General features: G+C 41.5%; 2 protein-coding genes across 2 annotated transcripts; one reads left to right on the forward strand and one right to left on the reverse strand.

The window, feature by feature from the left end:
• Nucleotides 1-35,345: 35,345 nt before the first annotated feature.
• On the forward strand, nucleotides 35,346-53,616 carry LOC115152472 (zinc finger protein 2 homolog; the record flags this gene model as incomplete). The annotated part of the gene is made up of 2 exons (XM_029697350.1): nucleotides 35,346-35,658; nucleotides 52,937-53,616. Coding segments are annotated over 2 exons (993 nt in total), but the record flags the coding sequence as incomplete, so codon positions are not given.
• A 12,457-nt stretch (nucleotides 53,617-66,073) lies between these two features.
• On the reverse strand, nucleotides 66,074-67,309 carry LOC115152470 (zinc finger protein 135-like; the record flags this gene model as incomplete). Its single annotated transcript, XM_029697348.1, has 1 exon — nucleotides 66,074-67,309. A coding segment is annotated over one exon (1,236 nt), but the record flags the coding sequence as incomplete, so codon positions are not given.
• Between the last annotated feature and the right edge of the window lie 4,780 nt (nucleotides 67,310-72,089).

The raw sequence follows: 72,089 nt of genomic DNA on the forward strand, positions 1-72,089 counted from the left end.
ACCGTCAAATCTTGGGTGAGAGCATCCTTCCCTCAGCCAGGGCATTGAAAATGGGTCGTGGATGGGTATTCCAGCATGACAATGACCCAAAACACACGGCCAAGGCAACAAAGGAGTGGCTCAAGAAGAAGCACATTAACCTGTTATGGCTAGGGGGCAGTATTTTCACGGCCGGATAAAAAAACGTACCCGATTTAATCTGATTATTACTCCTGCCCAGAAACTAGAATATGCATATAATTATTGGCTTTGAATAGAAAACACCCTAAAGTTTCTAAAACTGTTTGAATGGTGTCTGTGAGTATAACAGAACTTATATGGCAGGCAAAAACCTGAGAAGATTCCATACAGGAAGTGACCTGTCTGACAAGTTCTTGTTCATCTTGGCTCTTTTTATTGAAGACTGAGGATGTTTGCTTTAACGTGACACTTCCTACGGCTCCCATAGGCTCTCAGAACCCGGGAAAAAGCTGAATGATATCGAGGCAGCCTTTGGCTGAAACACATTATCGCCTTTGGTAAGTGGCCGATCAGAGGACAATGGGCTTAGGCGCGTGCACAAGTCGACCCCATGCTTTATTTTCTTTCGTCTTTTTACCTAAACGCAGATTCCCGGTCGGAATATTATCGCTTTTTACGAGAAAAATGGCATAAAAATGATTTTAAACAGCGGTTGATTTTTTTTGTCACAAAATTCATCGTGCTCGTGACCCTTCTTTACCATTCGGAGTGTCTTTGAATGCACAAACAAACGCCGCTATTTGGATATAACAATGGATTATTTGGGACCAAACCAACATTTGTTATTGAAGTAGAAGTCCTGGGAGTGCATTCTGACAAAGAACAGCAAAGGTAATAACATTTTTCTTATAGTAAACCTGACTTTGGTGAGTGCTAAACTTGCTGGGTGTCTAATTAGCTAGCCCTGTGATGCCGGGCTATCTACTTAGAATATTGCAAAATGTGCTTTCACCGAAAAGCTATTTTAAAATCGGACATAGCGAGTGCATAGAGAAGTTCTGTATCTATAAATCTTAAAATAATTGTTATGTTTTTTGTGAACTTTTATCGTGAGTAATTTAGTAAATTCCCCCGGAAGTTTGCGGGGGGTATGCTAGTTCTGAACGTCACATGCTAATGTAAAAAGCTGGTTTTTGATATAAATATGAACTTGATTGAACAAAACATGCATGTATTGTATAACATAATGTCCTAGGGGTGTCATCTGATGAAGATCATCAAAGGTTAGTGCTGCATTTAGCTGTGGTTTGGGTTTATGTGACATTATATGCTAGCTTGAAAAATGGGTGTCTGATTATTTCTGGCTGGGTACTCTGCTGACATAATCTAATGTTTTGCTTTCGTTGTAAAGCCTTTTGAAATCGGACAGTGTGGTTATATAAAGGAGAGTCTTGTCTTTAAAATGGTGTAAAATAGTCATATGTTTGAAAAATTGAAGTTTTTGTATTTTTGAGGAATTTGTAATTCACGCCACGCCCTATCATTGGCTATTGGAGCAGGTGTTCCGCTAGCGGAACGTCTAGATGTAAGATTATTAAGGTCCTGGAGTGGCCTAGCCAGTCTCCAGACCTTAATCCCATAGAAAATATGTGGAGGGAGCTGAAGTTTGAGTTGCCAAACGTCAGCCTCGAAACCTTAATGACTTGGAGAAGATCTGCAAAGAGGAGTGGGACAAAATCCTTCCTGAGATGTGTACAGACCTGGTGGCCAACTACAAGAAACGTCTGACCTCTGTGATTGCCAACAAGGGTTTTGCCACCAAGTACTAAGTCATGTTTTGCGGATGTGTCAAATACTTATTTCCCTCATTAAAATGCAAACCATTTTATAACATTTTTGACATGCGTTTTACTGGATTTTTTTGTTGTTTCTGGACTTTTTTGTTGTCTCTCACTGTTCAAATAAACCTACCATTAAAATTATAGACTGATAATTTCTTTGTAAGTGGGCAAACGTACAAAATCAGCAGGGGTCAAATACTTTTTTCCCCCACTGTATATATATATTACCTGCAGACTCCCAATCCAAAGGTTGTGTGTTCTATTCCTGCGCTAGAAAGGTTTATGTTGTATTTTTTAAAGCTTTTCCAAACCTTAACGCTAATCTTAACTATTCAGAATCAATGGCTAAATTTAAGTTTTAGTTTCACGTTTGCCGAGTTTGACTGACAGCTAAAATATGGCAACACGTTAAAACTTCAAGCCGTAATTCTGCTACTGCAGTTACACCACGGGTTTGTGTTTTATTTCAGGACTGGATTATTGTTATTGTTACAACTATTTATAAGGAAAACACAGACACATTTTATATGTGCAAATCATGTAGGAAAACAATGAAAGCATAATGTTTTGTTGTTGCCATATAAAACTCGGTAGAGTCCAAGGACAATTGTAGAGGGTCAAACCAAATGTGGTAAAGTGGAGGGGGATTTTTTAACAGGGTTTGATCTTCTGACACTGTTAAAACACTCCTCCACCACACGGGCCACAAGACCCCCCTTGGCCTCAATCTCTTAGCAAGCCGCCAGCCTACTAGATGGTAATAGTCACTCACGTTGCCCCTACTAGATGGTAATAGTCACTCACGTTGCCCCTACTAGATGGTAATAGTCACTCACGTTGCCCCTACTAGATGGTAATGGTCACTCACGTTGCCCCTACTAGATGGTAATAGCCACTCACGTTGCCCCTAGTGGACGGTGTAGCTTCCACATTTCACCAGGTCCATAACTAATCTGGTACCTGCTGAATATGCAACAATAAGACTTAACAGTGATATGCTCTAGGACGCTCTGACCAAATGAACACACGTCGGTAAGCCTTTCCCCACTGTAGACACGTTACAAAGGACCATGGAATAAAGGATGGAGTAAAGGACCATGGAATAAAGGATGGAGTAAAGGACCATGGAATAAAGGATGGATATGTGAACACATGGATTATGTAGAAGCACTGAACCTCACGGGTTAATATAATATCTGATGTTACTGAGATATATACTGCTCAAAAAAATAAAGGGAACACTTAAACAACACATACTAGATCTGAATGAAAGAAATAATCTTATTAAATAATTTTTTCTATACATAGTTGAATGTGCTGACAACAAAATCACACAAAAGTAATCAATGGAAATCCAATTTATCAACCCATGGAGGTCTGGATTTGGAGTCACACTCAAAATGAAAGTGGAAAACCACACTACAGGCTGATCCAACTTTGATGTAATGTCCTTAAAACAAGTCAAAATGAGGCTCAGTAGTGTGTGTGGCCTCCACGTGCCTGTATGACCTCCCTACAACGCCTGGGCATGCTCCTGATGAGGTGGCGGATGGTCTCCTGAGGGATCTCCTCCCAGACCTGGACTAAAGCATCCGCCAACTCCTGGACAGTCTGTGGTGCAATGTGGCGTTGGTGGATGGAGCGAGACATGATGTCCCAGATGTGCTCAATTGGATTCAGGTCTGGGGAACGGGCGGGCCAGTGCATAGCATCAATGCCTTCCTCTTGCAGGAACTGCTGACACACTCCAGCCGCATGAGGTCTAGCATTGTCTTGCATTAGGAGGAACCCAGGGCCAACCGCACTAGCATATGGTCTCACAAGGGGTCTGAGGATCTCATCTCGGTACCTAATGGCAGTCAGGCTACCTCTGGCGAGCACATGGAGTGCTGTGCGGCCCCCCAAAGAAATGCCACCCCACACCATGACTGACCCACCGCCAAACCGGTCATGCTGGAGGATGTTGCATGCAGCAGAACGTTCTCCACGGCGTCTCCAGACTCTGTCACGTCTGTCACGTGCTCAGTGTGAACCTGCTTTCATCTGTGAAGAGCACAGGGTGCCAGTGGCGAATTTGCCAATCTTGGTGTTCTCTGGCAAATGCCAAACGTCCTGCACGGTGTTGGGCTGTAAGCACAACCCCCACCTCATACCACCCTCATGGAGTCTGTTTCTGACCGTTTGAGCAGACACATGCACATGTGGCCTGCTGGAGGTCCTTTTGCAGGGCTCTGGCAGTGCTCCTCCTGCTCCTCCTTGCACAAAGGCGGAGGTAGTGGTCTTGCTGCTGGGTTGTTGCCCTCCTACGGCCTCCTCCACGTCTCCTGATGTACTGGCCTGTCTCCTGGTAGCGCCTCCATGCTCTGGACACTACGCTGACAGACACAGCAAACCTTCTTGCCACAGCTCGCATTGATGTGCCATCCTGGATGAGCTGCACTACCTGAGCCACTTGTGTGGGTTGTAGACTCCATCTCATGCTACCACTAGAGTGAAAGCACCGCCAGCATTCAAAAGTGACCAAAACATCAGCCAGGAAGCATAGGAACTGAGAAGTGGTCTGTGGTCCCCACCTGCAGAACCACTCCTTTATTGGGGGTGTCTTGCTAATTGCCTATAATTTCCACCTATTGTCTATTCCATTTGCACAACAGCATGTGAAATGTATTGTCAATCAGTGTTGCTTCCTAAGTGGACTGTTTGATTTCACAGAAGTGTGATTGACTTGGAGTTGCATTGTGTTGTTTAAGTGTTCCCTTTATTTATTTTGAGCAGTGTATTTTTACCTTGTCAGCTCTAACCACTAGGCTACCTGCCGCCCTCTTGCATAACCAATGAGCACATATCTTAGTATGAAAAACAGTATCAATTCAGTATATCTTCCACTATGTCAAAATAGTATGACTTTTCAACCAACCCAGTGCATTTGTTGAAACTGAAAAGTTTTGAAGTCAACAATACGTCAAAGGATTCAACTACTGGAAACTGAAACAAACAATTGGATCAAACAGATCAATCCCACTGGACATTAGGTTTCATTCAGACCCTGCAGGGTTTAGATTAAGCCAGAACTAGTTAAACTAGGACATTTAAGTAGCTTTCGTGATCGTGTCTTAAATTTGGCTTAGTTAGTCGGAGACTGGAGTCAGGTAAGTAAGCCTAAATGAGAACACCTGGGTTAAGCCTGATTAGGTTCAGTATGAACACCTGGGTTAATCCTGATTAGGTTCAGTATGAACACCTGGGTTAATCCTGATTAGGTCCAGTATGAACACCTGGGTTAATCCTGATAAGGTTCAGTATGACCACCTGGGTTAAGCCTGATTAGGTTCAGTATGAACACCTGGGTTAATCCTGATTAGGTTCAGTATGAACAACTGGGTTAATCCTGACTAGGTTCAGTATGAACACCTGGGTTAATCCTGATTAGGTTCAGTATGAACACCTGGGTTAATCCTGATTAGGTTCAGTATGAACACCTGGGTTAATCCTGATTAGGTTCAGTATGAACACATGCTGTTGGTCTAGTGGTGCTCATTAAAACCCGGAATAGAAAACACCAATACTGGTGTGAATCTGGAGACGAAACAATGGCAGAGGCAAAAATAATTTAGTGTGTATGAAAAAACGCTCCAAAACAAACGTTGTCAAACCATCCAGTTATTGAAGGTAAAAACCACACTGCTGCTACTGAGCAGTAGAACAAGCGGGTTGGGCTGCAATTTGCAGTGAATTCAATGGAAATGTAACCACAAGAAGAGTACAACAACTAGAGGTGAGATATCTGCATTATTATCAGGATTACAAGAAGAAACAACAACTAGAGGTGAGATATCTGCATTATTATCAGGATTACAAGAAGAAACAACAACTAGAGGTGAGATATCTGCATTATTATCAGGATTACAAGAAGAAACAACAACTAGAGGTGAGATATCTGCATTATTATCAGGATTACAAGAAGAAACAACAACTAGAGGTGAGATATCTGCATTATTATCAGGATTACAAGAAGAAACAACAACTAGAGGTGAGATATCTGCATTATTATCAGGATTACACATTTCTCATATTCATATTTTTGTGACATCACTTTTATTATTAAATTATATCTGCCTTTTATAGACTCTGTGGAAGAACCTTAAACTGGCTTTAAAAAGAGAGAAAGCAGAGATCAGAAGAGAGAGATTTACTACTGGTGGTGGACCACCAAAACAAGACAACACTGATGAATTGAGTGACTTCCTGTCAGGAATAATAGAGCAGCAGCAACCTCTGGATGGTATACCAGATGATGACCAACCTCTGGATGGTATACCAGATGATGACCAACCTCTGGATGGTATACCAGATGATGACCAACCTCTGGATGGTATACCAGACGATGACCAACCTCTGGATGGTATACCAGACGATGACCAACCTCTGGATGGTATACCAGACGATGACCAACCTCTGGATGGTATACCAGATGATGACAAACCTCCGGATGGTATACCAGACGATGACCAACCTCTGGATGGTATACCAGATGATGACCGACCTCTGGATGGTATACCAGACGATGACCGACCTCTGGATGGTATACCAGATGATGACCGACCTCTGGATGGTATACCAGATGATGACCGACCTCTGGATGGTATACCAGATGATGACCGACCTCTGGATGGTATACCAGATGATGACCGACCTCTGGATGGTATACCAGAAGATGACCATTTGGACAGTTCAGATGAAGAACTGAGCACTAATGGTACATAAACCAAAGACAGTAAATTGGTTACTTCCTTTGTTAAATATATTCCACTGTCTGAGTCAATCTTTATTCTTCTTCATTATAAGGACCACATGAGTTTATTTGTGCTTCTAACCATGTTCTTTTTCCAGAGGAAAGGAATGTGAACAGGTTGGAAGAGCCAGTACACAGTGAGGGTGTAATGTGAACAGGTTGGAAGAGCCAGTACACAGTGAGGGTGTAATGTGAGCAGGTTGGAAGAGCCAGTATACAGTGAGGGTGTAATGTGAACAGGTTGGAAGAGCCAGTACACAGTGAGGGTGGAATGTGAACAGGTTGGAAGAGCCAGTACACAGTGAGGGTGGAATGTGAACAGGTTGGAAGAGCCAGTACACAGTGAGGGTGTAATGTGAACAGGTTGGAAGAGCCAGTACACAGTGAGGGTGTACTGTGAACAGGTTGGAAGAGCCAGTACACAGTGAGGGTGGAATGTGAACAGGTTGAAAGAGCCAGTACACAGTGAGGGTGGAATGTGAACAGGTTGGAAGAGCCAGTACACAGTGAGGGTGTAATGTGAACAGGTTGGAAGAGCCAGTACACAGTGAGGGTGGAATGTGAACAGGTTGGAAGAGCCAGTACACAGTGAGGGTGGAATGTGAACAGGTTGGAAGAGCCAGTACACAGTGAGGGTGTAATGTGAACAGGTTGGAAGAGCCAGTACACAGTGAGGGTGGAATGTGAACAGGTTGGAAGAGCCAGTACACAGTGAGGGTGGAATGTGAACAGGTTGGAAGAGCCAGTACACAGTGAGGGTGTAATGTGAACAGGTTGGAAGAGCCAGTACACAGTGAGGGTGTACTGTGAACAGGTTGGAAGAGCCAGTACACAGTGAGGGTGGAATGTGAACAGGTTGGAAGAGCCAGTACACAGTGAGGGTGGAATGTGAACAGGTTGGAAGAGCCAGTACACAGTGAGGGTGGAATGTGAACAGGTTGGAAGAGCCAGTACACAGTGAGGGTGGAATGTGAACAGGTTGGAAGAGCCAGTACACAGTGAGGGTGGAATGTGAACAGGTTGGAAGAGCCAGTACACAGTGATTGTGTAATGTGAACAGGTTGGAAGAGCCAGTACACAGTGAGGGTGGAATGTGAACAGATTGGAAGAGCCAGTATACAGTGAGGGTGGAATGTGAACAGGTTGGAAGAGCCAGTACACAGTGAGGGTGTAATGTGAACAGGTTGGAAGAGCCAGTACACAGTGAGGGTGGAATGTGAACAGGTTGGAAGAGCCAGTACACAGTGAGGGTGGAATGTGAACAGGTTGGAAGAGCCAGTACACAGTGAGGGTGGAATGTGAACAGGTTGGAAGAGCCAGTACACAGTGAGGGTGGAATGTGAACAGGTTGGAAGAGCCAGTACACAGTGAGGGTGGAATGTGAACAGGTTGGAAGAGCCAGTACACAGTGAGGGTGTAATGTGAACAGGTTGGAAGAGCCAGTACACAGTGAGGGTGGAATGTGAACAGGTTGGAAGAGCCAGTACACAGTGAGGGTGGAATGTGAACAGGTTGGAAGAGCCAGTACACAGTGAGGGTGGAATGTGAACAGGTTGGAAGAGCCAGTACACAGTGAGGGTGTAATGTGAACAGGTTGGAAGAGCCAGTACACAGTGAGGGTGTAATGTGAACAGGTTGGAAGAGCCAGTACACAGTGAGGGTGTAATGTGAACAGGTTGGAAGAGCCAGTACACAGTGAGGGTGGAATGTGAACAGGTTGGAAGAGCCAGTACACAGTGAGGGTGGAATGTGAACAGGTTGGAAGAGCCAGTACACAGTGAGGGTGGAATGTGAACAGGTTGGAAGAGCCAGTACACAGTGAGGGTGGAATGTGAACAGATTGGAAGAGCCAGTACACAGTGAGGGTGTAATGTGAACAGGTTGGAAGAGCCAGTACACAGTGAGGGTGGAATGTGAACAGGTTGGAAGAGCCAGTACACAGTGAGGGTGGAATGTGAACAGGTTGGAAGAGCCAGTACACAGTGAGGGTGGAATGTGAACAGGTTGGAAGAGCCAGTACACAGTGAGGGTGGAATGTGAACAGGTTGGAAGAGCCAGTACACAGTCAGGGTGGAATGTGAACAGGTTGGAAGAGCCAGTACACAGTGAGGGTGGAATGTGAACAGGTTGGAAGAGCCAGTACACAGTGAGGGTGGAATGTGAACAGGTTGGAAGAGCCAGTACACAGTGAGTGTGTAATGTGAACAGGTTAGAAGAGCCAGTACACAGTGAGGGTGGAATGTGAACAGGTTGGAAGAGCCAGTACACAGTGAGGGTGTAATGTGAACAGGTTGGAAGAGCCAGTACACAGTGAGGGTGTAATGTGAACAGGTTGGAAGAGCCAGTACACAGTGAGGGTGTAATGTGAACAGGTTGGAAGAGCCAGTACACAGTGAGGGTGTAATGTGAACAGGTTTGAAGAGCCAGTACACAGTGAGGGTGTAATGTGAACAGGTTGGAAGAGCCAGTACACAGTGAGGGTGTAATGTGAACACGTTGGAAGAGCCAGTACACAGTGAGGGTGTAATGTGAACAGGTTGGATAAGCCAGTACACAGTGAGGGTGTAATGTGAACAGGTTGGAAGAGCCAGTACACAGTGAGGGTGTAATGTGAACAGGTTGGAAGAGCCAGTATACAGTGAGGGTGGAATGTGAACAGGTCGAAAGAGCCAGTACACAGTGAGGGTGGAATGTGAACAGGTTGGAAGAGCCAGTACACAGTGAGGGTGTAATGTGAACAGGTTGGAAGAGCCAGCACACAGTGAGGGTGTAATGTGAACAGGTTGGAAGAGCCAGTACACAGTGAGGGTGTAATGTGAACACGTTGGAAGAGCCAGTACACAGTGAGGGTGTAATGTGAACAGGTTGGATAAGCCAGTACACAGTGAGGGTGTAATGTGAACAGGTTGGAAGAGCCAGTACACAGTGAGGGTGTAATGTGAACAGGTTGGAAGAGCCAGTATACAGTGAGGGTGGAATGTGAACAGGTCGAAAGAGCCAGTACACAGTGAGGGTGGAATGTGAACAGGTTGGAAGAGCCAGTACACAGTGAGGGTGTAATGTGAACAGGTTGGAAGAGCCAGCACACAGTGAGGGTGTAATGTGAACAGGTTGGAAGAGCCAGTACACAGTGAGGGTGTAATGTGAACACGTTGGAAGAGCCAGTACACAGTGAGGGTGTAATGTGAACAGGTTGGATAAGCCAGTACACAGTGAGGGTGTAATGTGAACAGGTTGGAAGAGCCAGTACACAGTGAGGGTGTAATGTGAACAGGTTGGAAGAGCCAGTATACAGTGAGGGTGGAATGTGAACAGGTCGAAAGAGCCAGTACACAGTGAGGGTGGAAGGTGAACAGGTTGGAAGAGCCAGTACACAGTGAGGGTGTAATGTGAACAGGTTGGAAGAGCCAGCACACAGTGAGGGTGTAATGTGAACAGGTTGGAAGAGCCAGTACACAGTGAGGGTGTAATGTGAACAGGTTGGAAGAGCCAGTACACAGTGAGGGTGGAATGTGAACAGGTCGGAAGAGCCAGTACACAGGGAGGGTGTAATGTGAACAGGTTGGAAGAGCCAGTACACAGTGAGGGTGGAATGTGAACAGGTCAGAAGAGCCAGTACACAGTGAGGGTGGAATGTGAACAGGTTGGAAGAGCCAGTACACAGTGAGGGTGTAATGTGAACAGGTTGGAAGAGCCAGTACACAGTGAGGGTGGAATGTGAACAGGTTGGAAGAGCCAGTACACAGTGAGGGTGGAATGTGAACAGGTTGGAAGAGCCAGTACACAGTGAGGGTGTAATGTGAACAGGTTGGAAGAGCCAGTACACAGTGGGGGTGGAATGTGAACAGGTTGGAAGAGCCAGTACACAGTGAGGGTGTAATGTGAACAGGTTGGAAGAGCCAGTACACAGTGAGGGTGTAATGTGAACAGGTTGGAGGAGCCAGTACACAGTGAGTGTGTAATGTGAACAGGTCGGAAGAGCCAGTACACAGTGAGGGTGGAATGTGAACAGGTTGGAAGAGCCAGTACACAGCGAGGGTGGAATGTGAACAGGTTGGAAGAGCCAGTACACAGCGAGGGTGGAATGTGAACAGGTTGGAAGAGCCAGTACACAGCGAGGGTGGAATGTGAACAGGTTGGAAGAGCCAGTACACAGCGAGGGTGGAATGTGAACAGGTTGGAAGAGCCAGTACACAGCGAGGGTGGAATGTGAACAGGTTGGAAGAGCCAGTACACAGTGAGGGTGGAATGTGAACAGGTTGGAAGAGCCAGTACACAGTGAGGGTGGAATGTGAACAGGTTGGAAGTGCCAGTACACAGTGAGGGTGTAATGTGAACAGGTTGGAAGAGCCAGTACACAGTGAGGGTGGAATGTGAACAGGTTGGAAGAGCCAGTACACAGTGAGGGAGTAATGTGAACAGGTTGGAAGAGCCAGTACACAGTGAGGGTGTAATGTGAACAGGTTGGAAGAGCCAGTACACAGTGAGGGTGGAATGTGAACAGGTTGGAAGAGCCAGTACACAGTGAGGGTGGAATGTGAACAGGTTGGAAGAGCCAGTACACAGTGAGGGTGGAATGTGAACAGGTTGGAAGAGCCAGTACACAGTGAGGGTGGAATGTGAACAGATTGGAAGAGCCAGTACACAGTGAGGGTGGAATGTGAACAGATTGGAAGAGCCAGTACACAGTGAGGGTGTAATGTGAACAGGTTGGAAGAGCCAGTACACAGTGAGGGTGTAATGTGAACAGGTTGGAAGAGCCAGTACACAGTGAGGGTGGAATGTGAACAGGTTGGAAGAGCCAGTACACAGTGAGGGTGTAATGTGAACAGGTTGGAAGAGCCAGTACACAGTGAGGGTGGAATGTGAACAGGTTGGAAGAGCCAGTACACAGTGAGGGTGTAATGTGAACAGGTTGGAAGAGCCAGTACACAGTGAGGGTGGAATGTGAACAGGTTGGAAGAGCCAGTACACAGTGAGGGTGTAATGTGAACAGGTTGGAAGAGCCAGTACACAGTGAGGGTGGAATGTGAACAGGTTGGAAGAGCCAGTACACAGTGAGGGTGTAATGTGAACAGGTTGGAAGAGCCAGTACACAGTGAGGGTTTAATGTGAACAGGTTGGAAGAGCCAGTACACATTGAGGGTGTAATGTGAACAGGTTGGAAGAGCCAGTACACAGTGAGGCTGTAATGTGAACAGGTTGGAAGAGCCAGTACACAGTGATTGTGTTCCCTCCACATCTGCTATAACATCCCTGAGAGAAGATGCTGCCACCACCTTTCAACAGAGAACAAAGAAGTTAACCTCATGATCACATCTGTTTCTCATCCTATTATCCTCTGACCATGTTACTATATAGTAACTATTAGTAGACCATGTTACTATGTAGTAACTATTAGTAGACCATGTTACTATGTAGTAACTATTAGTAGACCATATTACTATGTAGTAACTATTAGTAGACCATGTTAATATGTAGTAACTATTAGTAGACCATATTACTATGTAGTAACTATTAGTAGACCATATTACTATGTAGTAACTATTAGTAGACCATGTTACTATGTAGTAACTATTAGTAGACCATGTTACTATGTAGTAACTATTAGTAGACCATATTACTATGTAGTAACTATTAGTAGACCATGTTACTATGTAGTAATGTAGACCATATTACTATGTAGGAACTATTAGTAGACCATATTACTATGTAGTAACTATTAGTAGACCATGTTACTATGTAGTAACTATTAGTAGACCATGTTACTATGTAGTAACTATTAGTAGACCATATTACTATGTAGTAACTATTAGTAGACCATGTTACTATGTAGTAACTATTAGTAGACCATGTTACTATGTAGTAACTATTAGTAGACCATGTTACTATGTAGTAACTATTAGTAGACCATGTTTCTCACCCTAATATCCACTGTCACCAGGTAGTTGGATCAGGACAGCCATGGGTACATCTGCTTGATGCTGATCATGGGAGGATCAGGACAGCCATGATGCTTCAGGTAGTTGTGCAGCACAGCTGTAGCAAAGATCACCTTGCAGCAACTTCTTGGCTTGAAACCAAGTGTATTGCGAAAACACTGGAATCTATTTTTCCTTACGCCAAACACACGCTGGACCATCCCTCTCGTGTGGATATGAGCTCTGTTGTATCTTTGCTGCTCAGCTGTTGTGGGATTTATGTCTGGAGTGAATAAGAAGTTACTCTAGTAGTCCACTATGTTGTCCTCTCTGAAACTGAGACCAATGAAGAGTTGAGGGAAATCCTTCCATCCTGAGTTGCACCTTTCCAGCAGGCAACAATGTTTGAGAACTCTAAATTACGATTAGCATCCACCCTGAACATTGATGGAGAACCAGTTGTTATGGTTATGGTACTCCTCAGCATCAGGAGTTGATGGGAAACCAGTTGTTATGGTTACGGTACTCCTCAGCATCAGGAGTTGATGATAAACCAGTTGTTATGGTTACGGTACTCCTCAGCATCAGGAGTTGATGGTAAACCAGTTGTTATGGTTACGGTACTCCTCAGCATCAGGAGTTGATGGTAAACCAGTTGTTGTGGTTACGGTACTCCTCAGCATCAGGAGTTGATGGTAAACCAGTTGTTATGGTTACAGTACTCCTCAGCATCAGGAGTTGATGGTAAACAAGTTGTTATGGTTACGGTACTCTGCAGCATCAGGAGTTGATGTAAAACCAGTTGTTATGGTTACGGTACTCCTCAGTATCAGGAGTTGATGGTAAACCAGTTGTTATGGTTACGGTACTCCTCAGCATCAGGAGTTGATGGTAAACCAGTTGTTAAGGTTACGGTACTCCTCAGCATCAGGAGTTGATGGACACTTGATGGGAACATGACATCCATCTAACCAGCCAATCACTCCTGGGAACTGCCCATATTCAGAGAATTGCACTTTATAGTTGGCTTGACCAGCAGCACCAGGAAACTAGATGTAAAGACTCCTCCTGCAGACTTTATAGTTGGCTTGGCCAGCAGCATCAGGAAACTAGATGTAAAGACTCCTCCTGCAGACTTTATAGTTGGCTTGACCAGCAGCATCAGGAAACTAGATGTAAAGACTCCTCCTGCAGACTTTATAGTTGGCTTGGCCAGCAGCATCAGGAAACTAGATGTAAAGACTCCTCCTGCAGACTTTATAGTTGGCTTGGCCAGCAGCATCAGGAAACTAGATGTAAAGTCTCCTCCTGCAGACTTTATAGTTGGCTTGGCCAGCAGCATCAGGAAACTAGATGTAAAGACTCCTCCTGCAGACTTTATAGTTGGCTTGACCAGCAGCATCAGGAAACTAGATGTAAAGACTCCTCCTGCAGACTTTATAGTTGGCTTGGCCAGCAGCATCAGGAAACTAGATGTAAAGATTCCTCCTGCAGACTTTATAGTTGGCTTGGCCAGCAGCATCAGGAAACTAGATGTAAAGACTCCTCCTGCCAGACTTTATAGTTGGCTTGGCCAGCAGCATCAGGAAACAAGATGTAAAGACTCCTCCTGCAGACTTTATAGTTGGCTTGACCAGCAGCATCAGGAAACTAGATGTAAAGACTCCTCCTGCAGACTTTATAGTTGGCTTGGCCAGCAGCATCAGGAAACTAGATGTAAAGACTCCTCCTGCAGACTTTATAGTTGGCTTGGCCAGCAGCATCAGGAAACTAGATGTAAAGACTCCTCCTGCAGACTTTATAGTTGGCTTGACCAGCAGCATCAGGAAACTAGATGTAAAGACTCCTCCTGCAGACTTTATAGTTGGCTTGACCAGCAGCATCAGGAAACTAGATGTAAAGACTCCTCCTGCAGACTTTATAGTTGGCTTGGCCAGCAGCATCAGGAAACTAGATGTAAAGACTCCTCCTGCAGACTTTGTGAACTATTAAACACACAGTTGCTTCACCGGCACCACACAAATCATCAGTTTCACAATGAAAGATTCCAGATGCCAAAAACCTCAGTGATCAGAACTTGGAGAGAATTGGGTGAAGGCCTTCCTCTTTGAGACAGAGAGGAAAGTCTAGGCTCAAGGAGAGATATTATCTCCAATGCATTTTCTTTGTACATACGAAAGCGGTCTCAAAGTAATGTAATGGATTCCTCCTATCCACAAGTACTGGTCTGGCTGGCCTCTGTAGTGCATGTTGGTCTTCATAGTCCAGGCTCCCTCACAAACAGCACAAAGCAGAAGTTAAACCTGCCTCTTTGAAAGATTCATTTAAGCTTCCATTTAGTCCTGGAGTAGCTCTAATCCTCCCTCTCGCAATCGGCTTTGTTTAGTCCAGAACAGGCTAAATCTACCACTATTTTAAGATACGTCTGTGCAAGTCGCTTTGAGTTAAGACAGCTCAAACAAGCATTTTGGTCTGGGACTAAGCTTAAGCCTTTTATGTGAAATGATCCATTCATCCTTCCATCCCTCCTCAGCCTTCCTCTCCTCTGAAGACCCAGTGAGGGTGGAGCTCAGTCAGAGAGCTGTTGAGGGACTGGTTAGGAAGAACACTTCTACAGCCAGAGAGGTGAGAGGTCACACATGGTTTAGATGGTAAATATTTATGTCCCCTTAGCGGTTCATCACGTCAGCAAAAGGGAATATGTTCCATAATCCATGTTTATTTACATCAATGCAAATTGTCCACTGATATTGGTGTAATTTCTCACCCCTTTTGGCTGTATGAAAGTTAATTTCCCCTCAGACACACACATTTGTTCTTTGATATTATGAAGGTAATTTGAGTAGAATGTATTTTTCCCCACTTATTCACCCCATCTCTTTATATTGAATATTTATATTCAGTGGCCTGACTGCATCCAGACTGTCAAAGGCCCATCCTGGTAGATCTGAACCTAATGCCGTTTGGAGTGATCGGATGACTGAAGTCACATTTAGGTGACAGGTGTAACTGAGGCCATAGATGCTCCATATCCATTACATTGAGTGTTTTATATAATACCACTAAATGTGTTTCTTTCTGTGTTGCAGGGGCAGTCAAGAAATGGAACAGCAAGGCCACAGAACATGACATAAGCAGAGCTGTGGGAGACCACCTCAAGCCCCTGGTAGAGCCGGGGGTGGTGTTTACCACTCCACCACGCCTTCAGCAGGCTGGAAAAGTGGGATTGATACTGTTTGATCCATTTGTTTGTTTCAGTAGTTGAATCCACTGACATAGTTCATTTTCAACAAATGCACTGCATTGGTTGAAAAGTGATACTAAACTTACATACCATGCACTATTTGACATAGTGGGAGATATACTGAATTTACACTAAGACCAAGAGTCTGTTGATTGGGCGGTCATGTTGAAATCAAATCAAGCTTTATTTATACAGCACATTTCAGACATGGATGCAACACAATGGCTTCACAGGAAAAAACACAAAAATGAAAATAAACAAATATTTACTACACAAACATAAGAGGATAAAAACAGAAGATTAACAACTGAAAGTCATAAAATTTAAGGAAATACCATTGATTAAAATATTAACAATTGGATGCAACATCCAACCCAAAATATAAGCTTGTTTTACTACATTGTTTGTTGTTACGTTCCCCAGCCAGAAATGTCCCTTAAATAGAAGAGGGGAACAAACAGAGTCACTGACAACAACCACAACTAAACAGGTGGGGTTTTAGGAGGGGTTCTGAAAGACACTACGGGGGTGTCCACTGAAAGTTGACTAGTAACAACAACTGGGACCTAAAAGACACCCACCATGAGACCCACTAAATCTGCCCAAGAAGAGGAAAACAAAAGAAAAACCCACACCAAACTTAAAGACAGGAAGCAAACCAAAAAGGTGGAGCAACTAAAGGTGTTGACTCTCCACATCTATCAAGACAACTGGAGCACTGGGCCAGACACTCTTAAATAGAACCTGGACCAGCTCAGGTGAAACACCTTCCCACTAACGAGATGGACAAGCCAGCACAGGTGTAACACATACTGACTAACGAGGTGACACCAATCAGTGCGTCCTACATGCTAACGAGCTAGACGTGCTAACGAGCTAGACGTGCTAACGAGCTGTACGTGCTAACGAGCTAGACGTGCTAACGAGCTAGACGTGCTAACGGGCTAGACGTGCTAACGAGCTAGACGTGCTAACGAGCTAGACGTGCTAACGAGCTAGACGTGCTAACGGGCTAGACGTGCTAACGGGCTAGACGCGCTAACGAGCGAGACGCGCTAACGAGCGAGACGTGCTAACGAGCTAGACGTGCTAACGAGCTAGACGTGCTAAAGTCCAACCTCAAAACATAAATGGAAAAACCAAAGCCTGTAACACCTTCCCCCTTAAGACAACAAATATATCCTATATTTTTGTTGGACAAGTTTGTTCACCACCAACAGAAAACAACTTCCATTTCATATTAAAATCAACTAAAATGCTTCACCTCCTGTCAACAATTAAAAACAAGAAAAACACACTTTTTTCTAAATAATAATATACAATTGAAATATTTTTTTCTCCTTTTTCTCTTCTTTCTATAGAATCCTAAATCCCACTAGCTTCTAGAACTCTCGTCTTCCTAAAACTCACTAGCTTCTAGAACTCTCGTCTTCCTAAAACTCACTAGCTTCTAGAACTCTGGTCCACTTGGAACGAGCCCAAACAAAACTCATCTCCAATACGGAAAAAGTCAAAATAAATTGTGATCAAATGTACACCCCTTGGTTAATATGTATTGGCAATAATTAACTTAATGGTGAGGCATGGAATAATAAAACATGTATATTTTGTCAGGCTGAATGTTTGAAATATGAGGTGATTTGAGACATGCTTCTTCAGTAGTGGAATAAAGACAATTAACGCTCGAATGTTGTCTAGAAATACTGGAGTGATGTAGGATTGTTAATAAAATTGATTACAGACCAAATTATTATACTGCGTCCATGTGTATTTATTTATTTCTATGTCGGGCATAGTCTTAGTTTCAACGACATTTTGCTAGGTGGGATATCCCCAATGTCACAGTTTTAACGTGTCCTAATCAATAGTTCAAATGCAGAAACAGTTTGTGATAAATTGAAAACCTAAACGTAAAATGTACTATATCCAAAAACATCTGCCATAATAATCATATTACTTGTATCTTTTTTTAAAACAAGCACGTTATAAACTGCACAAGCACCAAAAACGCTGTTGTTTTAGCAATAAATCACTGATATCGATTAGGGGGGAAATCAGGTTGTACGTGATGTTGAAACTAATACAACTAAACAAACATGGAAATGGGAGATATATTTTACCTCACTGGTTAGAGGACAACCTGCAGAAGACAGTCAGCTACATTTTGGAGTGATACATTTAAATTTAGGGGGTCGCTAAACAAAGGAACACAACACTTATTTGTCATCACTCATCGATATCATGTTGAAATCATTTGTGTGACAGAAGGGAGATGAGGTTGCACGTCCTGTTAAAACTAACAGCTCAAAAACCACATGGAATCTGGGAATAATGTGTACATCACTGGTTAGAGGACAATTTGTAGAAAACAGCTGGCTACATTTTGAAGTGTTGCATTTTGATTCCAGTGGGTCACCAATGTGGTAAGTGTAACAACTCTTTTTTTGTTAGTAATTTTTTGTTAAATCACATAAATAGTACTCTTTCAATTCAGAGCCTGGATTTTCCCCCTGAGGCTAATATCCATATCATGCTGCAATCAATAGAACAGGGGACAAACGTTCTACATTGTGACATCTTTAAAATACTGCTACTACAATGTTAAAACATTCTACATTGTGACATTAATTCATTGATATCATGAAACAACTCCTTCATGTATTTTCTGATGTTTAATCAGAGATCTTTTATCAGAGTATCTCTTCCCACATTGATCACAGCTATGAGGTTTCTCTCCTGTGTGTGTTCTTTGGTGTCTGGTCCACATGCTAAAGTAAGTAAAACTCTTCCCACATTGAGCACAGCCAAAAGCTTTCTCTCCTGTGTGTGTTCTCTGGTGTGCTGTCAGGCCGCCAGGTGAAGCAAAACTCTTCCCACATTTATCACAGCTACACGGTTTCTTTCCTGTGTGTATTCTCTGGTGTGCTATCAGGGCTATTAAAATAGGAAAACTCCTCCCACATTGATCACAGCTATAAGGTTTCTCTCCTGTGTGTGTTCTCTGGTGTGATATCAGGCTGGTTGACAGAGGAAAACTCTTCCCACAGTCAGAGCAGAAGTAAGGTTTCTCTTTTGTGTGATTTCTCAGGTGTATTTTGAGTTCTGATGAAGATTTAAAAAATGTCCCACAATCAGAGCAGCAGTGAGAATTATCACTTGTGTGAATTCTCCGGTGTAGTTTAATGCCTGTTGAGGTGCATCTTTTCCCACAGTCAAAGCAGCGGTGAGATCTTATCCCTGTGGTTCTCCGCTGGCGTTTCTTGAGGTGTTCTGATGTGGAGAGACTCTTCTCTGCCCTGTCAGCATCATGAGGTTGTTGAGGCTCCCCAGAGGATCCACGATAGTCACGTCTCTCTCCTGTGTGAACAACAAAGTCATACAGATGGTTAAAGGCCCACAACAGCAGAAATCCACTGTAAAAGGTGATGCCAACAGTATAGCCATGATGTTGTACAACAATTGACGTCTGTAATGAATGTAATGATTACTTGACATTTGTCTTAAAATGAGCAAGAAGTCATATTTTGTCTTGTTTTCACATTAGTAGTAACATTGATGATTGTAGGCTAGAAATAAGTTATTCATGTTGTTGAAACTCTAAGCAGTGTGCCAGACGACTTTTGGTCTCCAATATAGGCCCCTTTCTATGTTTGCTAAAATTGCGGCATGAGGGCAATGCACATGCAATTTGGTTGTAGAAACTCCTCCCCACTAATGAGGACACCGCTAGTTATGGATGTAGTATATCTGGTAATGAGGACACCGCTAGTTATGGATGTAGTATATCTGGTAATGAGGAAACCACTAGTTATGGATGTAGTATATCTGGTAATGAGGAAACCACTAGTTATGGATGTAGTATATCTGGTAATGAGGAAACCACTAGTTATGGATGTAGTATATCTGCCTGGAGCAAAAATGGTGAGCAAAGATTTTAGTTTTTCACAATGTATTCTGAATGTGAATGGGGGAAAACTCAGGGGAGTAACCTCCATTTCCAGGTTGCTGATGAGTGCATTTCACACTACTTTGGATTATAATTGTAAGGCTCGTTTGAATGTCCTGCTTAATATGTTTGTGTTATTGTTGCAAATCAACCGCTTTGTACTTAAAAAAACACTTCAACCAGTAAAATGCTCTTTGGCTTTTCCATCAGCCTAACAATGAGTGTTTGTACACTGCTTGTTTGCCAAATTGGCCCATAACTTCACCTAACAACAAATATAGGAAAATATCTCTGTGTGTTGTACAATAGCCTATCCATCAAGGAACAGTTCTCTACACATTATGACCAAAGTAGGAATGTTGGATCCAACATGGAGCACGGCATAACTGTCTTTACCAGAGTAATGAATGAAGAAGCACTTTGGTTGTTGTTGCATGTCATGATGTTTGTCATGTGACTGTCATTCAGAAAATGATTTCCTGTATCAGCTGATGATAGTTGAACATGTGACTGTAACTAAACAGCTACAGTATTAAGAATTATGTGTAATTATTGAAGAACCACATTAATGACAGTATCCATTTGGGTGTTGTCAATAAAGTTACTATATCTATCTATATATATATATATATATATATCTCTATATATATATATATATATATATATCTATCTCTATATATATATATATATATATATATATATATATATATATATATATATATATTATCTTTATTTAACCAGGTAGGCCAGTTAAGAACAAGTTCTCATTTACAACTGTGACCTGGCCAAGATGAAGCAAAGCGACAAAAACAACAGTTACACGTTGGATAAACAAACGAACAGTCAATAACACAATAGAAAAATCTATATACAGTGTGCAAATGGAGTACGGAGGTAAGGCAATAAATAGGCCATAGTAGCGAAGTAATTACAATGTAGCAAATTAACACTGGAGAGATAGATGTGCAGATGATGATGTACAAGTAGAAATACTGGTGTGCAAAAGAGCAGAAAAAGTAAATAAAAACATGGGGATTGTTGCAATTCGTTCCGGTCATTGGCAGCAGACAACTGGAGGGAAAGGCGGCCAAAGGAGGCGTTGGCTTTGGGGATGACCAGTGAGATATACCTCCTGGAGCGCGTGCTATGGGTGGGTGTTGCTATGGTGACCAGTCAGCTGAGTTAAGGCGGAGCTTTACCTAGCAAAGACTTATAGATGACCTGGAGCCAGCGGGTTTGGCGACGAATATGTAGCGAGGGCCAGCCGACAAGAGCATACAGGTCGCAGTGGTGGGTGGTATATGGGGCTTTAGTGACAAAACGGATGGCACTGTGATAGACTGCATCCAGTTTGCTGAGTAGAGTGTTGGAGGCTATTTTGTAAATGACAACGCCGAAGTTAAGGATCGGTAGGATAGTCAGTTTTACGAGGGTATGTTTGGCAGCGTGAGTGAAGGAGGCTTTGTTGCGAAATAGGAAGCCGGTTCTAGATTTAATTTTGGATTGGAGATGCTTAATATTTTAATATTAGTCTGGAAGGAGAGTTTATAGTCTAACCAGACACCTAGGTATTGTAGCTGTCCACATATTCTAAGTCAGAACCGTCCAGAGTAGTGATGCTAGTTGGGCGGGTGTAGGCAGCGATCGGTTGTTGATTGATCGGTTGTTCTTTTCGGCTGATGAGTCTGCCGATAAGAATACAGTGACTGACAGAGTCGAAAGCCTTGGCCACGTTGATGAAGACGGCTGCACAGTACTGTCTCTTATCGATGGCGGTTATGGTATCGTTTAGTACCTTGAGCGTGGCTGAGGTGCACCCGTGACCAGCTCGGAAACTGGATTGCACAGAGGAGAAGGTACGGTGGGATTCAAAATGATCAGTGATCTGTTTGTTAACTTGACTTTCGAAGACTTTAGAATGGCAGGGCAGGATGGATATAGATCTGTAACAGTTTGGGTCTAGAGTGTCACCTCCTTTGAAGAGGGGGATGACCACGGAAGCGTTCCAATCTTTAGGAATCTCGGACGATACGAAAGAGAGGTTGAACAGACTAGTAATAGGGGTTGCCACAATGGCGGCGGATAATTATAGAAAGAGAGGGTCCAGATTGTCAAGACCAGCTGATTTGTACGGGTCCAGGTTTTGCAACTCTTTCAGAACATCAGCTATCTGGATTTGGGTGAAGGAGAAGATGGGGAGGCTTAGGGAAGTAGCTGTGGGGAGCTGTTGGCCGGGGTTGGAGTAGCCAGGAGGAAAGCATGGCCAGCCGTAGAGAAATGCTTGTTGAAATTCTCGATTATCGTGGAGTTATCGGTGGTGACAGTGTTTCCTAGCCTCAGTGCAGTGGGCAGCTGGGATGAGGTGCTCTTAGTCTCCATGGACTTTACAGTGTCCCAAAACTTTTTGGAGTTAGAGCTACGGGATGCAAATTTCTGTTTGAAAAAGCTAGCCTTTGCTTTCCTAACTGACTGTGTGTATTGGTTCCTGACTTCTCTGAAAAGTTGCATATCGCGGGGACTATTCGATGCTAGTGCAGTACGCCACAGGATGTTTTTGTGCTGGTCGAGGGCAGTCAGGTCTGGAGTGAACCAAGGGCTATATCTGTCCTTAGTTCTAAATTTTTTGAAAGGGGCATGCTTATTTAACTACATACGGGGCCTGAGTTCGAGGCTGTAGCAGACAGATAAACAAAATAAACAAAATGGAGACCCGTGATTAATGAACAATCCAGCAGGCATCAGCTATGTAGCCAAGGGATCATAGGGTCCAGTGAACAGGAATATATGAAACAGGGAAGCCGTTAGGTAGTCGTTACTACGCTAGCCGGGAGATGCGCCTGGCTCGAGGCTAACTGGTGCTAGCTTCGGGACAAGGGCGTCACCGACATCCTGCAAAGGCCAGTTGAGGGCACATCGGACGGATTACGTTGGCAGACCAGTCGTGATGGATCGGCGGGGCTCCATGTTTACAAAGGGTCCAGGCCAATTGGCAAAAGAGGTATTGTAGCTGGAGTAATTTTGTTTGCTAGCCAGGAGATGCACCTGGCTCGAGGCTAACTGGTGCTAGCTTCAGGACAAGGGCGTTAGTCACTATAGCCACTCCGGTGCAAAGGTCCAGAGCTTACGGCAGGAATCCGGTGATGTAGTGGCTTCTAGTCGTCTTAGTGAAGAGTCTGGGAGGCGTCAGCTGTGTAGCCGAGGGATCATAGGGTCCGCTGAGCAGGCCGGGAGATGGGCCTGGCTCAAGGCTAGCTTCGAGGCTGGGCCACTCGGTAGCAGCTAGCTAGCTGTGATTATCCGGTGTAATGGTCCAGAGCTTACGGCAGGAATACGGTGATGTAGTGGAGAAAAACAGTCCGATATGCTCAGGGTTGATATCGCGCTGTGCAGACTGGCAGGTATAATCCAGGCAAAAAGCGGCTGGTGTCTTGAGCTAAAAAGGTAAAGCAGTGGCTAAAAATGACTAAATAGCTAGTAGCTAATTAGCTGGTTAGCTTCCGATGGCTAGGTTCTGATGGAGGTTCTAGCTATAAGGTCTAAAAAATAGCAGATCCGTATCACATTGGGTGAGGCGGATTGCCGGAAGGTATATTTAATTTAAACATGGAAAAAGAGATTGAAATATTTTGCAATATATACAAAAAAAGACAAAAAACAACATTTACAACAACAATCACGTCATACTGCTACGCCATCTTGGATTAGAAGATGACTCAGTTAAAAAACATTGGATTATAGCAAACTCTGAAATGATTTAGTATTTCTGTGCCCACAAACTGTTTTCCCAGCATAACATAAGAAGCCACCAAATGATACGTAAGTCGAGTGCATTTTCATTCACGCCTCGCTGGAAGCCCCGCCTTCCACAGGTGATGAGCGTGAGGCTCGGATTTATTCCTTAAATTTAATACCGCTCTTCACCGACCCAGGAAGGGGTGGGGCCAAACAGGTGTTGCACCTCGTTTCCCTCCTTCAGGGAACAGTAATTATAGTGTTAGGGTCTAATTTTTCAGAGTAAATAACTCACGGACACTAGAGAAGCTTAACTTACATCTAGACGTTCCGCTAGCGGAACACCTGCTCCAATATCCAATGATAGGCGTGGCGCGAATTACAAATTCCTCAAAAATCCCAAAACTTCAATTTTTCAAACATATGACTATTTTACACCATTTTAAAGACAAGACTCTCCTTTATCTAACCACACTGTCCGATTTCAAAAAGGCTTTACAGCGAAAGCAAAACATTAGATTATGTCAGCAGAGTACCCAGCCAGAAATAATCAGACACCCATTTTTCAAGATAGCATATAATGTCACAAAAAACAAAACCACAGCTAAATGCAGCACTAACCTTTGATGATCTTCATCAGATGACACGCCTAGGACATTATGTTATACAATACATTCATGTTTTGTTCAATCAAGTTCATATTTATATCAAAAAACAGCTTTTTACATTAGCATGTGACGTTCAGAACTAGCATTCCCACCGAACACTTCCGGTGAATTTACTAAATTACTCACGATAAACATTCACAAAAAACATAACAATTATTTAAAGAATTATAGATACAGAACTCCTTTATGCACTCGCTATGTCCGATTTTAAAATAGCTTTTCGGTGAAAGCACATTTTGCAATATTCTGAGTAGATAGCCCAGCCATCACAGCTAGCTATTTTGACACCCACCAAGTTTGACCCTCACCAAACTCCGATTTACTATTAGAAAAGTTTGATTACCTTTCCTGTTCTTCGTCAGAATGCACTCCCAGGACTTCTACTTCAATTACAAATGTTGGTTTGGTTCAAAATAATCCATAGTTATATCCAAATAGTGGCGTTTTGTTCGTGCGTTCAAGACACTATCCAAGGGTGACGAAGGGTTACGCGCCCGACGCGTTTCGTGACAAAAAATTCTAAATATTCCATTACCGTACTTCAAAGCATGTCAACCGCTGTTTAAAATCAATTTTTATGCTATTTTCTCGTAAAAAAGCGATAATATTCCGACCGGTAGTCGTTGTTTTATTATTGACTGTATGTTTGTTTTACTCCATGTGTAACTCTGTGTTGTTGTATGTTGTCGAACTTCTTTGCTTTATCTTGGCCAGGTCGCAATTGTAAATGAGAACTTGTTCTCAACTTGCCTACCTGGTTAAAAAAAGGTGATTTAAAAAAATTAAAAAATAAAAGATCAATGTCCCTGTTTTATCGAAAGTACTCACTGTATTTACTGGTGTTAAACAGATCAATGTCCCTGTTTTATTAGATAGTACTCACTGTATTTACTGGTGTTAATCAGATCAATGTCCCTGTTTTATTAGATAGTACTCACTGTATTTACTGGTGTTAATCAGATCAATGTCCCTGTTTTATAGAAAGTACTCACTGTATTTAATGGTGTTAATCAGATCAATGTCCCTGTTTTATTAGATAGTACTCACTGTATTTACTGGTGTTAAACAGATCAATGTCCCTGTTTTATTAGATAGTACTCACTGCATTTACTGGTGTTAATCAGATCAATGTCCCTGTTTTATTAGATAGTACTCACTGTATTTACTGGTGTTAATCAGATCAATATCCCTGTTTTATAGAAAGTACTCACTGTATTTACTGGTGTTAATCAGATCTCCAGTCTTCTCTTCTTCGTCCTCCTCTAATGTGACAGTAATCTCCCCCTCTTCATCCTCCACCCCAAAAACTGCATCTTCCACCTCTTCATCTTCTTTCACAGTAACATCCTCCTCCTCTCTGAAGGCGTCTACTTGTTTTTGTATTGTAACAGCCTCCTCTTCCTCCTCCTCTTTCACCAGAGCTTCTTTCTCCGTCCAGCAGGCCTCCTCTTTAACAGGAGAGTAGCTTAGTGAACTCATGGTCGGGGATAATAGCTAGTTAGAATTAGCGACTAGACTAGTGCTAACTTAACCAGCCAGCTAGCTGACTTACAACGTAAATATTACATAAAATGTAGTACTATGTTTAAATCACAGCGGCAATTAAACCACGAAATTGTCCAAACAGCTTGAAAGTTCCGACTTTGTCGGCTAGCGAGCTACCGAGGTGGCTGCAGTTGTTGAAGAAGCGTTCCGTCCACTAGATTATACGTCACACTAGAAACATCGCCTGAAAGACACATATCGCCATCTGCTGTCTGGAGGGAGGAAACGCAGTTGAGGAGGGAAAACCTTTTTTCTTCTTCATTGAATTATAATATTATAAAGCAGTTTAGGGAAACGTTTTTTTTCTCTCCATTAAATATGAATATTATATCAACAAGTACAAAGAACAACAAGTGTTTGATTAGTTCATAATTTTTTATGAGAATTTAAAACAAACTCTACATCTACTCCACATCTGTATTTCTGATTCAGTCAAATAACTAGATATCAAAATAAGCACCTAGTTATTGATACCCTTGATAAAGATGAGCAAAAATTACTGTATAAAATAAATAAATAAACTTGACCCACTACCAGGATATTTTAGCCAAAAACCTGGTTACCTCTCTGCTAGGAGGCTGAAACTTGGCCATAAGTGGATCTTCCAGCAAGACACATCAACATCCACAAAGAAATGGTTAATTGGGCACAAAATCAACATTTTCAATGGCCATCTCAGACTTCGGACTTGAACTCCATTGAAAACCTGTGGTTTGAATTGAACAGGGCAGTCCATAAGACAGACTAAATAAAACAAGGACCTGGAGAGATTCTGTATGGAGGAAGGGTCTAAGGTCCCACCCAATGTGTTCTCTAATCTCATAAAACATTTCAGTGTCATTATCCTCCCAAGGGGACGGTGCTGGAGTATTGAAAACATGGGAGGCAATAATTCAGACCCCTACCTTTTGAGAATTACATGTTAAACTAAATCTCTTTCTCTGAGCAATTGTATTAGTATAAAATAATATAATTTCTTTCTTTTTTACATACAATATAGCTCAGTATTTTAATTCTTTATTTAATAGAGTCATTTATCTCATCTTTTTCAAGGGTGTCAACAATTTTGTCCCCCACTGTACCTCCATACTGCTGCTACATGGTGTAACAATACATCATGTAGATGTATATAATGAACAGACTAGGGCTATACTGCTCCTACATGGTGTAACAATACATCATGTAGATGTATATAATGAACAGACTAGGTCTATATTGCTCCTACATCATGTAACAATACATCATGTAGATGTATATAATGAACAGACTAGGTCTATACTGCTCCTACATGGTGTAACAATACATCATGTAGATGTATATAATGAACAGACTAGGTCTATACTGCTCCTACATGGTGTAACAATACATCATGTAGATGTATATAATGAACAGACTAGGTCTATACTGCTCCTACATGGTGTAACAATACATCATGTAGATGTATATAATGAACAGACTAGGTCTATACTGCTCCTACATGGTGTAACAATACATCATGTAGATGTATATAATGAACAGACTAGGTCTATACTGCTACTACATGGTGTAACTATACATCATGTAGATGTATATAATGAACAGACTAGGTCTATACTGCTCCTACATGGTGTAACAATACATCATGTAGATGTATACTACCGTTCAAAAGTTTGGGGTCACTTAGAAATGTCATTGTTTTTTATAGAAAGCACATTTTTCATCCATTAAAATAATAATACAATTGATCAGAAATACAGTGTAGACATTGTTAATGTTGTAAAAATATTACAATTTTTTTTTTAAACAAATTCACCTTTATCTAAGCAGGTGGCCAGTTGAGAACAAGTTCTCATTTACATCTGCGACCTGGCCAAGATAAAGCAAAGCAGTGCAACACAAACAACAACTTGTTCTTTAACAAAGCTTTTGTAAACAGTGTTGTTGCATAACAATCAGGCAGTAGAACAACAATAATCATCACCCTCTTGACCAATCTTCCCTCCCCTTAACATTGGGTTGATTCAGACCCTGTCAGTGTACCAGGTGGACATTGGGTTGATTCAGACCCTGTCAGTGTACCAGGTGGAACTTGGGTTGATTCAGACCCTGCCAGTGTACCAGGTGGACATTGGGTTGATTCAGACCCTGTCAGTGCACCTGGTGGACATTGTGTTGATTCAGACCCTGTCAGTGTACCAGGTGGACATTGGGTTTGATTCAGACCCTGTCAGTGTACCAGGTGGACATTGGGTTGATTCAGACCCTGCCAGTGTACCAGGTGGACATTGGGTTTGATTCAGACCCTGCCAGTGTACCAGGTGGACATTGGGTTTGATTCAGACCCTGCCAGCATGGCCAGAAATGTATTCCAAGGTCAGTAACTTATAACCACAGAACCACCCCAGACCTTTCATGCATGACTAAAAACTCCTAAGTATTAGATTTACTACCATGGTCTGGTATGTCACTGCATCAGACACCATTCACAATGCTGGCTGAGGTACGAGTAAAACATGACATATTATTTCCTAACCATTCACAATGCTGGCTGAGGTACGAGTAAAACATGACATATTATTTCCTAACCATTCACAATGCTGGCTGAGGTACGAGTAAAACATGACATATCATTTCCTAACCGTTCACAATGCTGGCTGAGGTACGAGTGAAACATGACATATTATTTCCTAATTGTAAAAAATTCCCCAATCTTTTAAAAAATATCTGAAATGGCAAGGCTTTAGTTCAGTGGGCTTTTCTATTGTTGAGGAAAGCAGGGGAAGTGTTGTGAGTAACAGAACTGCCTACGGTGTGGGGGAAGGGACGCTGCTCACTGATTGGCTGTAGTGACAAGGGTCCCTCCAAAAATCTATCACTATTCCAACTCAAATTCTCCCCCAAATCTACCACTAATAGGCCAAGCCTCCACAGACCCTGTCTTGTATTGACAAACAGAACAAATCATTTGACATTCAAATATGTCATTTTAAATAGCTCAATTCAATCCAGCTGGGCCTTTTAACACAGATATTTGTTCCTGCTGTAGATGTTATGCCTTTGTACAGATCTAGGATCAGTTCTCCTCCACAATGCATATTCAGTACCGGTCAATTGTTTGGACACACCTACAAATTCAATGTTTTTTCTTTATTTTAACTATTGTCTATGTTGTAGAATAATAGTGAAGACAACACAACTATGCCAAGTGTGTGCAAAGCTGTCATCAAGGCAAATTGTGAATACTTTGAAGAATCTCAAATAGAAAATATATTTTGATTTGTTTAACCTTTTTTTGCTTACTACATGATTCCATATGTGTTATTTCATAGTTTTAATATCTTTACTATTATTCTACAATGTAGAAAATAGTAAAAATAAAAACCCTTGAATGAGGAGGTGTGTCCAAACTTTTGACTGGTACTGTATGTAAATGTGATATTTCAGTTGTTGTTTTTGTTACATTTGAAACATTTTTAAAAACCTGTTTTTGCTTTGTCATTATGGGATATTGTGATGTCATTATGGGGTATTGTGATGTCATTATGGAGTATTGTGATGTCATTATGGGGTATTGTGTGTAGATTGATTTAATCCATTTTAGAATAACGTAACAAAATTTGGAAAAAGTGAAGGGGTCTGAATACTTTCTGAATGCACTGTATATATAGGGGCAGTACCTAGTGACATCACTTCCTGAAACAGGAGGTGCAAATATATAACATCGTTTCACAATATCAACATTCAATGTATCAAAATAAATGACCAAGCTGGAAGTGTAAATGCCAGCCCAGCCACAATCCTAGAGGTTCACTGATGATCAACCTCCTCCTTCACATCTGACTCCTGATGATCAACCTCCTCCTTCACATCTGACTCCTGATGATCAACCTCCTCCTTCACATCTGACTCCTGATGATCAACCTCCTCCTTCACATCTGACTCCTGATGATCAACCTCCTCCTTCACATCTGACTCCTGATGATCAACCTCCTCCTTCACATCTGACTCCTGATGATCAACCTCCTCCTTCACATCTGACTCCTGATGATCAACCTCCTCCTTCACATCTGACTCCTGATCAATCCAGAGCATCTTCTTTTTGGGGGGAATCCCGATGGACGACGTCATCCAATAGGCCGTCATCACCACCACCGCCCACTAGTTAATTGTCATTCAGGTTATCAATAGGAAGAGCATTAGCAATATGTCCTGTCTGGTAACTTGTCTTGTTTAATGGATTTACATTGGCAGGTGCACAGGGAGAAACCCCCTTTTTTTAACTCAGTCGATCCGAAACTGAGGAAAAACTTTTGGAAGTCTTTATCAAAGTCTGTGGCCTGTGATGTTGGGACAGATGATAGTCCCTTATTATACAAGAGACAAAATCCCCTAATTCTACAGCACAACGGCAGAGTCATGTCTCCAGTGTAAAACTAACAATGACTCAATAATCCTTCTGGGAATGTTATGACGTCATAAAGTTATGGGAGGAGTTAGAAAGTTGGCTGTCAGAAGTACAGGATTATAATGTAAACTTACTTTTAATCTGTCTGTCTGCATATTTCAAGACATGGCATTTGAGGGTGCAGTGAGATACCCCCAGAGTTGGACGATACTTTTCTCGTCAATCATCTTAAATATTCAACTTAATTAAAACCTGGAAATCTCTGTTGTTAATTCATTAGAAAGGTATAATGCTTTATTATCTAAAAGATGAAAGTGACGGAGAGAAATAAAATGGTGCTGATGCGGGCGCTGGAGATGGGGGTGTGTTCTAGTGGATCTGGGCAGGTGTGATGTAGTTAATGGAGATGGAGGTGTGTTCTAGTGGACAGGTGTGATGTAGTTAATGGAGATGGAGGTGTGTTCTAGTGGGTCTGGACAGGTGTGATGTAGTTAATGGAGATGGAGGTGTGTTCTAGTGGACAGGTGTGATGTAGTTAATGGAGATGGAGGTGTGTTCTAGTGGACAGGTGTGATGTAGTTAATGGAGATGGAGGTGTGTTCTAGTGGGTCTGGACAGGTGTGATGTAGTTAATGGAGATGGAGGTGTGTTCTAGTGGGTCTGGACAGGTGTGATGTAGTTAATGGAGATGGAGGTGTGTTCTAGTGGGTCTGGGCAGGTGTGATGTAGTTAATGGAGATGGAGGTGTGTTCTAGTGGGTCTGGACAGGTGTGATGTAGTTAATGGAGATGGAGGTGTGTTTAACTAGATATCGAGCTAGTGTGAACTTCCTGGTCCCTCAAGTCAGTGAGTCAACACAGGAAGGAACAATGGATGGATAGTTCATTTATTTCCAAAGCTGCAATGATGGGACACAAACAGTATGGATGATGATGTAATGTCAACTTTATACATTTCTATCGCAGGACCACTCAATTTCCAATTTCTCCAAAAACCTCCTGTGGGTTACCCAGAATCACATTGGGTTACCCAGAATTACATCCTTTATCACTGACTGTAATGTAAACACATGAGCAGCAGTCTAAGGTCCTGCATCTCAGTGCTAGAGGCGTCACTACAGACCCTGGTTCAAAACTAGGCTGTATCATAACTAGGCTGTATCATCATAACGTGATTGGGAGTCCCATAGGGCAGCTCACAATTGGCCCAGCATCGTCTGGGTTAGGGTTTGGCCGTCATTGTAAATAAAAATGTGTCCTTAGCTGGCTTGCCTAGTTAAATAAAGGTTAAATATATTTAAAAAAATGTAACTTCATTACACCGTTACACTGGCATACAAACTCGGTAGCACAGAGTTGATCATCCATATGACGTTGGGAAATATTGCATTGTGGGTAGTTTAGAAGATTTCCCAAAATAAGTTAATACTGTAACGACCCTGGGTTTATAAGCGCGGATATTGACTCTGCCGTTCGAGCTTTTGCGGCACAGTCGATAGCGCGCTGGACTTCGGGCTTAATCAACTGCGTTACCCACTCCAGTCAGCAGATGGCGGTCTGGGAATTTAAGGTAATGCTGTTGGTGTGACGTATAATGTAGTGGACGGAATGCTGCTTTCAACAGCAGCAACAGTTATTCAGCCACCTCGGTAGCTTGCTAGACAAAATAGCCGAACCGATAAAGCTATTTAGACGCTTTAGTGTATATTAGCCACAGTGTTTTAAACCCACTTCTGTCGCTAGTTAGTTATCCGATTTAATTTCATATTTACGGTGTTGTTGTTATTATTCAGCTAGCGGGCTGGATAAGTTAGCATTAGCCTAGCTAGCTAACATCCCCGACCATGCGGTCACTGAGCTACTCTCCTCCTGCTAAAGAGGAGGTCTGCTGGACGGAGAAAGAGGGTCTCGTCAAAGAGAAGGAGGAAGAGGAGGCTGTTTCAATACAAAAACAAGTAGAGGGTGAGGCTGTTACAGTGAAAGAAGAAGAGAAAGACGTTGCAGTGAAAGAAGAGAAAGACTCGTTCAGAGTGAAAGAGGAGGAGGATGTTACAGTAAAAGAAGAGGAGGAAACTGGATATCTGGGCTCGGTTTCCCAAACGCATCTTAAGGCATCCAATGGTTTTAATGATGAACAGGCCCTGGTTAACACTAGTAAGTACTGCCTTCAAAACAGATCCACAAACTCTGCAGTTGTTGAACTGATGTGTGGTGTTAAAGGGGAAATCTGTAGTTGCTACATCCATATTGTGACTTTTAAATAATTTATTTATAGCCATTGATTCTTGAAGAATGTAACACATGTCTCATGAGCTTAGTTCAACTGTTGTACCCCATCAGAACCCCAAATAAGATTTTTTTACTCCAATGTTTAGAAATGTAAACCAACACTGTATAGCCTCAACATGGTTAAAACTATAATGTTGATATTATGGATGGTCAGTCCTTGCATCCATAGGTCTGTCTATGAATTTGAGAGTAGTTACATTTCTCCAGCCCCATAATCATTTTATTACCAAAACAGTGGTGGAATGACAGCTTTGTTATTGTTTGAACTGCAGATTGATTGATTGATTGTGTGGCTTTTTTAAAGGGACAACCTAGGTTTTAAACAGAAACAAAATGGCTGTCCAGTGACTTGGTTTGGTAAACAGCTGAGGGATGGGGGAAGGAGAAATGTAACCACTCTTAAATTCATAGAGAAAGCTATTGTAGCAACCGTAACCCAACACCTAGCAACCTCGTCAAGAAGTTAATTAACCTGTTAGGGCTAGGGGGCACTATTTTCACGACCGGGTGAAAATAACGTACCCGATTTAATCTGGTTACTACTCTTGCCCAGAAACTAGAATATGCATATAATTAGTATATTTGGATAGAAAACACTCTAGTTTCTAAAACTGTTTGAATGGTGTCTGTGAGTATAACATAACTCATATGGCAGGCCAAAACCTGATAAGATTCCATACAGGAAGTGGCCTGTCTGACAATTTCTGGTGCTTCTTTTGCCTATCTATCGAAAATACAGTATCTCTGCTGTAACGTGACAATTTCTAAGGCTTCCATAGGCTCTCTGAAGACGCCAGAAAGTGGAATGGGATCTCTGCTGTCTCTGGGCAGGGTCCAGCAGCTCTGTTTGTGAGGGGTCAGGCTGGTGGCTCAGAGCCTGGAGATGCGCAGCCACGAGAGTACTCCATGTTTTTCTTCACCAGTTTGAATGAATACAATATCGTCCGGTTGGAATATTATCGCTATTTTACGAGGAAAATCGCATAAAAATTGATTTTAAATAGCGTTAGACATGCTTCTAAAACCTCTTGAGGACCCCTTCCCGCTCGGATCCCGTTACCGGGATTCGATTTGACAACAGCCAGGGTGCCAAATTCAAAACTACAAAAATCTCATAATTCAAATTTCTCACACATGCAAGAATTATACACCATTGTAAAGATAAGATTATCCTTAATCCAACCACGTTGTCCGATTTCAAAAAGGCTTTACCGCGAAAGCAAAACATTAGATTATGTTAGGACACCACCTAAACAAGAAAAGCTACACAGCCATTTTCCTAGCAAGGAGAGGCGTCACAATAACCAGAAATACAGCTAAAATGAAGCACTAACCTTTGACGATCTTCATCAGATGACACTCCTAGGACATCATGTTACACAATACATGCATGTTTTGTTCGATCAAGTTCATATTTATATCAAAAACCAGCTTTTTACATTAGCATGTGACGTTCAGAACTAGCATTCCCACCGAACACTTCCGGTGAATTTACTAAATTACTCTTGATAATCGTTTACAAAATACATAACAATTATTGAAAGAATTATAGATACAGAACTCCTTTATGCAATCGCGGTGTCAGATTTTAAAATAGCTTTTCGGCAAAAGCACATTTTGCAATATTCTGAGTACATAGCTCGGCCATCACAGGCTAGTTAATTTGACACCCACCAAGTTTGGGGCTCACTAAACTCAGAATTACTATAAGAAAAATTGGATTACCTTTGCTGTTCTTCGTCAGAATGCACTCCCAGGACTCCAAAAACCCCATTTTACATTGGCGCGTAATGTTCAGAAATATTTTGCCTCCAAAACTACCGGTAAATGAGCACAATGAGCAATATTACAGAAATACTCATCATAAACCTTGACAAAATATATAACAATTATTTAAAGAATTATAGATACACTACTCCTTAATCCCCTGAGGTTTCCCCCATTCACATTCAGAATACATTGTGAAAAACTAAAATCTTTGCTCACCATTTTTGCTCCAGGCAGATATAGTACATCCATAACTATCGCTTTCCTCATTAGCAGGGAGGAGTTTCTGCAATCAAATTGCCCTCGTGCTACAATTTTAGCAAATACAGAAAGGGGCCTATATTGGAGACCAAAAGCCGCCCGGCACACTGCTTAGAGTTTCAACAACATGAATAACTTATTTCTAGCCTACAATCATCGATGTTACTACTAATGGGAAAACAAGACAAAATATGACTATTCTTGCTCATTTTAAGGCAAATATCAAATAATTTTAACATTCATTACAGACGTCAATTGTTGTCCAACATCATGGCTCCGCTGTTGGCATCACCTTTTACAGTGGATTTCCGCTTTTGTGGGCCTTTAATCATCTGTCTGACTTTGTTGTTCACACAGGAGAGATACTTCACTATCGTGGATCCTCTGGGGAGCCTCAACAACCTCGTGATGCTGAAGAGGCAGAGAAGAGTCTCTCCACATTAGAACACCTCAATAAACACTTGCAGACATCCACAGGGAAGATAACTCACTGCTGCTCTGACTGTGGGAAGAGATGCACCTCATCAGGCATTAAAATTCACCAGAGAACACACACAGGAGAGAAACCTTATAGCTGTGGTCAATGTGGGAAGAGGTTTGGTCAGTCTGGCCATCTGGTTTCACACCAGAGAACACACACAGGAGAGAAACCTTATAGCTGTGATCAATGTGGGAAGAGTTTTGTTCAATCTGGCCATCTGACATCACACCAGAGAATACACACAGGAGATAAATATTTTCTCTGTGATCAATGTGGGAAGAGTTTTACTACATGTGGCGCTCTGACTATACACCAGAGAATACACACAGGAGAGAATCCTTATAGCTGTGGTCAATGTGGGAAGAGTTTTGGTAGATCATGCAATCTGACTCTACACCAGAGAATACACACAGGAGAGAAACCTTATAGCTGTGGTCAATGTGGGAAGGGTTTTGGTAGATCATGCCATCTGACTCTACACCAGAGAATACACACAGGAGAGAAATCTTATAGCTGTGGTCAATGTGGGAAGAGGTTTGCTCGATCTGGAGTGCTGACAGTGCACCAGAGAACACACACAGGAGAGAAACCTTATAACTGTGATCAATGTGGGAAGAGTTTTGCTCGATCTGGAGAGCTGACAGTGCACCAGAGAATACACACAGGAGAGAAACCTTACAGCTGTGATCAATGTGGGAAGAGTTTTGCTCGATCTGGAGTGCTGACAGTGCACCAGAGAATACACACAGGAGAGAAATCTTATAGTTGTAATCAATGTGGGAAGAGATACTCTGATAAAAGATATCTGATTAAACATCAGAAAATTCATGAAGGAGTTGTTTCATGATATCAGTGAAATAAAATGTAGAATGTTTAAACATTGTAGTAGGAGTATTTTAATGATGTCACAATGTAGAACCTAAACGTTTGTCCCCTGTTCTATTGATTTCAACATGATATGGATATTAGCCTCAGGGGGAAAATCCAGGCTCTGAAATGGAAGAGTTACTATTTATGAGATTTAATAAAAAGTGATTAACAAAAAAAGAGTTGTGTTACACTTACCATGTTGGTGACGCACTTGAATCAAAATGTATCTGGCTGTTTTCTACAAATTGTCCTCTAACCAGGGATGTACACATTATTCCCAGATTCCGTGTGGTTTTTGAGCTGTTAGTTTTAACAGGACGTGCAACCTCATCTCCCTCTTCTCGGTACAATTGATTTCAACATGATATTAATGAGTGATGACAAATAAGTGTTGTGTTCCTTTGTTCAGCGACCCCTAAATTTAAATGCGTCACTCCAAAATGTAGCTGACCGTCTTCTGCAGGTTGTCCTCTAACCAGTGAGGTAAAAGATATCTCCATTTCCATGTGTTTTTTGTTTTGTTGTGTTAGTTTGAAGAGCAGATTCAACCTGATTTCCCCCCAAATCTATATAAGATTTGTGTTTTGCGTTTAGCCAGTGCTTTGCCATGGATCTTTATTTATTTTTACTGCACGTTTTTCCTATTGGAGATGAATTTTGTTTGGGCTCGTTCCAAGGAGACGAGAGTTCTAGAAGCTAGTGGGATTTAGAAAGAGGAGAGTTCTAGAATCTAGTGAGTTTTAGGAAGACGAGAGTTCTAGAAGCTAGTGAGATTTAGGATTCTATAGAAAGAAAAATGAGAAAAATAATACTATTGTATAATATTATTATTTAGAAATACGTGTTTTTTTCTTGTTTTTAATTGTTGACAGCCAGTGATTATATTGTAGGAGGTGAAGCATTGTAGTTGATTAAAATGTGAAATGGAAGTTGTTTTCTGTTGGTGGTGAGCAAACTTTTCTAACAAAAATATAGGATATATTTGTTGTCTTAAGGTGTTACAGGCTTTGGTTTTTCCATTTATGTTTTGAGGTTGGACTTTAGCACGTCTAGCTCGTTAGCGCGTCTAGCTCGTCAGCGCGTCTAGCTCGTCAGCGCGTCTAGCTCGTCAGCACGTCTAGCTCGTCAGCCCGTCTAGCTCGTTAGCCCGTCTAGCTCGTTAGCACGTAGGACGCACTGATTGGTGTCACCTCGTTAGTCAGTATGTGTTACACCTGTGCTGGCTTGTCCATCTCGTTAGTGGGAAGGTGTTTCACCTGAGCTGGTCCAGGTTCTATTTAAGAGTGTCTGGCCCAGTGCTCCAGTTGTCTTGATACATGTGGAGAGTTAACACCTTTAGTTGCTCCACCTTTTTGGTTTGCTTCCTGTCTTTAAGTTTGATGTGGGGTTTTCTTTTGTTTTCCTCTTCTTGGGCAGATTTAGTGGGTCTCATGGTGGGTGTCTTTTAGGTCCCAGTTGTTGTTACTAGTCAATTTCCAGTGGACACCCCCATAGTGTCTTTCAGAGCCCCTCCTAAAAAACAAGTTATATTTTGGGTTGGATGTTGCATCCAATTAATATATTAATCTATGGCATTTCCTTAGAATGTTTGAGTCTTTCAGTTGTTAATCTTATGTTTGTTGTGGTAAATATTTCTGTTTATTTTCATTGTTTTATTTTTTTTCCTGTGAAGCATCCATGTCTGAAATGTGCTGTGTAAATAAAGCTTGATTTGATTTGAACCTATTGCAAAACTAATGAACCCAATGACCGACCAATCAACAGACTCTTGGTCCCTCTTAGTATGAAAAACAGTATCAATCCCATGTCAAAGGATTCAACTACTGAAAACTGAAACAAACAAATGGATCAACCAGATCAGTCCCACTTTTCCAGCCTGCTGAAGGCGTGGTGGAGTGGTAAACACCACCCCCGGCTCTACCAGGGGCTTGAGGTGGTCTCCCACAGCTCTGATTATGTCATGTTCTGTGGCCTTGCTGTTCCATTTATTGACTGTCCCTGCAACACAGAAACACATTTAGTCATATTATATATAACACTCAAAGTAATGGATATGGAGCATCTATGGCCTCAGTTACACCTGGCACTTAAATGTGACTTCTGTCATCCGATCACTCCAAACTGCATTAGGTTCAGATCTACCAGGATGGGCCTTTGACATCGTCTGGATGCAGTCAGGCCACCAAATATGCATCAGCAATGTAAAGAGATGGGGTGAATGAGTGGGGAAAGGTACATTTGACACAAATTACCTTCATAATATGAAAGAACATATGTGTGTGTCTGAGGGGAAATTAACTTTCATTCAGCCAAAAGGGGTGAGAAATTACACCAATATCAGTGGACAGTTTGCACTAATGTAAATAAACATGGATGATGGAACATATTCCCTTTAGCTGACGTGATGAACCAGTAAGGGGACATAAATATTTACCATCTAAACCATGTGTCTGTGACCTCTCACCTCTCTGGCTGTAGAAGTGTTCTTCCTAACCAGTCCCTCAACAGCTCTCTGACTGAGCTCCACCCTCACTGGGTCTTCAGAGGAGAGGAAGGCTGAGGAGGGATGGAAGGATGAATGGATCAGTCAATAAAGTGTAGAGCTGCTGTCTATGCTGTCTGACAAAATCACTATTTTAGTAGTTCATTAAAGTAAATAAGGCTTTATGACTGCTGAATACCAACTATCAATCACTTAGATCATGTATTTTCAGGTAGAGATACATCCTTGGGACGTCCCTAGCCCGTTGAAGTTGACATTTAAAATGGTTAAGGTTAGGGTTAAGGTTAGGGTTTAGGGTAGGGATGTCCCAAGGATCCCAGATAGCATTGACCATTGTGCATTCTTCTGTCTCTTTTACATAGCAGGTGTAAAAGAAACACAGACAAGACAAGTAGGCATGCAGTGCATTATGGTCATTGTAGTTAAAAAAATAGCATCTTATTATGCCAATCTGTATGTGGGGTTGTTAGAGAAGAATGTGATTGTCAGCCCTAACAATACATTCTAGCAGCTCATCAGGCTCTGTAAATGTCTTCATTGATGACGTGTTCCATCTATTCCAGGGGACAGCAGAGGAACTTCATCGATTCCACTCCTTCATCAATACAAGCAGTGAACATCTGAAATTCACCCTCACCTTTGATGAGCATGAAACAAGTTACCCGATGGTTGGACAATACTTTAACTTAAACAAGTTATCTGGACATTTTAATAGGGGGGGGTGGCTTTAGCACAGACCTATACAGGAAGACGACGGACAGAAATTCCCTGTTACACGGAGACAGCTTCCACCCGACACCCCTAAAAAAACTAATTGTAATACTTGAGTAAAGAAAACATTTAAAATGTAAATTTGTAATTTTAATTTAGTAAATTTAAAACAGAAACATAACTGTTTGTACTTATAGGGAACCAGATCGTGACTACAGCTCAGTTACTAAGTCTTTAACCACACTGTGTTGTTACACTGGTGAGTAAAAACTCATGCTTCCTACCCTTTAACTTGTTGTCTGAAAATAAAATGTACATTTTACTGAACTGCGTCCAGTCAGCAGATGGACTAGATGCCTCTTAGGCCGCCCATTGTGACTCCGTCAAGAATTCAGCAGAGCAAGTTTGTATGAAGGTCTGGTTATTAAATGGGTACATAGTTCAATAGTAATATCCTCTAAAACGCTCTGGTGACAAACTTTACTGCCCTGTTTCCAGTTGTCCACATGGCTGGGAGAACCTATTCAAGTAATTAACTAAGTAAATAGATTTTGAAAATGTAAAAAACAATAATGATTATTAGCTAACTAGCTACAGTGCAGGCTAACTCAAATGAGCTGCTAAATGAGCTAGCTATCTGGCCAACTACACATTCTGTATAGATAGATAGCTAGATAGAATTAAATATCACCATCTACCTAACTTCATATTAGCTAGCTATATTGATGTATTTATCACTGTAAAAAACAAACTCCAAATGCATTTGTAGGTAGCTAGCTAACAGCCATGGAGGAGGGTGAAAGGATAGCAGTCCCAACTGTCAGTGAGAGATGAGGCTATTCTGGACAGGGCAGGTACTTTTGTGTAGTTCCTGTCGCTAGAAGTGAGGACGGAGATAATAGTAACATAATATTCAGTGTGGTGTAATTTGACTATAATGAAGTCTGTTTCTTGTGAGGTTTTCTGTCCTCAGATAAAGAGCTCTATGAAAGCCAGTCTACATATGAAGAGGTCCCAATGAAGAGCAGTGGTTCTCAGTCCTGGGGACTCAGAGGGGCACATTGTTGTTTTTGCCTTCACACTGCACAGCTGATTCAAATGATCAACTCATCATCAAGCTTCAAGTGGTATTTATGTATTCATTTGTGATGCCATGCTTGATATGATCCTGTTATTGTCACATGCTACGCATGTACATATGTGTGCCCATGCATCTATCAATCCAATGTTATCATGATTTGTTATCAGGGATATTATACTTTAGTAATCCACAATGACCTGGTGATGTAACAGTCTAATAATTACATTGTCTTCCATATTCCTACAGATACCTTGTAACTGGAGATTCCTTCATAACGGTTGCCTACAGTTACCGTGTAGGACACTGCAAGGTTGGGTGACCAGGGTCATCTGGGACTGCCTCCTGGAGGAATTCAGGTGTGTGAAGGCTACCTGTGTCCTGCGTAACTTCATGAGGATGGACATGAGGACCAGGAGGGGATCTGCAGCTCGCCGCCGTGTGCCAGAGGAGGAGCCTGCTGCTCTGCAGGATGTTTCAAGGATGGGGTCCAACAACGCTGCAAGAGAGGCAATCCGTGTGCAGGAGATCTTCACCTCCTACTTCTTCAAAGAGGGTGCTGTTCCCTGGCAACACCATAGACTACACTATGCACAACCAAAGGCTCTTTTAAGAGCCATTCACATTGCAATAAGAGTATTCTTCCATTTACTGAGCTATGTCAACTGCAGTTATTCAATTCACAGTTTCTCTCCCTTTGATTTCTACTTCTCAAGTGAGGATGCTGTTTAGGTAAGGGTGTGATGTCTGTGCAAAAACAAAACAGGCTATTTTAAATCCCCCATATTGAAAAAATGTAGAACAATTAGACACCCTATAACCCACACCTACACACTCATGTATCTATCTGATTGATGGATTGTGTTATGCAGTAAGCAGGCTCAGGTGTATAACTGTGGCTCCTTCCACCTTCAAAGAATAGGCAAGAGGGCCAACCATGGAGAATAGTGAGACACTTCATTATTTCTATAACTACGCTATATTGTTTGTCCTTGTTGGTCCGTTCATGTTTTTCAGCATAAAGTACTCTGCAGCCACTTAGTGTGGTGTGGACACCAGGTGAGGCCACACATAGATTCCTGTTGAACACTGTCGCTTTAACTACCTTATTTTCTCAATAACAGTCTCTCTCCTTCACTTCATCCCTCTCTCCCCTTCTCCCTAAATCCTCTAGGTTATATCAGCTGTGTCGGTGAACCCCTCCTGCATCTGAACTGGCTACATAGAGGGCACAGCATGATCAGAGGTGAGAGGTCACTTGGTCAGCTCAACAGGAAGTATTATTAAAGAGATGCTTTACATTGAAATACAGATAGAGATGCAGTAGTCCCAGAGTTAATGATCCCAGGTCAGTTGATATTATACAGGAAGTAGTATTAAAGAGATGCTTTACATTGAAATACAGTTAGAGATGCAGTAGTCCCAGAGTTAATGATCCCAGGTCAGTTTTGCATTTCACCTCCTGATTGATGACTAACAATGTTAGAATAAAAAATAAAAACACAAGGTTTAAACATGTTCTCTCTCTCCATCTGTCTCTCGTCTGCAGATATGTTTTGATGTGAGAGGATGCCAACCCCCAGTCCCATCATCGCCACCTCACCTGCTTTTAAGAACATTTGTGCCGACGAGAGACACTATTATGTAATTGTGATGAACTGAGAGAATATTTATGTAGCACTGTGATTCATTAATCATGTGCTGCCTTCCCTGCTCCTGTGCTTACCTCTTTCCCTTTCTGTCTTTTACACCTCTCTCGCCACCTCCTCTTTCTTCCTCTGTTTTTATAATGCACAACAGATGTGCATTGAAGTACAGATTGAACTTGTATTTATAACACTTGGATAATGAGCTTTTCAATAAAGCGTTTCACATTCTCTACTGGTTGAAATGAAGTGTAATGTGATGAAATACTCCACCTATCCTGTGTTTATCAGATCAATGCAGATGAAGGACATTAGATGTTGAGATGAACCAGTGTTAGAGTATTTACATGATGCATAGGAAGTGTAGTGTTCTGTTTTTTAACATTATATTTCTGTATATATGAATTAACTAGTTAAATCCTGTTTCTAGTCTATTAGTTACAATGTGTAACCATTGATGTCCCAGGACCAAGATTGGTAAACACTGTTGAAGTGTATAATTGTAATCCATACATGCAGACACAGCGTCATTCAAAGACTGGAATTTGATACTCCTGGTATTGGATATGACTGAAAAATAATCTCAAAGACATTCATACCTAAACTGCACCTTTATTTGCCAAGGTAGAGTACATGATCAGTGAATATATTAAATGTACAGGCTACAATGTGGGGATCTCATGCATGGTAATAACTACATGTATATACGACTTGCATCCTTGGCACAACATGATATTATATTCTACTCAATCCATAGGCTTCATTAATGTCATTCAGGCTCTTTTGAAGTTGATACAACTGGCTATGATAGCTGAGGTTCATAGGTTCTGAACTAATATGTATACCAAACGTTTGGGTCCATACACAGATCGGCTAGATAGCTAGCTACACATCCATAGGCATACAGGTATTTTAAATAATCCACTGCACAATATGCAAGAGCATAGCTAGCTACGTTATTTCATCTATCTGCATGGCAAATATCAGCAAGGCAAGCTTACACAATTGTACATTCAATTTGCAGTAAATTCTTCAGCTAGCTAGATTCTATACATCCACTGTTTCACAGAACGACAGCCTGGTTTGCTGGTTGTTTCAGGAGTACCTAAAACAACCAGAATGACAATTTCATACTCATGTCACAACACCCATAAAGCTAGCCCAGCTAGCTGGCTAATGTTAGCTAGTCAGCTAGCTGGCTAAAGTTAGCTAGTCAGCTAGTTGGTTAATGTTAGCTAGTCAGCTAGTTGGTTAATGTTAGCTAGTCTGCTAGCTGGTTAATGTTAGCTAGTCAGCTAGCTGGCTAATGTTAGCTAGTCAGCTAGCTGGCTAATGTTAGCTAGTCAGCTAGCTGGCTAATGTTAGCTAGTCAGCTAGTTGGCTAATGTTAGCTAGTCAGCTAGCTGGCTAATGCTAGCTAGTCAGCTAGCTGGCTAATGTTAGCTAGTCAGCTAGTTGGCTAATGTCAGCTAGTTGGTTAATGTTAGCTAGTCAGCTAGCTGGCTAATGTTAGTTAGTCAGCTAGCTGGCTAATGTTAGTTAGTCAGCTAGCTGGCTAATGTTAGTCAGTTAGTTGGTTAATGTTAGCTAGTCAGCTAGTTGATTAATGTTAGCTAGTCAGCTAGCTCGTTAATGTTAGCTAGTCAGCTAGCTGGTTAATGTTAGCTAGTCAGCTAGCTGGTTAATGTTAGCTAGTCAGCTAGCTGGTTAATGTTAGCTAGTCAGCTAGCTGGCTAATGTCAGCTAGTCAGCTAGTTGGTTAATGTTAGCTAGTCAGCTAGCTCGTTAATGTTAGCTAGTCAGCTAGCTGGTTAATGTTAGCTAGTCAGCTAGTTGGTTAATGTTAGCTAGTCAGCTAGCTGGATAATGTTAGCTAGTCAGCTAGCTGGATAATGTTAGCTAGTCAGCTAGCTGGTTAATGTTAGCTAGTCAGCTAGCTGGCTAATGTCAGCTAGTCAGCTAGTTGGTTAATGTTAGCTATTCAGCTAGCTGGCTAATGTTAGCTAGTCAGCTAGCTCGTTAATGTTAGCTAGTCAGCTAGCTCGTTAATGTTAGCTAGTCAGCTAGCTCGTTAATGTTAGCTAGTCAGCTAGCTCGTTAATGTTAGCTAGTCAGCTAGCTTGCTAAATCGCGATTTTTGAAAATCAACTTCATTATAAAAAATGCATAATCGTTTGTCTCTACATTAACTAACATTCCTGTCAACTGTACATGTTTCTGCATGATTCGTTATAATCCCTTACATTTGCTTCCATCCTAGTATTTCTGTCCGCCATCTTTGATCCAGATCAGTTCTGTGTAGGGGTACCCCTCTCTCCTAGTATTTCTGTCCTCCATCTTTGATCCATTTCAGTTCTGTGTAGGGGTACCCCTCTCTCCTAGTATTTCTGTCCATCTTTGATCCAGTTCAGTTCTGTGTAGGGGTACCCCTCTCTCCTAGTATTTCTGTCCTCCATCTTTGATCCAGTTCAGTTCTGTGTAGGGGTACCCCTCTCTCCTAGTATTTCTGTCCGCCATCTTTGATCCAGTTCAGTTCTGTGTAGGGGTACCCCTCTCTCCTAGTATTTCTGTCTGCCATCTTTGATCCATTTCAGTTCTGTGAAGAGGTACCCCTCTCTCCTAGTATTTCTGTCCGCCATCTTAGATCCAGTTCAGTTCTGTGTAGGGGTACCCCTCTCTCCTAGTATTTCTGTCCACCATCTTAGATCCAGTTCAGTTCTGTGTAGGGGTACCCCTCTCTCCTAGTATTTCTGTCCACCATCTTTGATCCAGTTCAGTTATGTGTAGGGGTACCCCTCTCTCCTAGTATTTCTGTCCTCCATCTTTGATCCAGTTCAGTTCTGTGTAGGGGTACCCCTCTCTCCTAGTATTTCTGTCCTCCATCTTTGATCCAGTTCAGTTCTGTGTAGGGGTACCCCTCTCTCCTAGTATTGCTGAAGAAAGTCTAACAGTCACTAGTGCAGCAGCAGCCTCCCCTGGTCCTAGTGCCGCCCGGTAAGAAGTTTAAGATGCAATGGAAAAGTTGACGAAAAAACATAAATCACAGAAAAAATGTATTGACTGATATTGATTAATTTAAGGGGGGCTAATGAATATTTAGGCTAATGAATATTTTAGGACCAGCGATGTTCCTTATTCATACGCTTTAACTTTTTGTCTGACAAAATTAACATTTTACTCAACTGCGTTACCCACTCCAGTCAGCAGATGGCGGTCTGGGAATTTAAGGTAATTTAACGCAATGCTGTTGGTGTGACGTATAATCTAGTGGACGGAACTCTTCTTTCAACAGCAACAGTTATTCAGCCACCTCGGTAGCTTGCTAGACAAAATAGCCGAACCGATAAAGCTCTTTAGACGCGTTAGTGTATATTAGCCACTGTGTTTTAAACCCACTTCTGTCGTCTAGTTAGTTATCAGATTTAATTTCATATTTACGGTGTTGTTGTTATTATTCAGCTAGCGGGTTGGTTAAGTTAGATTTAGCCTAGCTAGCTAACATTCACAACCATGCGGTTACTGAGCTACTCTCCTCCTGCTAAAGAAGAGAACATCACAGTAAAACAAGAAGTAGAGGGTGAGGCCGTTACTGTGAAAGAAGAAAAATACGCGTTCAGAGTGAAAGAGGAGGAGGATGTCACAGTAAAACAAGAAGTAGATGGTGAGGCCGTTACTGTGAAAGAAGAAAAATACGCGTTCAGAGTGAAAGAAGAGGAGGATGTTACAGTAAAACAAGAAGTAGAGGGTGAGGCCGTTACTGTGAAAGAAGAAAAATACGCGTTCAGAGTGAAAGAGGAGGAGGATGTTACAGTAAAAGGAGTGGCGGAAGAGCAAGAGGAGGATGCAGTTTATGGAGTGAAAGAGGAAGAGGGGGAGATGACTGTCACATCGAAAAAGGAGGAGGAAGAAGAGGTGGAAACTGGACATCTGGGCCCGGTTTCCCAAACGCATCTTAAGGCGTCCAATGGTTCTAACGGTGAACTCAGCCATAAGATGGTTTTGAGAAACCGTTCCCTGATTAACACTAGTAAGTACTGTCTTAAATACAGAGGCACAAACTCTGCAGTTGTTGAACTGATGTTTGGTGTTAAAGCGGAAATATGCAATAGCTACATCCATATTGTGACTTTTAAATTATTTACTTATAGCCATTGATTCTTGAAGAATATAACACATGCTTCATGAGCTTAGTTCAACTGTTGTACCCCATCAGAATATACGCTTTTTTTACTCCAATGTTTAGAAACAATGTAAATCAACACTGTATAGCCTCAACATGGTTAAAACTATAATGTTGATATCATGGATGGTCAGTCCTTGCATCCATAGGTCTGTCTATGAATTTGAGAGTAGTTACATTTCTCCATCATCATCATCATCATCATCATCATCATCTTATTACCAAACAGTGGTGGAATTACAGCTTTGTTATTGTTTCAACTGCAGATTGACAGATTGTTGTGTGGCTTTTTTTAAATCAAGGATTTAAACAGAAACAAAATGGCAGCCCAGAGACCTGAGCTGTGTTAGAATACTCATACTAACCGTACTATTTGTGATGTTAACTGAGTATATAGTGTGCTTATTGGTCATAGTATGGATATAGTTAGTATGCCAAAAGTTCCCGGATGTCGTACTAAATTCGCCAAAACACGAAGTATACGAGCAGTGGCCACTATTTCCGTGCTTTTAGGGCCCATAATGCAATTCTTCATAAACCAGGTAGGCCAGTTGAGAACAAGTTCTCATTTACAACTGCGACCTAGGCGTGGCTTTTCAGATTTGAAGAAAATGGAGGAAAATATTCAGCCGAAGTCCAACTAGAGCCGATACAAATTCTTTGCTTTAACTAATTTTGACAAATGTTAAGAAAATGTTGAGCAATGTAATAAAGTTGTGACTTTTCAAATAAGTTACTTTACATGTTATTTTGGCTGACAATTTGTTAGCATGTCATTACATCAGTATGTATCGGTATGTTAACTAGCTACCTAACGTTAGTTGGCTACTTATACGTCACACTTGCCAGTATATGAACTATATTCTATCTAACTATCCAACGTTTATTGACTTGATTATTCCCGTCATTCTTAGCTAAACAGTATAGTCGTTGTGCTTTCTCAATGGACATTCGGGTGCTTTCATAAATTCACTCTGACTATCTACTCCAAATTCAGAGCACTCTCGTCTGAGTGTACCTGAGCGCAGTGTTTAACTATCCCTGTAAACACGCTGGAGTATTCAGTATCCATTGAAGAGCTTGAACGATTCATTGACGAGAGATACTTACGAACTCAAAGAAACATGTCGCTGGTTTCAGAGGATTCCAGCATCATTGTTGTTAAGGACAACCAACCCAATCAACAAAACAAAACCAAGTTGGCCAATAGGTATCAGCGATGGAACCAAACCATCCCCTAGTAAGAGGGCAAGTGGGGAGAGGTTTACTGATATGGATGTTGAACACGGAGCTGGAAGGTACTGTAGACTCTATTAATAGCAAGGTGGAGGTGGTACAAAGGGATGAAAGGTACTGTAGACTCTATTCATGGCAAGGTGGAGGTGGTACAAAGGGATGAAAGGTGCTGTAGACTCTATTCATGGCAAGGTGGAGGTGGTACAAAGGGATGCAAGGTGCTGTAGACTATTCATGGAAAGGTGGAGGTGGTGCGAAGGGATGAAAGGTACTGTAGACTCTATTCATGGCAAGGTGGAGGTGGTACAAAGGGATGAAAGGTACTGTAGACTCTATTCATGGAAAGGTGGAGGTGGTACAAAGGGATGAAAGGTGCTGTAGACTCTATTCATGGCAAGGTGGAGGTGGTACAAAGGGATGAAAGGTACTGTAGACTATTCATAGCAAGGTGGAGGTGGTGCAAAGGGAGAACAAACAACTTAACAACTTGGTAGACAGATATTCAGTAAATACTAGGAATAGATTGGTAGCGAGGTTGCATAGCAACAGCATCAACTTCTGGTAGACAGGCGTAGTGCTAGTACGCTCAACTGAAAGGATACAGTTTGTTTACAGTTTACTAACATGAACTAATAGTATAGATGGATTGGTAGACAGGCGTAGTGCTAGTACGCTCAACTGAAAGGATACAGTTTGTTTACAGTTTACTAACATGAACTAATAGTAGAGATGGATTGGGTCTTTGGTCGGATCAAACGTCTTGTCTGCCTGAGTGTGATGTGTACGATGTCTGCCCACTCTCAACCTAGCCTTGGGGATGGGCGGTAAACCGTATTTTACTATATACCAGTATTGATGCACGAACCGGTTTGGGTTTTTACTTTACCTTCTATAAGGGTATTTCAATGTTTGGTTTGTTAAATGTGATGCGCAATTCCGTCATGTTCCTTTATTCGGGACATTTAGAATGACAACCCATTACAGAGTAGCCTAGTGGGATTATTCACAAAATTATCTGGTGATCAGGTTATGAAATGTCATAACAGAAACATTTTAGGTTCCATGTTTCACCTGAAATATTAAATTATTTATAGTCCAAGGTCTATGTTGTTGTTAGGTGAAGTTATGCATCCTACAGTAGGTCTATGTTGTTGTTAGGTGAAGTTATGGCTCCTACAGTAGGTCTATGTTGTTGTTAGGTGAAGTTATGGGTTCTACAGTAGGTCTATGTTGTTGTTAGGTGAAGTTATGGGTCCTACAGTAGGTCTACAGTGGGGGAAAAAAGTATTTGATCCCCTGCTGATTTTGTACGTTTGCCCACTTACAAAGAAATCAGTCTATAATCAGTCTATAATTTTAATAGTAGGTTTATTTGAACCGTGAGAGACAGAATAACAACAAACATATCCAGAAAAACGCATGTCAAAAATGTTATAAAATGATTTGCATTTTAATGAGGGAAATACGTATTTGACCCTTCTGCAAAACATGACTTAGTACTTGGTGGCAAAACCCTTGTTGGCAATCACAGAGGTCAGATGTTTCTTGTAGTTGGCCACCAGGTTTGCACACATCTCAGGAGGGATTTTGTCCCACTCCTCTTTGCAGATCTTCTCCAAGTCATTAAGGTTTCGAGGCTGACGTTTGGCAACTCGAACCTTCAGCTCCCTCTACAGATTTTCTATGGGATTAAGGTCTGGAGACTGGCTAGGCCACTCCAGGACCTTAATGTGCTTCTTCTTGAGCCACTCCTTTGTTGCCTTGGCCATGTGTTTTGGGTCATTGTCATGCTGGAATGCCAATCCACGACCCATTTTTAATGCCCTGGCTGAGGGAAGGAGGTTCTCACCCAAGATTTGACGGTACATGGCCCTGTCCATCGTCCCTTTGATGCGGTGAAGTTGTCCTGACCCCTTAGCAGAAAAACACCCCCAAAGCATAATGTTTCCACCTCCATGTTTGACGGTGGAGATGGTGTTCTTGGGGTCATAGGCAGCATTCCTCCTCCTCCAAACACGGCGAGTTGATGTCAAAGAGCTCCATTTTGGTCTCATCTGACCACAACACTTTCACCAGTTGTCCTCTGAGTCATTCAGATGTTCATTGGCATACTTCAGACAGGCATGTATATGTATTCTTGAGCAGGGGGACCTTGCGGGCGCTGCAGGATTTCAGTCCTTCACGGCGTAGTGTGTTACCAATTGTTTTCTTGGTGACTATGGTCCCAGCTGCCTTGAGATCATTGACAAGATCCTCCCGTGTAATTCTGGGCTGATTCCTCACCGTTCTCATGATCATTGCAACTCCACGAGGTGAGATCTTGCATGGAGCCCCAGGCCGAGGGATATTGACAGTTCTTTTGTGTTTCTTCCATCTGCGAATAATCGCACCAAATGTTGTCACCTTCTCACCAAGCTGCTTGGCGAGGGTCTTGTAGCCCATTCCAGCCTTGTGTAGGTCTACAATCTTGTCCCTGTCATCCTTGGAGAGCTCTTTGGTCTTGGCCATGGTGGAGAGTTTGGAATCTGATTGATTGATTGCATCTGTGGACAGGTGTCTTTTTTTTTTACAGGTAACAAGCTGCGGTTAGGAGCACTCCCTTTAAGAGTGTGCTCCTAATCTCAGCTCGTTACCTGTATAAAAGACACCTGGGAGCCAGAAATCTTTCTGATTGAGAGGGGGTCAAATACTTATTTCCCTCATTAAAATGCAAATCAATTTATAACATATTTGACATTCGTTTTTCAGGATTTTTTTGTTGTTATTCTGTCTCTCACTGTTCAATAAACCACCATTAAAATTATAGACTGATCATTTCTTTGTCAGTGGGCAAATGTACAAAATCAGCAGGGGATCAAATACTTTTTCCCCCACTGTATGTTGTTGTTAGGTGATATTATGTGTCCTACAGGAGGTCAATGTTGTTGTTGGTTGATGTTATGTGTCCTACAGGAGCTCTGTATTATTGTTTGGTGAAGTTATGGGCCAATTTGTTTAACACTTAGTGTACAAACCCTCATTGTCAGGCTGATGGCAAAGCTAGCCAAATACCATTTTACTGTTTTTTAAGTATAAAGCAGTTGATTTGCGACAATAACACTGTCATGTCTTTGACATCATTAAACTGAAGACATGTTTATCAAATAACTCTCTGTAATTATTATTACGCGATTAAACTGATTAATCGTGTAACTGTAATTAACTAGGAGGTCGGGGCACCAAGGAAAATATTCAGATTAAAAAGTTATAATTTTCCTAATATAACTTTCAGATATTATAATATCTTATCTATTAGTCTTCTGATTAATGATGTATTTGTTTACCTCGTCAGTCTCATTCCAAACGTCGTAAATTGTTGGTTATCTGCACGAACCCAGTCTTCACTATGAGTCATACATACATCAATTGTCTTAAAATCATTTATTTACTAAGTAATTCACAGAAATGCATAACAAATGGATATCGTTACAAAGAAATGATAAAGGAATGTGCCCTTGTGGGCTAAACCAGCATGGTGGTTAGACAAAAGGTTGATAAGAGTTGATAATTATAACAATTGAAATGCTAATCCTTTGCACATGAACGCTCACTCATTCGGGAACAATTGCAATCAATATATATATTTACGCTCAGTGTGTCTTTGGGATCTTTGTTGAAAAGTTCGTTCTGTTGGAGAGGTTGTCCTCGCATTCTCTCTCTCTCTCTCTCGCTCTCTCGCTCTCTCTCTCTCTCTCTCTCGCTCTCTCGCTCTCTCGCTCTCTCTCTCTCTCTCTCTCTCTCTCTCTCTCTCTCTCTCTCTCTCTCTCTCTCTCTCTCTCTCTCTCTCTCTCTCTCGCTCTCTCGCTCTCTCGCTCTCTCGCTCTGTGTGTGTTAGAATGGATATTTCAAAGCGACATTCATTAATGTCGTTATAGGACAGATGTTTCGTCGGTCTTCGCATTCAATGATACCGAATTCCTAGCTGCAGACTAGTAATTAATATCAAAGACTTGTTATTATTCTGTCGGTATCAATAGTCTAAGAGTTTAACCACGTGGTATGGTTAAAGTTCAGACAGAGGAATTCATGGTCTCCAACCTTTAGCCACTCGTAATGGAGGTAAGCTCGGTCTGGTGATAGAAACCCTGGGTGGGGGTTATATTCGGAATTCGGAAAAAGGCTGTCTCATGACGCCAGGTCCCGTCTGTTCATGGGGGTGTGTCGATGACTTGGTGAAACTTTACACAGAAATACAATTCTCTCACATTAACATCTTATAATCATCCCAACATATTCCAAATAGCTTTATCCTTATTCATTCATTTTTATACAACCATTAGATGTAAGTCTCACAACTGAGGCTATTATATAAACAGCGCCATGGTAATGTGGCCGTATTGTCTCTCATGAGTTTCACAAAATTGTACCAAACGGACCAGTTCGTAGCTGGATTCGTCACCGATCTTTTATACCTTATCCAGAACATAAATGTCGTTTGGTTCTCCAGTCCTGTGAGGTGGAAGAATTCCTGGGTTCTTTCTATGAAACACACTCTGTCTCAAAACTGTGGCCATGAGGTAGGACATTCTTTTAGGAATTTACGACCGCTCTCACAGAGCCTGGGTAGGGGGAGGTAGGGGGATGGTGCATAGAAAACCCAAAGAGGGCAACGTCATGACAACACAAACATATTAACCAGGACATTCAAACGAGCCTTACGATTATAATCCAAAAGTAATGTGAAATGTACTCATAAGCAACCTCGGAATGTAGGCTGTTTTTACTGTCAGCCTATGAGAACTCCCCTGAGTTTTCCCCCACGGTGGTGAATTAGTGAATAAACACAGAGCTTAATGTGAGTTTCCTTCAGTAGCACTCGTGATAGTGAGCTGTAATATTCAGAATACATTGTGAAAAACTAAAATCTTTGCTCAACATTTTTGCTCCAGGCAGATATAGTACATCCATAACTAGTGGTTTCCTCATTACCAGATATACTACATCCATAACTAGTGGTTTCCTCATTAGCAGATATACTACATCCATAACTAGTGGTTTCCTCATTAGCAGATATACTACATCCATAACTAGTGGTTTCCTCATTAGCAGATATACTACATCCATAACTAGTGGTTTCCTCATTACCAGATATACTACATCCATAACTAGTGGTTTCCTCATTACCAGATATACTACATCCATAACTAGTGGTTTCCTCATTACCAGATATACTACATCCATAACTAGTGGTTTCCTCATTAGCAGATATACTACATCCATAACTAGTGGTTTCCTCATTAGCAGATATACTACATCCATAACTAGTGGTTTCCTCATTAGCAGGGAGGTGTTTCTGCAATCAAATTGCATGCGCATTGCCCTCGTGCCGCAATTTTATTAAACACAGAAAGGGGCCTATATTGGAGACCAAAAGTCGTCTGGCACACTGCTTAGAGTTTCAACAACATGAATAACTTATTTCTAGTTACTACTAATGTGAAAACAAGACAAAATATGATTGTTGCTAAGTTGACTGTCGTAATGGTCAAATAATTTAACAGACGTCAATTGTTGTACAACTTCATGGGTATGATCTGACAAATACATTTGATTTGATTTGGTCATCCCTTTTTACCTAAAATAAACAATGGATTTCTGCTGTTGTGGGCTTTTAACCGTCTGTCTGACTTTGTTGTTCATACAGGAGAGAGACGTGACTATCGTGGACCCTCTGGGGAGCCTCAACAACCTCATGATGCTGACGAGGCAGAGAAGAGTCTCTCCAGATCAGAACACCTCAAGAAACACCAGCAGAGACCCACAGGGAAGAGAACTCACTGCTGCTCTGACTGTGGGAAGAGATTCACCTCCTCATCAGGCATTAAAATTCATCAGAGAACACACACAGGAGAGAAACCCTGTAGCTGTGATCAATGTGGGAAGAGTTTTGGTAAATCTAGCAATCTGACATCACACCAGAGAACACACACAGGAGAGAAACCATATAGCTGTGATCAGTGTGGGAAGAGTTTTACTGAGTCTGGGGGTCTGACTAAACACCAGAGAAGACACACAGGAGAGAAACCTTATAGCTGTGATCAATGTGGGAAGAGTTTTGGTCAATCAAGCAGTCTGACAGTGCACCAGAGAACACACACAGGAGAGAAACCCTATAGCTGTGATCAATGTGGGAAGAGTTTTGGTAAATCTTGCATTCTGACATCACACCAGAGAACACACACAGGAGAGAAACCTTATAGCTGTGATCAGTGTGGGAAGAGTTTTACTGAGTCTGGGGGTCTGATATTACACCAGAGAAGACACACAGGAGAGAAACCTTATAGCTGTGATCAATGTGGGAAGAGTTTTGGTCAATCTAGCAATCTGACAGTGCACCAGAGAATACACACAGGAGAGAAATCCTATAGCTGTGATCAATGTGGGAAGAGTTTTGGTCAATCTAGCAATCTGACAGTGCACCAGAGAATACACACAGGAGAGAAGCCTTATAGCTGTGATCAATGTGGGAAGAGTTTTGGTCAATCTGGCCATCTGACTCAACACCAGAGAACACACACAGGAGAGAAATCTCATAGCTGTGACCAGAGATAATCTGATAAAAGATCTCTGATCAAATATCAGAAAATAAATACATGAAGGAGTTGTTTCATGATATCAATGAAATAATGTCACAATGTAGAATGTTTTAACATTGTAGTAGGAGTATTTTAATAATGTCACAATGTAGAACCCTAAACGTTTGTCCCCTGTTCTATTGATTTCAACATTATATGGATATTAGCCTCAGGGGGAAAATCCAGGCTCTGAAATGGAAGAGTTACTATTTATAAGATTTAACAAAAAGTGACTAACAAAAAAAGAGTTTTGTTACACATACCACGTTGGTGACCCACTTGAATCAAAATGCAACACTTCAAAATGTATCTAGCTGCTTTCTACAAATTGTCCTCTAACCAGTGATGTACACATTATTCCCAGATTCCGTGTGGTTTTTGAGCTGTTAGTTTTAACAGGACGTGCAACCTCCTCTCCCTCCTCTCACGCAATTGATCTCATTGTGATATCGATGAGTTATGAAAAATAAGTGTTGTGTTCCTTTGTTCAGTGACCCCGACATTTAAATGCATCATTCCAAAATGTAGCTGACTGTCTTCTGCAGGTTGTCCTCTAATCAGTGAGGTAAAATATATCTCCCATTTCCATGTGTTTTTTTTGTTGTGTTAGTTTCAACAGCACGTACAACCTGATTTCCCCCCTAATCGATATCAGTGATTTATTGCTACTTGTCAAAACAAGTGTTTTTGGTGCTTGTACAGTTTATAAGGTGCTTGTTTAAAAAAATACAAGTAATATGATTATTGTGGCAGATGTTTGTGTATATTGCACATTTTATTTTTAGGTTTTCAATATATCACAAACTGTTTCTGCGTATTGGTTAATGATTTGGACACTTTAAAACTGTGTTTTGACATTGGGCTATTTCATATTTACATTTCATGTAACATTTAGTAATGATATTTATTTATGCAACCAACTGACAATTTTTTGGTACAATTATATTGACATTGCTGCCCTGCTTTTAGAATATCTGGGTTCATTCTCAGATGTGCCAACCCAAATGTACTAGAGCATGACATTGGGGACTGGGCCCCGATCCAACAACATACCTATCTAGTGAACCCTGAAAAGAGAGAGAAGCTCTGCAGTGAGGTGGAAAGTTACTACGGATATTGCAGGAGTTTCCTCTTGAAATCAGACATGTCTGTGGTAAGGACAACTTGGTTGCTGATTGTCTCTGGGGTTGGCAGTCAAAAGGTTTTGTGTTGTTCGTTTAGCCAAAGCGTTACCATGGATCACATATTATTTTGGCACGTTTTTCCGTGTTGGAGATGAGTTTTATCTCTTATTCTTTTCTGTATTTTTTTGAAACTGCACTGTTGGTTAGGGGCTCGTAAGTCAGCATTTCACTGTTAGGTCTGTTGTATTCGGCGCAGTACAATTTGATTTGAGTTTTGTTATACGGCATGTTTTTCCGTATTTGAGATGATTTTTGTTTGGACTCGTTCCAAGGGGACGAGAGTTCTAGAAGCTAGTGAGTTTTAGGAAGACGAGTGTTCTAGAAGCTAGTGAGTTTTAGGAAGACGAGTGTTCTAGAAGCTAGTGAGTTTTAGGATTCTATAGACAGAAAAAGGAGAAAAAAATAGTACGATTGTATATTATTATTTAGAAATATGTGTTTTTTCTTGTTTTTAATTGTTGAAAGCCAGTAGACACCATGTTTATATTGGTGAAGGTGAAGCATTGTAGTTGATTATGTGAAATGGAAGTTGTTTTCTTTTGGTGGTGAGCAAACTTGTCCTACAAAATATAGGATATATTTGTCTTAAGGGGGAAGGTGTTACAGGCTTTGGTTTTTCCATTTATGTTTTGAGGTTGGACATTAGCACGTGGGAAAGGGGGATACCAAGTCAGTTGTACAACTGAATGCATTCAACTGAAATGTGTCTTGGGTGCACTGATTGGTGTCACCTCGTTAGTCAGTATGTGTTACACCTGTGCTGGCTTGTCCATCTCGTTAGTGGGAAGGTGTTTCACCTGAGCTGGTCCAGGTTCTATTTAAGAGTGTCTGGCCCAGTGCTCCAGTTGTCTTGATAGATGTGGAGAGTCAACACCTTTAGTTGCTCCACCTTTTTGGTTTGCTTCCTGTCTTTAAGTTTGGTGTGGGTTTTTCTTTTGTTTGCCTCTTCTTGGGAAGATTTAGTGGGTCTCATGGTGGGTGTCTTTTAGCTCCCAGTTGTTGTTACTAGTCAACTTTCAGTGAACACTGAGAGCAAAACTGCAACATTATGTTATAATACTTTTATTGCATCAAATGGTTGTTTTATGCAACAGAATAGAGGGTTCTTATAACTGTTGTTTCTGTGTGTTCTACTGAGGATGGGCCTCTGGGAGAAAACACTGACAGGAGATTTACAATGTCTTTTGGGTGATAAAACCTAAAGAGACCACATTCCAGAGCATAAGTTAATGTTTCTGTTCTATATGGTACCAGGGAGAGATGACCTCAGGGCCAGACCCTGGTCTCTACACAAAGAGTACTGTTTTTACAGCAGATACTGTCTGCTGAGAATTATAAGTATCTTTCATACAAATCTTAACCTTGTGACCCGTTCTATACATCTGTTGTTGGTCATGTAGGTTGAAAGGGGTATAAAATACCTTTGTACTTTTGTCCCCTGGGTCCACCAGCCATCATTATCGTGGAGCACTCAATTGATTCACTTTATATGTGTACGTTGTATTGACCTGCTCCCTAATTAATAAGTGAATAAAGATTTAGTTTAAGAATAACTCTGACTTGTGATAAGTTTGTCTCTCCTCAATTGATATTAAAGAAAATAACAACCACATTTGGGGATGTGAATCTTCACTTGGTGACCGCTCCTGGTGACCTGGGTAAATGATGCACGAGGGATCCCTCAAACTTGGGATCTCAGGGAGACCACACTGCGGGAACGGAGCAAATGGACCCACCTTTGTTCTGAGAGGCAGCCAGCCGAGTGGATACCACATCTCAAATGTAGTTTTAAAAAAGAAAGAGGTGAGCGAAACACGCAAAGTGGAGTTTTTAGAAAAGAGTGTGTATTCCTGTGTGGAGGTGTAAACAGGGCCCAGTCAGTAGGCTCTGAGGCTGTCAGCTATCTATGAACTGGATGAAAACTAGAATCTGTGTTTACTAGTTAAGACCATTTATGGTATAGTATAAGATAGTACGGTGCACCTGTAATTGTTTTAAACCTGTACCCCATTTTAGAAGTATTGAAAGATGTAAATGTATGAGTTGCATTTTCCTAGGAACTAACCATGACATAGAAATGTGAAAATATTCCTGCAGGTTAAAATATTGTTGAAAAACAAGTAATTGATTAGGTATGTTTGGGAATAGCATTGTGTGACTGTGATATGAGAGTTGTGTGACTGTTATATGAGAGTTGTGTGACTGTGGAAATGAGTCTTAAACCTGTTAGGGCTACCCCCCCACTTCTCTTAATTTCCGCCTGAAGACATACCCAAATCTAACTCTCTGTAGCTCAGGCCCAGTAGCAAGGATATGCATTTTCTTGGTTTCATTTGAAAGGAAACACTCTGAAGTTTGTGGAAATGTGAATTGAATGTAGGAGAATATAACACAGATCTGGTAGAAGAAAATACAAGGAAACAAACATACGTTTTCTGGTTTCTATTGTTGTTGCACCAACTTTCAACTGAAAAGGAACAGCCAAACATTCAGATAGGATGCTGGGGATAATTTCTATGCAGAATGTAAGAGGGCAACAGTATCTGAGAAAAGTTTTAGAAACATATCTTCAGGAATGAGCGAGCTACATGACATTGAGCATGAAGTCACCCAGGTGTCCCACACAAATGTACCCAAATGTACCCAAGTGGCCAAATTGGTACAGTGATACATTTTGATGTAAAAAACTATATACAAAATACAAAAATTATATTCTAACACACCCCTCAAAAAAAGTACAAAAAAAAGTACAAATATAAAATTTTGAAAATATTTTAATAACAAGGGTAACTATTTACACACATTCAATGTACAATGTTGTGAGGACCCTCAGTCCTCTACACAAAATTGTGCTGCTTGTGCCATGGCCCATAGCAGTCTCTTTCTGCTGTAAAGCAGAGGGTTACTGAACTGGTGGTGCAGGTGATGGGGCATTTCCTGTGACAAAGGGCACAGCGTCGCCTCCCCACTGTGCCCTTTTTGCCCTGAGGCACATTCATGCCTGCAGAGATGAATTTAGGCAGGTGAACACCACTGGTTGAAGGACCAGAAGAGGTAGAGGGGACAGAAGGTGCTGCAGTGGACTTGCTGTAGCTAGCAAGCTCCTGGATGAGCAGCTCTCGGAAGGCTAGCTGTGAGATGGGGGGCTTTCCACAGCTCTTGGCCATTTCCTTCTGTATGATGAATGAATTCACAACAGCAATGTCAATGAAATGATTAAAAAAAGTATTGTACCATTTCATGGTCTTGTGGAGCACATTATAGTAGCCTATCAGCGCATCTGACAGGTCTACACCCCCCATGCTCTTGTTATAGTCCTTGATAGCTGCAGGAATGGGGACATTTTGGCTGTCCATGCTCCAGTAGCGCCCTTCACACGCCTGACAACGTGATCTCCACTGAAGGACTTGTGGATACTGGAGCACATGACCACCTCTCTGGTATCCATCCACTTCACAAAGAGCAGGCCATCTTGGCGAAGCCATCGCATGGTACCCCGCTCAGTCCGCTTAGGCATGTCGTTCTCCTTGGTCTTTGGAAAGCCCACTCTGTTGGGCCGAATGGTGCCACAAGCCCACACCTCCAGCTTCCTCAGGTCTGTGAACAGGGTAGGGCTTGTGTAGAAATTGTCCACAAACAGTTTGTAGCCCTTCCCCAGCAGTTGAAAATCCAATAATGCCATGACAGAATCATAGCTGAGTCCCTTACCGGTCGCAAAACTGCTCTTCCCCTCATAAACAAAAAAATTGCACGTGTATGCACACGCAGAATCAGCCAAAACAAACAGTTTGTAACCCCACTTGGTCGGCTTGTTACGCATGTACTGTTTTAGGCTGATTCTGGCCTTTGAGGCTACCATCCTCTCGTCGATGGAAAGGTTCTGGGCGGGCTGAAAATAGGTCTTGCAGGCCTCAACCATACTGTGGTAGAGAGGTTTAATTTTGCAGAGCCTATCATACCCTGCTGTGCCTCGCTTCTTGTCGTTGTCCCCGTCAACTTCTGGGTCACTGATATGAAGCGCCCGTGAGATTGTCAGAAACCTTTTGCACGACATGACAGTGGAGGGGAAAGGCAGTTGATAGAGGGGTGCAGTTTTCCAATACTGTTTCAGGGTTTTCAGCTTCACTAGACCCATGTATATGACCATTGATAAATAGCAAAAAATATCTGACATGGAAATAGGCTTCCATGCCTCTTTTTTGCCTGCCTGCTTCTTAGCACCATATTTATTAGTGTTGAAGACAAGGGAATCAATAACTGAAGATGTAAAAAACAGTTGAAAAAGTTGCATGGGGCTGTAGTTGGAGGTCATGTCCAGCTGAGGTCCTGGTGGCCTTTTTGGTCTGAATATTGGAGGTGGTGGGCCCACATCCTCCACCAGCACAGAGTGCCAACGACCCTCCTCCTCTCTGATTGCTGGTTTAGCTTTGCCCCATCTCCTCTTCTTTGTCACAGACTTCACACCTGGCCAGGTGGGGGTAGGTGTGGAGCCGGAGACAGCAGGGGTCCGGCTAGTTGATTCAGCTCCTGTGGGGGATGGGCACCTTGGCAGTGGGGGCTCCCAGTCAGAATCAGAAGGACTGTGAAGACACAGACACACAGATTATATATAGAGTTGTGAACCCCATGTCTAGATAAAATACATGTAAAAAATATTTTAGATATACAGACAGATTATATATAGAGTTGTGAACCCCATGTCTAGATAAAATACATGTAAGAAATATTTTAGATATACAGACAGATTATATATAGAGTTGTGAACCCCATGTCTAGATAAAATACATGTAAAACATATAGATATTTTTTTACATGTATCTAATAAATACAGACACAGACACGCACTCATAATGTTTAGCCATGTGTACTTCACACAGTTCATTACATATATATGTCAAATAAATAAATACAAAATAATATATATATATATATATATATATATATCTCCAAACAACTCAAATGAATAACATTTGATATTATTAATTTCAAACAACGGCACTCACCCGTCCAAAACCGCGTCCTTTCCATGCAAAAACATCTCCTCAAACTCGGAGTCCAAACTTGACTCACAATCCGACTCCTCTTCAAGTAACTCTGTCTCACTATCTCTATCTATTTCATCATTTATGTCATGTACATCTGTATACCTGGACTTAGCCTTTGATTTACCAGATTTACTAGACATAATTTTAGCGATAAAATACCTGAAAATTGTCTCGACTCAAAACTGCTGCGCGCAAACAAATGTGGCTCCTGCGGGTAGAAGTTTCAATGGCGAATGGCTACGTTACGCTCGGCTTTCGTTCAAGAGCTGGTCATTCCGGGTATTACCATTACATATTGCCGTTTACCTTAGCTCATTGGCTATCTGCCAAGCTAGATTTCAAGACGATCAGTGGTCATTGGTCCGAAATACAGTCAATCAACGAAGGACTGGTCATATCATTGGCGCGCAATGAGGTCATTGTTAGGTGTGTTCAAATCAGGTATTTTCGGTCAATACGTCCCGCAAAAAGAACAATCAAGTATGGTTGTGTTACTAGCAAACATGAGATTGCAATAAAGCCAACCATGACTGGATAAACGTGTGTTTAGCGGGAGTAATTACATCGAATGCTTCGTCGAAAGTTGGAGTCGGAATTCATGACACTAGCCGGTTAGGAAATGTTTCGTGTTATGCTATAAAAATGGATTTTATAGAACAAACGACCATTTATTGTGAAGATTGGGCCTTTTGTATCACCAAAAGAAGAAGATCTTCAAAGGTAATTGATTATTTTATTGCTATTTCTGACTTTAGTGACGCTAATGCTTGGTTGGAAAATGCTAGTAATGCTTGTGTTTGCGGGACCTTGTCCTCAGATTATTATAATCTATGTTTTCACCGCAAAGCCGTTTTGAAATCGGACAGTGTGGTTAGATTAACGAGAGTCTTGTCTTTAAAATGCTGTAAAATAGTCATATGTTTGAGAAATTGAAGTAATAGCATTTCTAAGGTATTTGAATATCGCAAGCGTCCCTCCTAGCCCATAGAGGTTAATCTGTCGTCTGGATAGTAACATATAGAAATATGCTGAATCAGATGATTGAAATGTGGATAATAAGCGGGATGATATTTTAGAAAGCAGCGGAAGGTCTATAGTTCCTGGGAGGCTTGATTTTGCCGTGGTCTCTGGGAGGTTAGAGAACCATTGAGGATCCCATGGTCATTGTCTGGGAAACAAAAGTTTATTTTTGGTTCTGCTGGGCGTATGTTTGGAGAGCTGCTTCGTAGCTGTGGAGTCCTTCAAAAAGCAAATGGAATGGTTGTTATGAGTACCTGAGAATTTCTTACGTTTTATATGGATTCTGTAAATATATGAAAATATGATGAATTGTATGTGTGTATAATCGATTACTAGAGATTTGATAAACTAATACTGGGAATATAATTAGATACAATTTAAACAATCCATATGTAGACGAACGTAGGTTTTGAGTTGGTATCTTTAATGGATAATTTGGTAAAGATGAGTTTTAAGCATTATTAAACAGTCTACAAAATCTGGGCAGTTGTCTCAGAAACTGGAGTGTGTCCACTTTAGGGTTCTTCCCAGTATGAGAGGAGTGAATCCCATCTACAGCTACCATCTAAGATATTAATTTCCCTCCACAAGGGGGCGGACATGTAACGTTTCCAAAATGGGATAGTATTGTACATGTAACGTTTCCAAAATGGGATAGTATTGTACATGTAACGTTTCCAAAATGGGATAGTATTGTACATGTAACGTTATGCCCCCTTGTGAGTTAATAGTATTGCATGCTGTAGCAGGCTATATAAAGAGGAAGACCTCCATTGACGATTCAGTTCGTTGTAACATCTCCTCTGGACAGGTCACCGTCCTTAGTTAGTTAGTTAACGAAGCTAACGTTAGCTAGTTCATTATCACAAAAGTGAGAACTGCTCTACGGTACTGTACTGTAGCTCATACAACGCCGACGTTCAAACCCGGCTTTCTAATATTTACGTTAATTAACTATAGTAACGTTATGGAAGATATTCACAGAAAACCATCATTGTCTTCGTTATTCATTATTAGTATGTTATATTGTTATAATAAATGATTTCGAGACAAATTCAGAGCCAAACATCAACCCAACTTAACCTTTTTAACTGTTGTCGCATCCAAACTTGTCACCATCGTTTTCAGTTGTAATTGCGAAGTTCCCGGAAGAAGTCCAGCAACAACGGAGGTTCCTCGATGAACCCACCTTCTAACAAGTTCTTTGAAGAACCTTTTCGGGCTGTTTTTCATTGACCAAGAACCCTACGGTTCTTAGGGGATCTGAGAACAACTCCAGTTGAACCCTTCATTTTTAGAGTGTAGTCGGCTCTATTTACTCTCAGATTCAAACATGATGATTAGCATCAACGATCAAGTCAGCTGCTGCTGCTCCAATACAGTATGAGGTGAGACGGTGAACTGATGTTGAACCGGGCAGTCAGCTGCTGCTGCTCCAATACAGTATGAGGTGAGACGGTGAACTGATGTTGAATCATCATGATTAAGTTAATTAAAATGAATTAGTGAAGCTGTTAAAAAAAATTGTATATGTCATGTTAAATATATTACTCTATTGTTATCATATAGAAACATCATGGAATATTGTACATCATATTAGCATCAACATACATTATTGTTTCATTCAATTTCACCTAATAAGGATATTTAATATTTCCAAGTTCAGAAGTCAGAACCCATCACCTGCTATGTAAAAGAGACAGAAGAATGCACAATGGTCAATGCTATCTTGGATCCTTGGGACATCCCTACCCTAAACCCTAACCTTAACCCCTACCTTAACCATTTTAAATGTCAACTTCAATGGGCTAGGGACGTCCCAAGGATGTATCTCTACCTAACAATACATGATCTAAGTGATTGATAGTTGGTATTCAGCAGTCATAAAGCCTTATTTACTTTAATGAACTACTAAAAAAGTGATTTTGTCAGACAGTATAGACAGCAGCTCTACACTTTATTGACTGACTGATCCATTCATCCTTCCATTCCTCCTCAGCCTTCCTCTCCTCTGAAGACCCAGTGAGGATGGAGCTCAGTCTGAGAGCTGTTGAGGGACTGGTTAGGAAGAACACTTCTACAGCCAGAGAGGTGAGAGGTCACACATGGTTTAGATGGTAAATATTTATGTCCCCTTAGTGGTTCATCACGTCAGCAAAAGGGAATATGTTCCATCATCTATGTTTATTTACATTAGTGTAACCGATGTGAAATGGCTAGTTAGTTAGCGGTGGTGCGCGCTAATAGCGTTTCAATCGGTGACGTCACTCGCTCTGAGACTTGAAGCAGGGTTTCCCCTTGCGTTGCAAGGGCCGCCGCTTTTGTGGCGCGATGGGTAACGATGCTTCGGTGGGTGTCAGTTGTTGATGTGTGCAAGGGTCCCTGGTTCGAGCCAGGGTTGAGGCGAAGAGAGGGACGGAACCTACACTGTTACATTAGTGCAAATTGTCCACTGATATTGGTGTAATTTCTCACCCCTTTTGGCTGTATGAAACTTAATTTCCCTTCAGGCACACACATTTGTTCTTTGATATTATGAAGGTAATTTGTGTCAAATGTTCTTTTCCCCACTCATTCTGATGCATATTCGGTGGCCTATGTCAAAGGCCCATCCTGGTAGATCTGAACCTAATGCAGCTTGGTGTGATCAGACGACAGAAGTCACATTTAGATGCCAGGTGTAACTGAGGCCATAGATGCTCCATATCCATTACTTTGAGTGTTTTATATAATATGACTAAATGTGTTTCTGTGTTGCAGGGGCAGTCAATAAATGGAACAGCAAGGCCACAGAACATGACATAAGCAGAGCTGTGGGAGACCACCTCAAGCCCCTGGTAGAGCCGGGGGTGGTGTTTACCACTCCACCACGCCTTCAGCAGGCTGGAAAAGTGGGATTGATACTGTTTTTCATACTAAAAATATTTAGTACACAAACATAAGAGGATAAAAAACAGAAGAATAACAACTGAAAGACTAATGAGCATTGTAAGGAAACGCCATTGATTAAAATATCAACAATATGATGCTATATCCAACCCACAATATAACTTGTTTTTTAGGAGGGTCTCTGAAAGACACTATGGGGGTGTCCACTGAAAGTTGACTAGTAACAACAACTGGGACCTAAAAGACACCCACCATGAGACCCACTAAATCTGCCCAAGAAGAGGCAAACAAAAGAAAAACCCACACCAAACTTAAAGACAGGAAGCAAACCAAAAAGGTGGAGCAACTAAAGGTGTTGACTCTCCACATGTATCAAGACAACTGGAGCACTGGGCCAGACACTCTTAAATAGAACCTGGACCAGCTCAGGTGAAACACCTTCCCACTAACGAGATGGACAAGCCAGCACAGGTGTAACACATACTGACTAACGAGGTGACACCAATCAGTGCGTCCTACGTGCTAACGAGCTAGACGTGCTAACGAGCTAGACGTGCTAACGAGCTAGACGTGCTAACGAGCTAGACGTGCTAACGAGCTAGACGTGCTAACGAGCTAGACGTGCTAAAGTCCAACCTCAAAACATAAATGGAAAAACCAAAGCCTGTAACACCTTCCCCCTTTAAGACAACAAATATATCCTATATTTTTGTTGGACAAGTTTGCTCACCACCAACAGAAAACAACTTCCATTTCACATTATAATCAGCAACAATGCTTCACCTTCACAAATATAAACATGGTGTCTACTGGCTGTCAACAATTAAAAACATGAAAAAAAACACGTATTTCTAAATAATAATATACACAATCATATAATTCCTATAGAACCCCCCCCCCAGAAAATAAGCAATTTTTCCCACAAAACAAAACTTTTTGACTGCCAACCCTTGAGACAATCAGCAACCAAGTTGTCCTCACCACAGACATGTCTGATTTCAAGAGGAAACTCCTGCAATATCCGTAGTAACTTTCCACCTCACCACGGAGCTTCTCTCTCTTTTCAGGGTTCACTAGATAGGCATGTTGTTGGATCAGGGCCCAGTCCCCAATGTCATGCTCTAGTACATTTGGGTTGGCACATCTGAGAATTAACCCTGATATTATAAAAGCAGGGCAACAATATCAATATAATTGTACCAAAAATTGTCAGTTGGTTACATAAATAATTATATTTACTTAATGTCAGATGAAATGTAAATATGAAATATTTGGTTGCATAGTCTTATTTTCAAAGTCTTTTCAATTACATTTTGCTGGGTGGGATATCCCCAATGTCAAAACACAGTTTTAATGTGTCCAAATCAATAACCAATATGCAAAAACTGTTTGTGATATATTGAAAACGTAAACATAAAATGTGCTATATACACAAACATCTGCCACAATAATCATATTACTTGGATTTTTTTTTAAACAAGCACCTTATAAAACTGCACAAGCAGCAATAAATCACTGATATCCATTAGGGGGGAAATCAGGTTGTACGTTCTGTTGAAACTAACACAACTAAAAAAACACATGGAAATGGGAGATATATTTTACCTCACTGGTTAGAGGACAACATGCAGAAGACAGTCAGCTACATTTTGGAGTGATGCATTTAAACTTAGGGGTCACTAAACAAAGGAACGCAACACTTATTTGTCATCACTCATCGATATCATGTTGAAATCATTTGTGCGAGAGGAGGGAGATGAGGTTGCAAGTCCTGTTAAAACTAACAGCTCAAAAACCACACGGAATCTGGGAATAATGTGTACATCACTGGTTAGAGGACAATTTGTAGAAAACAGCTAGCTACATTTTGAAGTGTTGCATTTTGATTCCAGTGGGTCACCAACATGGTAAGTGTAACACAACTCTTTTTTGTTAGTCACTTTTTGTTAAATCTCATAAATAGTAACTCTTACATTTCAGAGCCTGGATTTTTCCCCTGAGGCTAATATCCATATCATGTTGAAATCAATAGAACAGGGGACAAACGTTTAGGGTTCTACATTGTGACATCACTAAAATACTCCTTCTACAATGTTAAAACATTCTACATTGTGACATCATTAAAATACTCCTACTACAATGTTTAAACATTCTACATTTTATTTCACTGATATCATGAAACAACTCCTTCATGAATTTTCTGATGTTTAATCAGATATCTTTTATCAGAGTATCTCTTCCCACATTGATTACAGCTATGAGGTTTCTCTCCAGTGTGTGTTCTCTGGTGTGCTGTCAGCTCTCCAGATCGAGCAAAACTCTTCCAACATTGATCACAGTTATAAGATTTCTCTCCTGTGTGTGTTGTCTGGTGTTGAGTCAGAGTGCTAGATGCAGCAAACCTCTTCCCACATTGACCACAGCTATAAGGTTTCTCTCCTGTGTGTGTTCTCTGGTGTAGAGTCAGAGTGCTAGATGCAGCAAACCTCTTCCCACATTGACCACAGCTATAAGGTTTCTCTCCTGTGTGTGTTCTCTGGTGTAGAGTCAGAGTGCTAGATGCAGCAAACCTCTTCCCACATTGACCACAGCTATAAGGTTTCTCTCCTGTGTGTATTCTCTGGTGTGAAGTCAGATGGCCAGATGTAGTAAAACTCTTCCCACATTGACCACAGATATAAGGTTTCTCTCCTGTATGTGTTCTCTGGTGTAGAGTTAGAGAGCCAGATTGACCAAAACTCTTCCCACATTGACCACAGCTATAAGATTTCTCTCCTGTGTGTGTTCTCTGGTGTCGAGTCAGATGTCCAGATTGACCAAAACTCATCCAACATTGATCACAGCTATAATATTTCTCTCCTGTGTGTCTTCTCTGGTGTACAGTCAGAATGCTTGATGTAGTGAAACTCTTCCCACATTGATCACAGCTAAAAGGTTTCTCTCCAGTGTGTATTCTCTGGTGTACTGTCAGTTTTCCAAATTGACCAAAACTCTTCCCACATTGACCACAGCTATAAGATTTCTCTCCTGTGTGTGTTCTCTGGTGTAGAGTCAGAGTGCTAGATGCAGCAAACCTCTTCCCACATTGACCACAGCTAGAAGGTTTCTCTCCTGTGTGTGTTCTCTGGTGTAGAGTCAGAGTGCTAAATGCAGCAAACCTCTTCCCACATTGACCACAGCTATAAGATTTCTCTCCTGTGTGTATTCTCTGGTGTGAAGTCAGATGGCCAGATGTAGTAAAACTCTTCCCACATTGACCACAGATATAAGATTTCTCTCCTGTATGTGTTCTCTGGTGTAGAGTCAGATGTCCAGATTGACCAAAACTCATCCAACATTGATCACAGCTATAAGGTTTCTCTCCTGTGTGTCTTCTCTGGTGTACAGTCAGAATGCTTGATGTAGTGAAACTCTTCCCACATTGACCACAGATATAAGGTTTCTCTCCTGTGTGTGTTCTCTGGTGTAAAGTCAGATGATCAGATGTAGTAAAACTCTTCCCACATTGATCACAGCTACAAGGTTTCTCTGCTGTGTGTGTTCTCTGATGCATTTTAATGCCTGATGAGGTGAATCTCTTCCCACAGTCAGAGCAGCAGTGAGTTATCTTCCCTGTGCATCTCTGCAGGTGTTTCTTGAGGTGTTCTGATCTGGAGAGACTCTTCTTTGCCTTGTCAGCATCATGAGGTTGTTGAGGCTCCCCAGAGGATCCAAGATAGTGAAGTATCTCTCCTGTGTGAACAACAAAGTCAGACAGATGGTTAAAGGCCCACAACAGCGGAAATCCACTGTAAAAGGTGATGCCAACAGCGTAGCCATGATGTTGTACAACAATTGACGTCTGTAATGAATGTTAAAATTATTTGACATTTGTCTTAAAAGGAGCAAGAATAGTCATATTTTGTCTTGTTTTCACATTAGTAGTAACATCGATGATTGTTGGCTAGAAATAAGTTATTCATGTTGTTGAAACTCTAAGCAGTGTGCCAGACAACTTTTGGTCTCCAATATAGGCCCCTTTCTGTGTTTGCTAAAATTGCGGCACGAGGGCGATGCACATGCAATTTAGTTGTAGACACTCCTCCCTGCTAATGAGGAAACCGATAGTTATGGATGTACTATATCTGCCTGGAGCAAAAATGGTGAGCAAAGATTTGAGTTTTTCACAATGTATTCTGAATGTGAACGGGGGAAAACTCAGGGGAGAAACCTCCATTTCCAGGTTGATGATGAGTTCATTTCAGACTACTTTGGATTATAATTGTAAGGCTCGTTTGAATGTCCTGCTTAATATAATGTTTGTGTCATCATCGCAAATAAACCACTTTGTACTTAAAAACACTTCAACCAGTAAAATGCTCTTTGGCTTTTCCATCAGCTTGACAATGAGGGTTTGTACAGTTTGCCAAATTGGCCCATAACTTCACCTAACAATAACATAGACCTACTGTAGGGCCCATAACTTCACCTAACAATAACATAGACCTACTGTAGGACCCATTACTTCACCTAACAACAACATAGACCTACTGTAGGACCCATTACTTCACCTAACAACAACATAGACCTACTGTAGGACCCATAACTTCACCTAACAACAACATAGACCTACTGTAGGACCCATAACTTCACCTAACAACAACATAGACCTACTGTAGGACCCATAACTTCACCTAACAACAAATATAGGAAAATAGCTCTGTGTGTTGTACAATAGCCTATCCATCAAGGGACAGTTCTCTACACATTATGAGCTAAGTATCTCTGTGTCCAAACAGACTAACGAGACCCTACAGTAAATCAAGCAGACAATAACACATTATAAACATCCATTTGTTAGGGATGTTGGATCCAACGTGGAGCACAGCATAGCTGTCTTTACCAGAGTAATGAATGAAGAAGCACTTTGGTTGTTGTTGCATGTCGTGATGTTTGTAATTTGACTGGCATTCAGAAAAGTATTTCCTGGATCTTCTGATAGTTGATCATGTGACTGTAACTGTGGATTACTGAACGAAACGCATTAACAAAACGGAGGTTTTTGGATATAAAGAGAGACTTTATCGAAAAAAACTAACATTTATTGAGTAAATGGGAGTCTTGTGAGTTGCAACGATATGAAGATCATCAAAAGTAAGTGATTCATTTTATCGCAATTTCTGACTTGTGTAACTCCTCTACTTGGCTGGTAACTGTTTGTAATGATTTGTCTGCTGGGCGCTGTTCTCAGATAATCGCATGGTATGCTTTCACGGTAAAGCCTTTTTGAAATCTGACACCGTGGTTTGATTAACAAGAAGTTAATCTTTAAACCGATGTATAACACTTGTATGTTTTATGAATTCTTATAATGAGTATTTCTGTTTTTGAATTTGGTGCTCTGCAATTTCACTGGATGTTGGCCATGTGGGACGGTAGCATCCCACACCCCCTAGAGAGGTTAAGCATATCCCAGTTTAGGTCACCTAACAGAACAAACTCTGAAGATAGATGGGGGAAATCAATTCACATATGGTGTCCAGGGCACAGCTGGGAGCTGAGGGGTGTCTGTAACAGGCGGCAACAGTGAGAGACTTATTTCTGGAGAGATTCATTTTTTTTATTAAAAGCTCGAACTGTTTGGGCTTAGACCTGGAAAGTATGATAGAACATTGCAGGCCATCTCTGCAGTAGATTGCAACTCCTCTCATTTTGATGGAAAATGTTGTAGTTGGGGATGGAAATTTCAGAATTTTTGGTGACCTTCCAAAGCCAGGATTCAGACACGGCAAGGACATCAAGGTTGGCGGAGTGTGCTAAAGCAGTGAGTAAAACAAACTTAGGGAGGAGGCTTCTGATGTTAACATGCATGAAACCAAGGCTTTTACGGTTACAGAAGTCAACAAATGAGAGCGCCTGGGGACACACAGGGCCTGGGATAACGTCTACATCACCCGAGGAGTAGGATGAGGGTACGGCTAAAGGCTTTCAGAACTGGTCGGCTCCCTCCGGTCAGGTTACGTTGACGACTGGCTCCCTCCGGTCAGGTCACGTTGACGACTGGCTCCCTCCGGTCAGGTCACGCTGACGACTGGCTCCCTCCGGTCAGGTCATGTTGACGACTGGCTCCCTCCGGTCAGGTTACGTTGACGACTGGCTCCCTCCGGTCAGGTTACGTTGACGACTGGCTCCCTCCGGTCAGGTTACGTTGACGACTGGCTCCCTCTAATCAGGTTATAGTGATGACTGGCTCCCTCCAGTCATTTGTGTGTTTTAATTATTTAATCAAATAGCATGCTAAAAGCATCAGACAAGTTCAGTACATATAGTTGATTGTATAAAAACACATGGGGCGATTTGTAGAAAGAACAGATGACTCTTGGTTGACTAAGATTTATTTTAGTTGGGGACAGCACTAGAACATGATTTTGGGGCTCCCGAGTGGCGCAGCGGACACTGCATCTCAGTGCTTGAGGCTTCACTACAGACACCCTGGTTCAAATCCAGGCTGTATCACAACCGGCCGTGATTTGGAGTCCCATAGGGCGGCGCACAATTGGCCCAGCGTTGTCCGGGGTAGGCAGTCATTGTAAATAAGAATTTGTTCTTAACTGACTTGCCTAGTTAAATAAAGGTTACATTTAAATACATTTAAAAAATTGAGTTTCATGACAATCCATTTTTTACAAATCCGGCAAGGCAATAATTTTGAGAAGGGTTTAAAACAAAGGTTTCAAACCAATTCATGAATGTAATTGAATCTAGGTATGTCTTGCCTTTAATGTAATGGCATGAAAAACAATTGGCTGAATATTATACAATGACTTATCAACAGCTCTAATAATTTGCCTCCACCGGAAATCTACACTGGCAGTTATAGAATATACTATATAGCCTAGAAACCTGGTTAAACTATCATTATGACATCCTGGATGAATTCTAGAATATACTATATAGCCTAGAAACCTGGTTAAACTATCATTATGACATCCTGGATGAATTCTAGAATATACTATATAGCCTAGAAACCTGGTTAAACTATCATTATGACATCATGGATGAATTCTAGAATATACTATATAGCCTAGAAACCTGGTTAAACTATCATTATGACATCATGGATGAATTCTAGAATATACTATATAGCCTAGAAACCTGGTTATACTATCATTATGACATCATGGATGAATTCTAGAATATACTATATAGCCTAGAAACCTGGTTAAACTATCATTATGACATCATGGATGAATTCTAGAATATACTATACATCCTAGAAATCTGGTTAAACTATCATTATGACATCATGGATGAATTCTAGAATATACTATATATCCTAGAAAACTGGTTAAAGTATCATTATGACATCGTGGATGAATAAATCTGAGTGGTTACACTCCTCCTTCCCCCATCCCTCAGCTGTTTACCAAACCAAGCCTCTGGGCAGCCATTTTGTTACTGTTGAAAAAACCCACACAACCCAGCAATCTGCAGATCATACAATAACAAAGCTGTCATTCCACCACTGTTTTGGTTATAAGATGATTATGGGGTTGGGGAAATGTAACTACTTTCAAATTCATAGACAGACCTATGGATGCAAGGACTGACCATCCATGATATCAACATTATAGTTTTAACCATGTTGAGGCTATACAGTGTTGATTTACATTGTTTCTAGACATTGGAGTAAAAAAAAGCTTATTTGGGGTTCTGATGGGGTACAACAGTTGAACTAAGCTCATGAGGCATGTGTTATATTCTTCAACAATCAATGGCTATAAATTAATAATTTAAAAGTCACAATATGGATGTAGCTATTGCATATTTCTGCTTTAACACCAAACATCAGTTCAACAACTGCAGAGTTTGTGCCTCTGTATTTAAGACAGTACTTACTGGTGTTAATCAGGGCCCGGTTATCTTTAGAACCATTGGATGCCTTAACATGCGTTTGGGAAACCGGGCCCAGATGTCCAGTTTCCTCCTCTTCTTCCTCCTCCTTTATCGATGTAACAGTCATCTCCCCCTCTTCCTCTTTCACTCCATAAACTGCATCCTCCTCTTCTTTTACTGTAACATCCTCCTCTTTCACTCTGAACGCGTCTTTTTCTTCTTTCACAGTAACGGCCTCACCCTCTACTTCTTGTTTTACTGTAACATCCTCCTCCTCTTTCACTCTGAACTTCTTGTTTTACTGTGATATTCTCTTCTTTAGCAGGAGGAGAGTAGCTCAGTGGCCGCATGGTTGGGAATGTTAGCTAGCTAGGCTAATGCTAACTTAACCAGCCCGCTAGCTGACT

Source organism: Salmo trutta, chromosome 17 (assembly GCF_901001165.1).
Source record: "Salmo trutta chromosome 17, fSalTru1.1, whole genome shotgun sequence".
NCBI classification, from domain to species: Eukaryota; Metazoa; Chordata; class Actinopteri; order Salmoniformes; family Salmonidae; genus Salmo; species Salmo trutta.